Genomic DNA, 69,479 nt, shown 5'->3' on the forward strand with positions numbered 1-69,479 from the left:
CGGGGAAGGAAACGCAGGGTAACCGGTGTCTCCTGGGACTCGTCAGAAACCACAGGGATGTACGCTGAGTGTGCCCATGAACACGGGGGCCTGCTGGAACTAGCCCTGCTTTCCCATTTTGAGGGCGGCCTTCATGCCTGCCTTGACGCTCCCTGACATTCCCGGCTCCCGACAGGCCAGTGAGCCCTGGAAGAGTGCTTCGGGGAAAATCATGAGTTTGCTCTCTCTAAACCAGGGGCTGCCGCGGCCGCGGTGGCGGTCCGCACGGCAGGCTCCAGAGCCAAAGGGAGCCTCAACGTGAGAACTGGCCTCCAGGTTAGGCCCTGAGTAGCCGTGCAGAAAGGGAGGCATGCAGCTCTTTCCGGGAGTTCTTAGTCGCTTTGCTTTCAAGGCAGTACACGCCCGGGGACTCCTAGGCCCCACGGGCGTGCAGCGTTTTCCCTCCAAGGTCCCTGAGTGCCTCCAGACACCTGTGGGCCGGCTGAGCAACGTCGAGGTCCATTGGTTGATTCCCTCGGAGGACCCCCGTGCGTGCCGAGTGCTGGGCAACCACACACTGCGCGTTCCTTGAGGAGCGCTACATCTCCAGAGCCCTCGAACGCCCTTCGGGACAACATGGCTGGTGGGTGCGAGGTGCCCAGGAAGACTCTGTCATGGCCCTTGTGTGAGCTGCCATGAGAGAACGCTGTGCTTGCAACACTGCGAGGCCCGCCCTCGTGCCTGAAGTCACTCTGCTCGAGGAGAAAGTCAGCACCTTAGCGTGCTGTGTGGCTCCCGGCACACCCCGCATGAAGCCATGCCTGGAAGTAAGGCCCTGGTTTGCCGTGCAGAAGCGGAGGCGTGCTGCACTTTCCAGGAGGCGGTGGCCTCTGCTCTGCATACCTTGAACGGCAGCACAGCCTTCTGGACACCTGGGAGGCTAGCCGGGGCGCCCTGTTCCCGGCAGGAACACTGAGTAACCAACCCAAGGCGCACCTGGCTCTGCTAAGCACCATCCAGGCCCGTAGCCCCTTAGAGCCCCTCTGTGCACGCCGAGCGTAGGGAAACGCACTGCCCTCTCTTTTGGAGCAGCTTGGTTTCCTCAGCACTCGCACACGTTCACGAACGCCGTTCTGCCACATCCCACATGGCGCGGAGGTCTTACGCGTTGCCCTAATCGGAGCTGCGCTCAGAGTAACCCTCGTCTTCGCATTCCATCCAGGACCTCCTGACTGAAGGCACCGTGCCTCCTAGAGGACGGCGGCTTGGGTTCTTACTGCAATTCAAGTCCTGTTCCTTCTTTGGCACTGCAGGCAGCCCCAGGCCCAGAGGAGCGGCTACGGCGTTCCTTGGTTGAGACAGTTCGCTGGATGCGGGACTCCCTCCTGCGATAAGTTGACTCGGGGAAGGAAACGCAGGGTAACCGGTGTCTCCTGGGACTCGTCAGAAACCACAGGGATGTACGCTGAGTGTGCCCATGAACACGGGGGCCTGCTGGAACTAGCCCTGCTTTCCCATTTTGAGGGCGGCCTTCATGCCTGCCTTGACGCTCCCTGACATTCCCGGCTCCCGACAGGCCAGTGAGCCCTGGAAGAGTGCTTCGGGGAAAATCATGAGTTTGCTCTCTCTAAACCAGGGGCTTCCGCGGCCGCGGTGGCGGTCCGCACGGCAGGCTCCAGAGCCAAAGGGAGCCTCAACGTGAGAACTGGCCTCCAGGTTAGGCCCTGAGTAGCCGTGCAGAAAGGGAGGCATGCAGCTCTTTCCGGGAGTTCTTAGTCGCTTTGCTTTCAAGGCAGTACACGCCCGGGGACTCCTAGGCCCCAGGGGCGTGCAGCGTTTTCCCTCCAAGGTCCCTGAGTGCCTCCAGACACCTGTGGGCCGGCTGAGCAACGTCGAGGTCCATTGGTTGATTCCCTCGGAGGACCCCCGTGCGTGCCGAGTGCTGGGCAACCACACACTGCGCGTTCCTTGAGGAGCGCTACATCTCCAGAGCCCTCGAACGCCCTTCGGGACAACATGGCTGGTGGGTGCGAGGTGCCCAGGAAGACTCTGTCATGGCCCTTGTGTGAGCTGCCATGAGAGAACGCTGTGCTTGCAACACTGCGAGGCCCGCCCTCGTGCCTGAAGTCACTCTGCTCGAGGAGAAAGTCAGCACCTTAGCGTGCTGTGTGGCTCCCGGCACACCCCGCATGAAGCCATGCCTGGAAGTAAGGCCCTGGTTTGCCGTGCAGAAGCGGAGGCGTGCTGCACTTTCCAGGAGGCGGTGGCCTCTGCTCTGCATACCTTGAACGGCAGCACAGCCTTCTGGACACCTGGGAGGCTAGCCGGGGCGCCCTGTTCCCGGCAGGAACACTGAGTAACCAACCCCAGGCGCACCTGGCTCTGCTAAGCACCATCCAGGCCCGTAGCCCCTTAGAGCCCCTCTGTGCACGCCGAGCGTAGGGAAACGCACTGCCCTCTCTTTTGGAGCAGCTTGGTTTCCTCAGCACTCGCACACGTTCACGAACGCCGTTCTGCCACATCCCACATGGCGCGGAGGTCTTACGCGTTGCCCTAATCGGAGCTGCGCTCAGAGTAACCCTCGTCTTCGCATTCCATCCAGGACCTCCTGACTGAAGGCACCGTGCCTCCTAGAGGACGGCGGCTTGGGTTCTTACTGCAATTCAAGTCCTGTTCCTTCTTTGGCACTGCAGGCAGCCCCAGGCCCAGAGGAGCGGCTACGGCGTTCCTTGGTTGAGACAGTTCGCCGGATGCGGGACTCCCTCCTGCGATAAGTTGACTCGGGGAAGGAAACGCAGGGTAACCGGTGTCTCCTGGGACTCGTCAGAAACCACAGGGATGTACGCTGAGTGTGCCCATGAACACGGGGGCCTGCTGGAACTAGCCCTGCTTTCCCATTTTGAGGGCGGCCTTCATGCCTGCCTTGACGCTCCCTGACATTCCCGGCTCCCGACAGGCCAGTGAGCCCTGGAAGAGTGCTTCGGGGAAAATCATGAGTTTGCTCTCTCTAAACCAGGGGCTGCCGCGGCCGCGGTGGCGGTCCGCACGGCAGGCTCCAGAGCCAAAGGGAGCCTCAACGTGAGAACTGGCCTCCAGGTTAGGCCCTGAGTAGCCGTGCAGAAAGGGAGGCATGCAGCTCTTTCCGGGAGTTCTTAGTCGCTTTGCTTTCAAGGCAGTACACGCCCGGGGACTCCTAGGCCCCACGGGCGTGCAGCGTTTTCCCTCCAAGGTCCCTGAGTGCCTCCAGACACCTGTGGGCCGGCTGAGCAACGTCGAGGTCCATTGGTTGATTCCCTCGGAGGACCCCCGTGCGTGCCGAGTGCTGGGCAACCACACACTGCGCGTTCCTTGAGGAGCGCTACATCTCCAGAGCCCTCGAACGCCCTTCGGGACAACATGGCTGGTGGGTGCGAGGTGCCCAGGAAGACTCTGTCATGGCCCTTGTGTGAGCTGCCATGAGAGAACGCTGTGCTTGCAACACTGCGAGGCCCGCCCTCGTGCCTGAAGTCACTCTGCTCGAGGAGAAAGTCAGCACCTTAGCGTGCTGTGTGGCTCCCGGCACACCCCGCATGAAGCCATGCCTGGAAGTAAGGCCCTGGTTTGCCGTGCAGAAGCGGAGGCGTGCTGCACTTTCCAGGAGGCGGTGGCCTCTGCTCTGCATACCTTGAACGGCAGCACAGCCTTCTGGACACCTGGGAGGCTAGCCGGGGCGCCCTGTTCCCGGCAGGAACACTGAGTAACCCACCCCAGGCGCACCTGGCTCTGCTAAGCACCATCCAGGCCCGTAGCCCCTTAGAGCCCCTCTGTGCACGCCGAGCGTAGGGAAACGCACTGCCCTCTCTTTTGGAGCAGCTTGGTTTCCTCAGCACTCGCACACGTTCACGAACGCCGTTCTGCCACATCCCACATGGCGCGGAGGTCTTACGCGTTGCCCTAATCGGAGCTGCGCTCAGAGTAACCCTCGTCTTCGCATTCCATCCAGGACCTCCTGACTGAAGGCACCGTGCCTCCTAGAGGACGGCGGCTTGGGTTCTTACTGCAATTCAAGTCCTGTTCCTTCTTTGGCACTGCAGGCAGCCCCAGGCCCAGAGGAGCGGCTACGGCGTTCCTTGGTTGAGACAGTTCGCTGGATGCGGGACTCCCTCCTGCGATAAGTTGACTCGGGGAAGGAAACGCAGGGTAACCGGTGTCTCCTGGGACTCGTCAGAAACCACAGGGATGTACGCTGAGTGTGCCCATGAACACGGGGGCCTGCTGGAACTAGCCCTGCTTTCCCATTTTGAGGGCGGCATTCATGCCTGCCTTGACGCTCCCTGACATTCCCGGCTCCCGACAGGCCAGTGAGCCCTGGAAGAGTGCTTCGGGGAAAATCATGAGTTTGCTCTCTCTAAACCAGGGGCTGCCGCGGCCGCGGTGGCGGTCCGCACGGCAGGCTCCAGAGCCAAAGGGAGCCTCAACGTGAGAACTGGCCTCCAGGTTAGGCCCTGAGTAGCCGTGCAGAAAGGGAGGCATGCAGCTCTTTCCGGGAGTTCTTAGTCGCTTTGCTTTCAAGGCAGTACACGCCCGGGGACTCCTAGGCCCCAGGGGCGTGCAGCGTTTTCCCTCCAAGGTCCCTGAGTGCCTCCAGACACCTGTGGGCCGGCTGAGCAACGTCGAGGTCCATTGGTTGATTCCCTCGGAGGACCCCCGTGCGTGCCGAGTGCTGGGCAACCACACACTGCGCGTTCCTTGAGGAGCGCTACATCTCCAGAGCCCTCGAACGCCCTTCGGGACAACATGGCTGGTGGGTGCGAGGTGCCCAGGAAGACTCTGTCACGGCCCTTGTGTGAGCTTCCATGAGAGAACGCTGTGCTTGCAACACTGCGAGGCCCGCCCTCGTGCCTGAAGTCACTCTGCTCGAGGAGAAAGTCAGCACCTTAGCGTGCTGTGTGGCTCCCGGCACACCCCGCATGAAGCCATGCCTGGAAGTAAGGCCCTGGTTTGCCGTGCAGAAGCGGAGGCGTGCTGCACTTTCCAGGAGGCGGTGGCCTCTGCTCTGCATACCTTGAACGGCAGCACAGCCTTCTGGACACCTGGGAGGCTAGCCGGGGCGCCCTGTTCCCGGCAGGAACACTGAGTAACCAACCCCAGGCGCACCTGGCTCTGCTAAGCACCATCCAGGCCCGTAGCCCCTTAGAGCCCCTCTGTGCACGCCGAGCGTAGGGAAACGCACTGCCCTCTCTTTTGGAGCAGCTTGGTTTCCTCAGCACTCGCACACGTTCACGAACGCCGTTCTGCCACATCCCACATGGCGCGGAGGTCTTACGCGTTGCCCTAATCGGAGCTGCGCTCAGAGTAACCCTCGTCTTCGCATTCCATCCAGGACCTCCTGACTGAAGGCACCGTGCCTCCTAGAGGACGGCGGCTTGGGTTCTTACTGCAATTCAAGTCCTGTTCCTTCTTTGGCACTGCAGGCAGCCCCAGGCCCAGAGGAGCGGCTACGGCATTCCTTGGTTGAGACAGTTCGCTGGATGCGGGACTCCCTCCTGCGATAAGTTGACTCGGGGAAGGAAACGCAGGGTAACCGGTGTCTCCTGGGACTCGTCAGAAACCACAGGGATGTACGCTGAGTGTGCCCATGAACACGGGGGCCTGCTGGAACTAGCCCTGCTTTCCCATTTTGAGGGCGGCATTCATGCCTGCCTTGACGCTCCCTGACATTCCCGGCTCCCGACAGGCCAGTGAGCCCTGGAAGAGTGCTTCGGGGAAAATCATGAGTTTGCTCTCTCTAAACCAGGGGCTGCCGCGGCCGCGGTGGCGGTCCGCACGGCAGGCTCCAGAGCCAAAGGGAGCCTCAACGTGAGAACTGGCCTCCAGGTTAGGCCCTGAGTAGCCGTGCAGAAAGGGAGGCATGCAGCTCTTTCCGGGAGTTCTTAGTCGCTTTGCTTTCAAGGCAGTACACGCCCGGGGACTCCTAGGCCCCACGGGCGTGCAGCGTTTTCCCTCCAAGGTCCCTGAGTGCCTCCAGACACCTGTGGGCCGGCTGAGCAACGTCGAGGTCCATTGGTTGATTCCCTCGGAGGACCCCCGTGCGTGCCGAGTGCTGAGCAACCACACACTGCGCGTTCCTTGAGGAGCGCTACATCTCCAGAGCCCTCGAACGCCCTTCGGGACAACATGGCTGGTGGGTGCGAGGTGCCCAGGAAGACTCTGTCATGGCCCTTGTGTGAGCTGCCATGAGAGAACACTGTGCTTGCAACACTGCGAGGCCCGCCCTCGTGCCTGAAGTCACTCTGCTCGAGGAGAAAGTCAGCACCTTAGCGTGCTGTGTGGCTCCCGGCACACCCCGCATGAAGCCATGCCTGGAAGTAAGGCCCTGGTTTGCCGTGCAGAAGCGGAGGCGTGCTGCACTTTCCAGGAGGCGGTGGCCTCTGCTCTGCATACCTTGAACGGCAGCACAGCCTTCTGGACACCTGGGAGGCTAGCCGGGGCGCCCTGTTCCCGGCAGGAACACTGAGTAACCCACCCCAGGCGCACCTGGCTCTGCTAAGCACCATCCAGGCCCGTAGCCCCTTAGAGCCCCTCTGTGCACGCCGAGCGTAGGGAAACGCACTGCCCTCTCTTTTGGAGCAGCTTGGTTTCCTCAGCACTCGCACACGTTCACGAACGCCGTTCTGCCACATCCCACATGGCGCGGAGGTCTTACGCGTTGCCCTAATCGGAGCTGCGCTCAGAGTAACCCTCGTCTTCGCATTCCATCCAGGACCTCCTGACTGAAGGCACCGTGCCTCCTAGAGGACGGCGGCTTGGGTTCTTACTGCAATTCAAGTCCTGTTCCTTCTTTGGCACTGCAGGCAGCCCCAGGCCCAGAGGAGCGGCTACGGCGTTCCTTGGTTGAGACAGTTCGCCGGATGCGGGACTCCCTCCTGCGATAAGTTGACTCGGGGAAGGAAACGCAGGGTAACCGGTGTCTCCTGGGACTCGTCAGAAACCACAGGGATGTACGCTGAGTGTGCCCATGAACACGGGGGCCTGCTGGAACTAGCCCTGCTTTCCCATTTTGAGGGCGGCATTCATGCCTGCCTTGACGCTCCCTGACATTCCCGGCTCCCGACAGGCCAGTGAGCCCTGGAAGAGTGCTTCGGGGAAAATCATGAGTTTGCTCTCTCTAAACCAGGGGCTGCCGCGGCCGCGGTGGCGGTCCGCACGGCAGGCTCCAGAGCCAAAGGGAGCCTCAACGTGAGAACTGGCCTCCAGGTTAGGCCCTGAGTAGCCGTGCAGAAAGGGAGGCATGCAGCTCTTTCCGGGAGTTCTTAGTCGCTTTGCTTTCAAGGCAGTACACGCCCGGGGACTCCTAGGCCCCAGGGGCGTGCAGCGTTTTCCCTCCAAGGTCCCTGAGTGCCTCCAGACACCTGTGGGCCGGCTGAGCAACGTCGAGGTCCATTGGTTGATTCCCTCGGAGGACCCCCGTGCGTGCCGAGTGCTGGGCAACCACACACTGCGCGTTCCTTGAGGAGCGCTACATCTCCAGAGCCCTCGAACGCCCTTCGGGACAACATGGCTGGTGGGTGCGAGGTGCCCAGGAAGACTCTGTCATGGCCCTTGTGTGAGCTGCCATGAGAGAACGCTGTGCTTGCAACACTGCGAGGCCCGCCCTCGTGCCTGAAGTCACTCTGCTCGAGGAGAAAGTCAGCACCTTAGCGTGCTGTGTGGCTCCCGGCACACCCCGCATGAAGCCATGCCTGGAAGTAAGGCCCTGGTTTGCCGTGCAGAAGCGGAGGCGTGCTGCACTTTCCAGGAGGCGGTGGCCTCTGCTCTGCATACCTTGAACGGCAGCACAGCCTTCTGGACACCTGGGAGGCTAGCCGGGGCGCCCTGTTCCCGGCAGGAACACTGAGTAACCCACCCCAGGCGCACCTGGCTCTGCTAAGCACCATCCAGGCCCGTAGCCCCTTAGAGCCCCTCTGTGCACGCCGAGCGTAGGGAAACGCACTGCCCTCTCTTTTGGAGCAGCTTGGTTTCCTCAGCACTCGCACACGTTCACGAACGCCGTTCTGCCACATCCCACATGGCGCGGAGGTCTTACGCGTTGCCCTAATCGGAGCTGCGCTCAGAGTAACCCTCGTCTTCGCATTCCATCCAGGACCTCCTGACTGAAGGCACCGTGCCTCCTAGAGGACGGCGGCTTGGGTTCTTACTGCAATTCAAGTCCTGTTCCTTCTTTGGCACTGCAGGCAGCCCCAGGCCCAGAGGAGCGGCTACGGCGTTCCTTGGTTGAGACAGTTCGCCGGATGCGGGACTCCCTCCTGCGATAAGTTGACTCGGGGAAGGAAACGCAGGGTAACCGGTGTCTCCTGGGACTCGTCAGAAACCACAGGGATGTACGCTGAGTGTGCCCATGAACACGGGGGCCTGCTGGAACTAGCCCTGCTTTCCCATTTTGAGGGCGGCATTCATGCCTGCCTTGACGCTCCCTGACATTCCCGGCTCCCGACAGGCCAGTGAGCCCTGGAAGAGTGCTTCGGGGAAAATCATGAGTTTGCTCTCTCTAAACCAGGGGCTGCCGCGGCCGCGGTGGCGGTCCGCACGGCAGGCTCCAGAGCCAAAGGGAGCCTCAACGTGAGAACTGGCCTCCAGGTTAGGCCCTGAGTAGCCGTGCAGAAAGGGAGGCATGCAGCTCTTTCCGGGAGTTCTTAGTCGCTTTGCTTTCAAGGCAGTACACGCCCGGGGACTCCTAGGCCCCAGGGGCGTGCAGCGTTTTCCCTCCAAGGTCCCTGAGTGCCTCCAGACACCTGTGGGCCGGCTGAGCAACGTCGAGGTCCATTGGTTGATTCCCTCGGAGGACCCCCGTGCGTGCCGAGTGCTGGGCAACCACACACTGCGCGTTCCTTGAGGAGCGCTACATCTCCAGAGCCCTCGAACGCCCTTCGGGACAACATGGCTGGTGGGTGCGAGGTGCCCAGGAAGACTCTGTCATGGCCCTTGTGTGAGCTGCCATGAGAGAACGCTGTGCTTGCAACACTGCGAGGCCCGCCCTCGTGCCTGAAGTCACTCTGCTCGAGGAGAAAGTCAGCACCTTAGCGTGCTGTGTGGCTCCCGGCACACCCCGCATGAAGCCATGCCTGGAAGTAAGGCCCTGGTTTGCCGTGCAGAAGCGGAGGCGTGCTGCACTTTCCAGGAGGCGGTGGCCTCTGCTCTGCATACCTTGAACGGCAGCACAGCCTTCTGGACACCTGGGAGGCTAGCCGGGGCGCCCTGTTCCCGGCAGGAACACTGAGTAACCAACCCCAGGCGCACCTGGCTCTGCTAAGCACCATCCAGGCCCGTAGCCCCTTAGAGCCCCTCTGTGCACGCCGAGCGTAGGGAAACGCACTGCCCTCTCTTTTGGAGCAGCTTGGTTTCCTCAGCACTCGCACACGTTCACGAACGCCGTTCTGCCACATCCCACATGGCGCGGAGGTCTTACGCGTTGCCCTAATCGGAGCTGCGCTCAGAGTAACCCTCGTCTTCGCATTCCATCCAGGACCTCCTGACTGAAGGCACCGTGCCTCCTAGAGGACGGCGGCTTGGGTTCTTACTGCAATTCAAGTCCTGTTCCTTCTTTGGCACTGCAGGCAGCCCCAGGCCCAGAGGAGCGGCTACGGCGTTCCTTGGTTGAGACAGTTCGCTGGATGCGGGACTCCCTCCTGCGATAAGTTGACTCGGGGAAGGAAACGCAGGGTAACCGGTGTCTCCTGGGACTCGTCAGAAACCACAGGGATGTACGCTGAGTGTGCCCATGAACACGGGGGCCTGCTGGAACTAGCCCTGCTTTCCCATTTTGAGGGCGGCATTCATGCCTGCCTTGACGCTCCCTGACATTCCCGGCTCCCGACAGGCCAGTGAGCCCTGGAAGAGTGCTTCGGGGAAAATCATGAGTTTGCTCTCTCTAAACCAGGGGCTGCCGCGGCCGCGGTGGCGGTCCGCACGGCAGGCTCCAGAGCCAAAGGGAGCCTCAACGTGAGAACTGGCCTCCAGGTTAGGCCCTGAGTAGCCGTGCAGAAAGGGAGGCATGCAGCTCTTTCCGGGAGTTCTTAGTCGCTTTGCTTTCAAGGCAGTACACGCCCGGGGACTCCTAGGCCCCAGGGGCGTGCAGCGTTTTCCCTCCAAGGTCCCTGAGTGCCTCCAGACACCTGTGGGCCGGCTGAGCAACGTCGAGGTCCATTGGTTGATTCCCTCGGAGGACCCCCGTGCGTGCCGAGTGCTGGGCAACCACACACTGCGCGTTCCTTGAGGAGCGCTACATCTCCAGAGCCCTCGAACGCCCTTCGGGACAACATGGCTGGTGGGTGCGAGGTGCCCAGGAAGACTCTGTCATGGCCCTTGTGTGAGCTGCCATGAGAGAACGCTGTGCTTGCAACACTGCGAGGCCCGCCCTCGTGCCTGAAGTCACTCTGCTCGAGGAGAAAGTCAGCACCTTAGCGTGCTGTGTGGCTCCCGGCACACCCCGCATGAAGCCATGCCTGGAAGTAAGGCCCTGGTTTGCCGTGCAGAAGCGGAGGCGTGCTGCACTTTCCAGGAGGCGGTGGCCTCTGCTCTGCATACCTTGAACGGCAGCACAGCCTTCTGGACACCTGGGAGGCTAGCCGGGGCGCCCTGTTCCCGGCAGGAACACTGAGTAACCCACCCCAGGCGCACCTGGCTCTGCTAAGCACCATCCAGGCCCGTAGCCCCTTAGAGCCCCTCTGTGCACGCCGAGCGTAGGGAAACGCACTGCCCTCTCTTTTGGAGCAGCTTGGTTTCCTCAGCACTCGCACACGTTCACGAACGCCGTTCTGCCACATCCCACATGGCGCGGAGGTCTTACGCGTTGCCCTAATCGGAGCTGCGCTCAGAGTAACCCTCGTCTTCGCATTCCATCCAGGACCTCCTGACTGAAGGCACCGTGCCTCCTAGAGGACGGCGGCTTGGGTTCTTACTGCAATTCAAGTCCTGTTCCTTCTTTGGCACTGCAGGCAGCCCCAGGCCCAGAGGAGCGGCTACGGCGTTCCTTGGTTGAGACAGTTCGCTGGATGCGGGACTCCCTCCTGCGATAAGTTGACTCGGGGAAGGAAACGCAGGGTAACCGGTGTCTCCTGGGACTCGTCAGAAACCACAGGGATGTACGCTGAGTGTGCCCATGAACACGGGGGCCTGCTGGAACTAGCCCTGCTTTCCCATTTTGAGGGCGGCATTCATGCCTGCCTTGACGCTCCCTGACATTCCCGGCTCCCGACAGGCCAGTGAGCCCTGGAAGAGTGCTTCGGGGAAAATCATGAGTTTGCTCTCTCTAAACCAGGGGCTGCCGCGGCCGCGGTGGCGGTCCGCACAGCAGGCTCCAGAGCCAAAGGGAGCCTCAACGTGAGAACTGGCCTCCAGGTTAGGCCCTGAGTAGCCGTGCAGAAAGGGAGGCATGCAGCTCTTTCCGGGAGTTCTTAGTCGCTTTGCTTTCAAGGCAGTACACGCCCGGGGACTCCTAGGCCCCAGGGGCGTGCAGCGTTTTCCCTCCAAGGTCCCTGAGTGCCTCCAGACACCTGTGGGCCGGCTGAGCAACGTCGAGGTCCATTGGTTGATTCCCTCGGAGGACCCCCGTGCGTGCCGAGTGCTGGGCAACCACACACTGCGCGTTCCTTGAGGAGCGCTACATCTCCAGAGCCCTCGAACGCCCTTCGGGACAACATGGCTGGTGGGTGCGAGGTGCCCAGGAAGACTCTGTCACGGCCCTTGTGTGAGCTGCCATGAGAGAACGCTGTGCTTGCAACACTGCGAGGCCCGCCCTCGTGCCTGAAGTCACTCTGCTCGAGGAGAAAGTCAGCACCTTAGCGTGCTGTGTGGCTCCCGGCACACCCCGCATGAAGCCATGCCTGGAAGTAAGGCCCTGGTTTGCCGTGCAGAAGCGGAGGCGTGCTGCACTTTCCAGGAGGCGGTGGCCTCTGCTCTGCATACCTTGAACGGCAGCACAGCCTTCTGGACACCTGGGAGGCTAGCCGGGGCGCCCTGTTCCCGGCAGGAACACTGAGTAACCCACCCCAGGCGCACCTGGCTCTGCTAAGCACCATCCAGGCCCGTAGCCCCTTAGAGCCCCTCTGTGCACGCCGAGCGTAGGGAAACGCACTGCCCTCTCTTTTGGAGCAGCTTGGTTTCCTCAGCACTCGCACACGTTCACGAACGCCGTTCTGCCACATCCCACATGGCGCGGAGGTCTTACGCGTTGCCCTAATCGGAGCTGCGCTCAGAGTAACCCTCGTCTTCGCATTCCATCCAGGACCTCCTGACTGAAGGCACCGTGCCTCCTAGAGGACGGCGGCTTGGGTTCTTACTGCAATTCAAGTCCTGTTCCTTCTTTGGCACTGCAGGCAGCCCCAGGCCCAGAGGAGCGGCTACGGCGTTCCTTGGTTGAGACAGTTCGCCGGATGCGGGACTCCCTCCTGCGATAAGTTGACTCGGGGAAGGAAACGCAGGGTAACCGGTGTCTCCTGGGACTCGTCAGAAACCACAGGGATGTACGCTGAGTGTGCCCATGAACACGGGGGCCTGCTGGAACTAGCCCTGCTTTCCCATTTTGAGGGCGGCATTCATGCCTGCCTTGACGCTCCCTGACATTCCCGGCTCCCGACAGGCCAGTGAGCCCTGGAAGAGTGCTTCGGGGAAAATCATGAGTTTGCTCTCTCTAAACCAGGGGCTTCCGCGGCCGCGGTGGCGGTCCGCACGGCAGGCTCCAGAGCCAAAGGGAGCCTCAACGTGAGAACTGGCCTCCAGGTTAGGCCCTGAGTAGCCGTGCAGAAAGGGAGGCATGCAGCTCTTTCCGGGAGTTCTTAGTCGCTTTGCTTTCAAGGCAGTACACGCCCGGGGACTCCTAGGCCCCACGGGCGTGCAGCGTTTTCCCTCCAAGGTCCCTGAGTGCCTCCAGACACCTGTGGGCCGGCTGAGCAACGTCGAGGTCCATTGGTTGATTCCCTCGGAGGACCCCCGTGCGTGCCGAGTGCTGGGCAACCACACACTGCGCGTTCCTTGAGGAGCGCTACATCTCCAGAGCCCTCGAACGCCCTTCGGGACAACATGGCTGGTGGGTGCGAGGTGCCCAGGAAGACTCTGTCACGGCCCTTGTGTGAGCTGCCATGAGAGAACGCTGTGCTTGCAACACTGCGAGGCCCGCCCTCGTGCCTGAAGTCACTCTGCTCGAGGAGAAAGTCAGCACCTTAGCGTGCTGTGTGGCTCCCGGCACACCCCGCATGAAGCCATGCCTGGAAGTAAGGCCCTGGTTTGCCGTGCAGAAGCGGAGGCGTGCTGCACTTTCCAGGAGGCGGTGGCCTCTGCTCTGCATACCTTGAACGGCAGCACAGCCTTCTGGACACCTGGGAGGCTAGCCGGGGCGCCCTGTTCCCGGCAGGAACACTGAGTAACCCACCCCAGGCGCACCTGGCTCTGCTAAGCACCATCCAGGCCCGTAGCCCCTTAGAGCCCCTCTGTGCACGCCGAGCGTAGGGAAACGCACTGCCCTCTCTTTTGGAGCAGCTTGGTTTCCTCAGCACTCGCACACGTTCACGAACGCCGTTCTGCCACATCCCACATGGCGCGGAGGTCTTACGCGTTGCCCTAATCGGAGCTGCGCTCAGAGTAACCCTCGTCTTCGCATTCCATCCAGGACCTCCTGACTGAAGGCACCGTGCCTCCTAGAGGACGGCGGCTTGGGTTCTTACTGCAATTCAAGTCCTGTTCCTTCTTTGGCACTGCAGGCAGCCCCAGGCCCAGAGGAGCGGCTACGGCGTTCCTTGGTTGAGACAGTTCGCCGGATGCGGGACTCCCTCCTGCGATAAGTTGACTCGGGGAAGGAAACGCAGGGTAACCGGTGTCTCCTGGGACTCGTCAGAAACCACAGGGATGTACGCTGAGTGTGCCCATGAACACGGGGGCCTGCTGGAACTAGCCCTGCTTTCCCATTTTGAGGGCGGCATTCATGCCTGCCTTGACGCTCCCTGACATTCCCGGCTCCCGACAGGCCAGTGAGCCCTGGAAGAGTGCTTCGGGGAAAATCATGAGTTTGCTCTCTCTAAACCAGGGGCTTCCGCGGCCGCGGTGGCGGTCCGCACGGCAGGCTCCAGAGCCAAAGGGAGCCTCAACGTGAGAACTGGCCTCCAGGTTAGGCCCTGAGTAGCCGTGCAGAAAGGGAGGCATGCAGCTCTTTCCGGGAGTTCTTAGTCGCTTTGCTTTCAAGGCAGTACACGCCCGGGGACTCCTAGGCCCCACGGGCGTGCAGCGTTTTCCCTCCAAGGTCCCTGAGTGCCTCCAGACACCTGTGGGCCGGCTGAGCAACGTCGAGGTCCATTGGTTGATTCCCTCGGAGGACCCCCGTGCGTGCCGAGTGCTGGGCAACCACACACTGCGCGTTCCTTGAGGAGCGCTACATCTCCAGAGCCCTCGAACGCCCTTCGGGACAACATGGCTGGTGGGTGCGAGGTGCCCAGGAAGACTCTGTCATGGCCCTTGTGTGAGCTGCCATGAGAGAACGCTGTGCTTGCAACACTGCGAGGCCCGCCCTCGTGCCTGAAGTCACTCTGCTCGAGGAGAAAGTCAGCACCTTAGCGTGCTGTGTGGCTCCCGGCACACCCAGCATGAAGCCATGCCTGGAAGTAAGGCCCTGGTTTGCCGTGCAGAAGCGGAGGCGTGCTGCACTTTCCAGGAGGCGGTGGCCTCTGCTCTGCATACCTTGAACGGCAGCACAGCCTTCTGGACACCTGGGAGGCTAGCCGGGGCGCCCTGTTCCCGGCAGGAACACTGAGTAACCCCAGGCGCACCTGGCTCTGCTAAGCACCATCCAGGCCCGTAGCCCCTTAGAGCCCCTCTGTGCACGCCGAGCGTAGGGAAACGCACTGCCCTCTCTTTTGGAGCAGCTTGGTTTCCTCAGCACTCGCACACGTTCACGAACGCCGTTCTGCCACATCCCACATGGCGCGGAGGTCTTACGCGTTGCCCTAATCGGAGCTGCGCTCAGAGTAACCCTCGTCTTCGCATTCCATCCAGGACCTCCTGACTGAAGGCACCGTGCCTCCTAGAGGACGGCGGCTTGGGTTCTTACTGCAATTCAAGTCCTGTTCCTTCTTTGGCACTGCAGGCAGCCCCAGGCCCAGAGGAGCGGCTACGGCGTTCCTTGGTTGAGACAGTTCGCTGGATGCGGGACTCCCTCCTGCGATAAGTTGACTCGGGGAAGGAAACGCAGGGTAACCGGTGTCTCCTGGGACTCGTCAGAAACCACAGGGATGTACGCTGAGTGTGCCCATGAACACGGGGGCCTGCTGGAACTAGCCCTGCTTTCCCATTTTGAGGGCGGCATTCATGCCTGCCTTGACGCTCCCTGACATTCCCGGCTCCCGACAGGCCAGTGAGCCCTGGAAGAGTGCTTCGGGGAAAATCATGAGTTTGCTCTCTCTAAACCAGGGGCTTCCGCGGCCGCGGTGGCGGTCCGCACGGCAGGCTCCAGAGCCAAAGGGAGCCTCAACGTGAGAACTGGCCTCCAGGTTAGGCCCTGAGTAGCCGTGCAGAAAGGGAGGCATGCAGCTCTTTCCGGGAGTTCTTAGTCGCTTTGCTTTCAAGGCAGTACACGCCCGGGGACTCCTAGGCCCCACGGGCGTGCAGCGTTTTCCCTCCAAGGTCCCTGAGTGCCTCCAGACACCTGTGGGCCGGCTGAGCAACGTCGAGGTCCATTGGTTGATTCCCTCGGAGGACCCCCGTGCGTGCCGAGTGCTGGGCAACCACACACTGCGCGTTCCTTGAGGAGCGCTACATCTCCAGAGCCCTCGAACGCCCTTCGGGACAACATGGCTGGTGGGTGCGAGGTGCCCAGGAAGACTCTGTCATGGCCCTTGTGTGAGCTGCCATGAGAGAACGCTGTGCTTGCAACACTGCGAGGCCCGCCCTCGTGCCTGAAGTCACTCTGCTCGAGGAGAAAGTCAGCACCTTAGCGTGCTGTGTGGCTCCCGGCACACCCCGCATGAAGCCATGCCTGGAAGTAAGGCCCTGGTTTGCCGTGCAGAAGCGGAGGCGTGCTGCACTTTCCAGGAGGCGGTGGCCTCTGCTCTGCATACCTTGAACGGCAGCACAGCCTTCTGGACACCTGGGAGGCTAGCCGGGGCGCCCTGTTCCCGGCAGGAACACCGAGTAACCCCAGGCGCACCTGGCTCTGCTAAGCACCATCCAGGCCCGTAGCCCCTTAGAGCCCCTCTGTGCACGCCGAGCGTAGGGAAACGCACTGCCCTCTCTTTTGGAGCAGCTTGGTTTCCTCAGCACTCGCACACGTTCACGAACGCCGTTCTGCCACATCCCACATGGCGCGGAGGTCTTACGCGTTGCCCTAATCGGAGCTGCGCTCAGAGTAACCCTCGTCTTCGCATTCCATCCAGGACCTCCTGACTGAAGGCACCGTGCCTCCTAGAGGACGGCGGCTTGGGTTCTTACTGCAATTCAAGTCCTGTTCCTTCTTTGGCACTGCAGGCAGCCCCAGGCCCAGAGGAGCGGCTACGGCGTTCCTTGGTTGAGACAGTTCGCTGGATGCGGGACTCCCTCCTGCGATAAGTTGACTCGGGGAAGGAAACGCAGGGTAACCGGTGTCTCCTGGGACTCGTCAGAAACCACAGGGATGTACGCTGAGTGTGCCCATGAACACGGGGGCCTGCTGGAACTAGCCCTGCTTTCCCATTTTGAGGGCGGCCTTCATGCCTGCCTTGACGCTCCCTGACATTCCCGGCTCCCGACAGGCCAGTGAGCCCTGGAAGAGTGCTTCGGGGAAAATCATGAGTTTGCTCTCTCTAAACCAGGGGCTGCCGCGGCCGCGGTGGCGGTCCGCACGGCAGGCTCCAGAGCCAAAGGGAGCCTCAACGTGAGAACTGGCCTCCAGGTTAGGCCCTGAGTAGCCGTGCAGAAAGGGAGGCATGCAGCTCTTTCCGGGAGTTCTTAGTCGCTTTGCTTTCAAGGCAGTACACGCCCGGGGACTCCTAGGCCCCACGGGCGTGCAGCGTTTTCCCTCCAAGGTCCCTGAGTGCCTCCAGACACCTGTGGGCCGGCTGAGCAACGTCGAGGTCCATTGGTTGATTCCCTCGGAGGACCCCCGTGCGTGCCGAGTGCTGGGCAACCACACACTGCGCGTTCCTTGAGGAGCGCTACATCTCCAGAGCCCTCGAACGCCCTTCGGGACAACATGGCTGGTGGGTGCGAGGTGCCCAGGAAGACTCTGTCATGGCCCTTGTGTGAGCTTCCATGAGAGAACGCTGTGCTTGCAACACTGCGAGGCCCGCCCTCGTGCCTGAAGTCACTCTGCTCGAGGAGAAAGTCAGCACCTTAGCGTGCTGTGTGGCTCCCGGCACACCCCGCATGAAGCCATGCCTGGAAGTAAGGCCCTGGTTTGCCGTGCAGAAGCGGAGGCGTGCTGCACTTTCCAGGAGGCGGTGGCCTCTGCTCTGCATACCTTGAACGGCAGCACAGCCTTCTGGACACCTGGGAGGCTAGCCGGGGCGCCCTGTTCCCGGCAGGAACACTGAGTAACCAACCCCAGGCGCACCTGGCTCTGCTAAGCACCATCCAGGCCCGTAGCCCCTTAGAGCCCCTCTGTGCACGCCGAGCGTAGGGAAACGCACTGCCCTCTCTTTTGGAGCAGCTTGGTTTCCTCAGCACTCGCACACGTTCACGAACGCCGTTCTGCCACATCCCACATGGCGCGGAGGTCTTACGCGTTGCCCTAATCGGAGCTGCGCTCAGAGTAACCCTCGTCTTCGCATTCCATCCAGGACCTCCTGACTGAAGGCACCGTGCCTCCTAGAGGACGGCGGCTTGGGTTCTTACTGCAATTCAAGTCCTGTTCCTTCTTTGGCACTGCAGGCAGCCCCAGGCCCAGAGGAGCGGCTACGGCGTTCCTTGGTTGAGACAGTTCGCTGGATGCGGGACTCCCTCCTGCGATAAGTTGACTCGGGGAAGGAAACGCAGGGTAACCGGTGTCTCCTGGGACTCGTCAGAAACCACAGGGATGTACGCTGAGTGTGCCCATGAACACGGGGGCCTGCTGGAACTAGCCCTGCTTTCCCATTTTGAGGGCGGCCTTCATGCCTGCCTTGACGCTCCCTGACATTCCCGGCTCCCGACAGGCCAGTGAGCCCTGGAAGAGTGCTTCGGGGAAAATCATGAGTTTGCTCTCTCTAAACCAGGGGCTGCCGCGGCCGCGGTGGCGGTCCGCACGGCAGGCTCCAGAGCCAAAGGGAGCCTCAACGTGAGAACTGGCCTCCAGGTTAGGCCCTGAGTAGCCGTGCAGAAAGGGAGGCATGCAGCTCTTTCCGGGAGTTCTTAGTCGCTTTGCTTTCAAGGCAGTACACGCCCGGGGACTCCTAGGCCCCACGGGCGTGCAGCGTTTTCCCTCCAAGGTCCCTGAGTGCCTCCAGACACCTGTGGGCCGGCTGAGCAACGTCGAGGTCCATTGGTTGATTCCCTCGGAGGACCCCCGTGCGTGCCGAGTGCTGGGCAACCACACACTGCGCGTTCCTTGAGGAGCGCTACATCTCCAGAGCCCTCGAACGCCCTTCGGGACAACATGGCTGGTGGGTGCGAGGTGCCCAGGAAGACTCTGTCATGGCCCTTGTGTGAGCTGCCATGAGAGAACGCTGTGCTTGCAACACTGCGAGGCCCGCCCTCGTGCCTGAAGTCACTCTGCTCGAGGAGAAAGTCAGCACCTTAGCGTGCTGTGTGGCTCCCGGCACACCCCGCATGAAGCCATGCCTGGAAGTAAGGCCCTGGTTTGCCGTGCAGAAGCGGAGGCGTGCTGCACTTTCCAGGAGGCGGTGGCCTCTGCTCTGCATACCTTGAACGGCAGCACAGCCTTCTGGACACCTGGGAGGCTAGCCGGGGCGCCCTGTTCCCGGCAGGAACACTGAGTAACCAACCCAAGGCGCACCTGGCTCTGCTAAGCACCATCCAGGCCCGTAGCCCCTTAGAGCCCCTCTGTGCACGCCGAGCGTAGGGAAACGCACTGCCCTCTCTTTTGGAGCAGCTTGGTTTCCTCAGCACTCGCACACGTTCACGAACGCCGTTCTGCCACATCCCACATGGCGCGGAGGTCTTACGCGTTGCCCTAATCGGAGCTGCGCTCAGAGTAACCCTCGTCTTCGCATTCCATCCAGGACCTCCTGACTGAAGGCACCGTGCCTCCTAGAGGACGGCGGCTTGGGTTCTTACTGCAATTCAAGTCCTGTTCCTTCTTTGGCACTGCAGGCAGCCCCAGGCCCAGAGGAGCGGCTACGGCGTTCCTTGGTTGAGACAGTTCGCTGGATGCGGGACTCCCTCCTGCGATAAGTTGACTCGGGGAAGGAAACGCAGGGTAACCGGTGTCTCCTGGGACTCGTCAGAAACCACAGGGATGTACGCTGAGTGTGCCCATGAACACGGGGGCCTGCTGGAACTAGCCCTGCTTTCCCATTTTGAGGGCGGCATTCATGCCTGCCTTGACGCTCCCTGACATTCCCGGCTCCCGACAGGCCAGTGAGCCCTGGAAGAGTGCTTCGGGGAAAATCATGAGTTTGCTCTCTCTAAACCAGGGGCTTCCGCGGCCGCGGTGGCGGTCCGCACGGCAGGCTCCAGAGCCAAAGGGAGCCTCAACGTGAGAACTGGCCTCCAGGTTAGGCCCTGAGTAGCCGTGCAGAAAGGGAGGCATGCAGCTCTTTCCGGGAGTTCTTAGTCGCTTTGCTTTCAAGGCAGTACACGCCCGGGGACTCCTAGGCCCCAGGGGCGTGCAGCGTTTTCCCTCCAAGGTCCCTGAGTGCCTCCAGACACCTGTGGGCCGGCTGAGCAACGTCGAGGTCCATTGGTTGATTCCCTCGGAGGACCCCCGTGCGTGCCGAGTGCTGGGCAACCACACACTGCGCGTTCCTTGAGGAGCGCTACATCTCCAGAGCCCTCGAACGCCCTTCGGGACAACATGGCTGGTGGGTGCGAGGTGCCCAGGAAGACTCTGTCATGGCCCTTGTGTGAGCTGCCATGAGAGAACGCTGTGCTTGCAACACTGCGAGGCCCGCCCTCGTGCCTGAAGTCACTCTGCTCGAGGAGAAAGTCAGCACCTTAGCGTGCTGTGTGGCTCCCGGCACACCCAGCATGAAGCCATGCCTGGAAGTAAGGCCCTGGTTTGCCGTGCAGAAGCGGAGGCGTGCTGCACTTTCCAGGAGGCGGTGGCCTCTGCTCTGCATACCTTGAACGGCAGCACAGCCTTCTGGACACCTGGGAGGCTAGCCGGGGCGCCCTGTTCCCGGCAGGAACACTGAGTAACCAACCCCAGGCGCACCTGGCTCTGCTAAGCACCATCCAGGCCCGTAGCCCCTTAGAGCCCCTCTGTGCACGCCGAGCGTAGGGAAACGCACTGCCCTCTCTTTTGGAGCAGCTTGGTTTCCTCAGCACTCGCACACGTTCACGAACGCCGTTCTGCCACATCCCACATGGCGCGGAGGTCTTACGCGTTGCCCTAATCGGAGCTGCGCTCAGAGTAACCCTCGTCTTCGCATTCCATCCAGGACCTCCTGACTGAAGGCACCGTGCCTCCTAGAGGACGGCGGCTTGGGTTCTTACTGCAATTCAAGTCCTGTTCCTTCTTTGGCACTGCAGGCAGCCCCAGGCCCAGAGGAGCGGCTACGGCGTTCCTTGGTTGAGACAGTTCGCTGGATGCGGGACTCCCTCCTGCGATAAGTTGACTCGGGGAAGGAAACGCAGGGTAACCGGTGTCTCCTGGGACTCGTCAGAAACCACAGGGATGTACGCTGAGTGTGCCCATGAACACGGGGGCCTGCTGGAACTAGCCCTGCTTTCCCATTTTGAGGGCGGCCTTCATGCCTGCCTTGACGCTCCCTGACATTCCCGGCTCCCGACAGGCCAGTGAGCCCTGGAAGAGTGCTTCGGGGAAAATCATGAGTTTGCTCTCTCTAAACCAGGGGCTTCCGCGGCCGCGGTGGCGGTCCGCACGGCAGGCTCCAGAGCCAAAGGGAGCCTCAACGTGAGAACTGGCCTCCAGGTTAGGCCCTGAGTAGCCGTGCAGAAAGGGAGGCATGCAGCTCTTTCCGGGAGTTCTTAGTCGCTTTGCTTTCAAGGCAGTACACGCCCGGGGACTCCTAGGCCCCACGGGCGTGCAGCGTTTTCCCTCCAAGGTCCCTGAGTGCCTCCAGACACCTGTGGGCCGGCTGAGCAACGTCGAGGTCCATTGGTTGATTCCCTCGGAGGACCCCCGTGCGTGCCGAGTGCTGGGCAACCACACACTGCGCGTTCCTTGAGGAGCGCTACATCTCCAGAGCCCTCGAACGCCCTTCGGGACAACATGGCTGGTGGGTGCGAGGTGCCCAGGAAGACTCTGTCATGGCCCTTGTGTGAGCTGCCATGAGAGAACGCTGTGCTTGCAACACTGCGAGGCCCGCCCTCGTGCCTGAAGTCACTCTGCTCGAGGAGAAAGTCAGCACCTTAGCGTGCTGTGTGGCTCCCGGCACACCCAGCATGAATCCATGCCTGGAAGTAAGGCCCTGGTTTGCCGTGCAGAAGCGGAGGCGTGCTGCACTTTCCAGGAGGCGGTGGCCTCTGCTCTGCATACCTTGAACGGCAGCACAGCCTTCTGGACACCTGGGAGGCTAGCCGGGGCGCCCTGTTCCCGGCAGGAACACTGAGTAACCAACCCAAGGCGCACCTGGCTCTGCTAAGCACCATCCAGGCCCGTAGCCCCTTAGAGCCCCTCTGTGCACGCCGAGCGTAGGGAAACGCACTGCCCTCTCTTTTGGAGCAGCTTGGTTTCCTCAGCACTCGCACACGTTCACGAACGCCGTTCTGCCACATCCCACATGGCGCGGAGGTCTTACGCGTTGCCCTAATCGGAGCTGCGCTCAGAGTAACCCTCGTCTTCGCATTCCATCCAGGACCTCCTGACTGAAGGCACCGTGCCTCCTAGAGGACGGCGGCTTGGGTTCTTACTGCAATTCAAGTCCTGTTCCTTCTTTGGCACTGCAGGCAGCCCCAGGCCCAGAGGAGCGGCTACGGCGTTCCTTGGTTGAGACAGTTCGCTGGATGCGGGACTCCCTCCTGCGATAAGTTGACTCGGGGAAGGAAACGCAGGGTAACCGGTGTCTCCTGGGACTCGTCAGAAACCACAGGGATGTACGCTGAGTGTGCCCATGAACACGGGGGCCTGCTGGAACTAGCCCTGCTTTCCCATTTTGAGGGCGGCCTTCATGCCTGCCTTGACGCTCCCTGACATTCCCGGCTCCCGACAGGCCAGTGAGCCCTGGAAGAGTGCTTCGGGGAAAATCATGAGTTTGCTCTCTCTAAACCAGGGGCTGCCGCGGCCGCAGTGGCGGTCCGCACGGCAGGCTCCAGAGCCAAAGGGAGCCTCAACGTGAGAACTGGCCTCCAGGTTAGGCCCTGAGTAGCCGTGCAGAAAGGGAGGCATGCAGCTCTTTCCGGGAGTTCTTAGTCGCTTTGCTTTCAAGGCAGTACACGCCCGGGGACTCCTAGGCCCCAGGGGCGTGCAGCGTTTTCCCTCCAAGGTCCCTGAGTGCCTCCAGACACCTGTGGGCCGGCTGAGCAACGTCGAGGTCCATTGGTTGATTCCCTCGGAGGACCCCCGTGCGTGCCGAGTGCTGGGCAACCACACACTGCGCGTTCCTTGAGGAGCGCTACATCTCCAGAGCCCTCGAACGCCCTTCGGGACAACATGGCTGGTGGGTGCGAGGTGCCCAGGAAGACTCTGTCATGGCCCTTGTGTGAGCTGCCATGAGAGAACGCTGTGCTTGCAACACTGCGAGGCCCGCCCTCGTGCCTGAAGTCACTCTGCTCGAGGAGAAAGTCAGCACCTTAGCGTGCTGTGTGGCTCCCGGCACACCCCGCATGAAGCCATGCCTGGAAGTAAGGCCCTGGTTTGCCGTGCAGAAGCGGAGGCGTGCTGCACTTTCCAGGAGGCGGTGGCCTCTGCTCTGCATACCTTGAACGGCAGCACAGCCTTCTGGACACCTGGGAGGCTAGCCGGGGCGCCCTGTTCCCGGCAGGAACACTGAGTAACCAACCCAAGGCGCACCTGGCTCTGCTAAGCACCATCCAGGCCCGTAGCCCCTTAGAGCCCCTCTGTGCACGCCGAGCGTAGGGAAACGCACTGCCCTCTCTTTTGGAGCAGCTTGGTTTCCTCAGCACTCGCACACGTTCACGAACACCGTTCTGCCACATCCCACATGGCGCGGAGGTCTTACGCGTTGCCCTAATCGGAGCTGCGCTCAGAGTAACCCTCGTCTTCGCATTCCATCCAGGACCTCCTGACTGAAGGCACCGTGCCTCCTAGAGGACGGCGGCTTGGGTTCTTACTGCAATTCAAGTCCTGTTCCTTCTTTGGCACTGCAGGCAGCCCCAGGCCCAGAGGAGCGGCTACGGCGTTCCTTGGTTGAGACAGTTCGCTGGATGCGGGACTCCCTCCTGCGATAAGTTGACTCGGGGAAGGAAACGCAGGGTAACCGGTGTCTCCTGGGACTCGTCAGAAACCACAGGGATGTACGCTGAGTGTGCCCATGAACACGGGGGCCTGCTGGAACTAGCCCTGCTTTCCCATTTTGAGGGCGGCCTTCATGCCTGCCTTGACGCTCCCTGACATTCCCGGCTCCCGACAGGCCAGTGAGCCCTGGAAGAGTGCTTCGGGGAAAATCATGAGTTTGCTCTCTCTAAACCAGGGGCTTCCGCGGCCGCGGTGGCGGTCCGCACGGCAGGCTCCAGAGCCAAAGGGAGCCTCAACGTGAGAACTGGCCTCCAGGTTAGGCCCTGAGTAGCCGTGCAGAAAGGGAGGCATGCAGCTCTTTCCGGGAGTTCTTAGACGCTTTGCTTTCAAGGCAGTACACGCCCGGGGACTCCTAGGCCCCAGGGGCGTGCAGCGTTTTCCCTCCAAGGTCCCTGAGTGCCTCCAGACACCTGTGGGCCGGCTGAGCAACGTCGAGGTCCATTGGTTGATTCCCTCGGAGGACCCCCGTGCGTGCCGAGTGCTGGGCAACCACACACTGCGCGTTCCTTGAGGAGCGCTACATCTCCAGAGCCCTCGAACGCCCTTCGGGACAACATGGCTGGTGGGTGCGAGGTGCCCAGGAAGACTCTGTCATGGCCCTTGTGTGAGCTGCCATGAGAGAACGCTGTGCTTGCAACACTGCGAGGCCCGCCCTCGTGCCTGAAGTCACTCTGCTCGAGGAGAAAGTCAGCACCTTAGCGTGCTGTGTGGCTCCCGGCACACCCAGCATGAAGCCATGCCTGGAAGTAAGGCCCTGGTTTGCCGTGCAGAAGCGGAGGCGTGCTGCACTTTCCAGGAGGCGGTGGCCTCTGCTCTGCATACCTTGAACGGCAGCACAGCCTTCTGGACACCTGGGAGGCTAGCCGGGGCGCCCTGTTCCCGGCAGGAACACTGAGTAACCAACCCCAGGCGCACCTGGCTCTGCTAAGCACCATCCAGGCCCGTAGCCCCTTAGAGCCCCTCTGTGCACGCCGAGCGTAGGGAAACGCACTGCCCTCTCTTTTGGAGCAGCTTGGTTTCCTCAGCACTCGCACACGTTCACGAACGCCGTTCTGCCACATCCCACATGGCGCGGAGGTCTTACGCGTTGCCCTAATCGGAGCTGCGCTCAGAGTAACCCTCGTCTTCGCATTCCATCCAGGACCTCCTGACTGAAGGCACCGTGCCTCCTAGAGGACGGCGGCTTGGGTTCTTACTGCAATTCAAGTCCTGTTCCTTCTTTGGCACTGCAGGCAGCCCCAGGCCCAGAGGAGCGGCTACGGCGTTCCTTGGTTGAGACAGTTCGCTGGATGCGGGACTCCCTCCTGCGATAAGTTGACTCGGGGAAGGAAACGCAGGGTAACCGGTGTCTCCTGGGACTCGTCAGAAACCACAGGGATGTACGCTGAGTGTGCCCATGAACACGGGGGCCTGCTGGAACTAGCCCTGCTTTCCCATTTGGAGGGCGGCATTCATGCCTGCCTTGACGCTCCCTGACATTCCCGGCTCCCGACAGGCCAGTGAGCCCTGGAAGAGTGCTTCGGGGAAAATCATGAGTTTGCTCTCTCTAAACCAGGGGCTGCCGCGGCCGCGGTGGCGGTCCGCACGGCAGGCTCCAGAGCCAAAGGGAGCCTCAACGTGAGAACTGGCCTCCAGGTTAGGCCCTGAGTAGCCGTGCAGAAAGGGAGGCATGCAGCTCTTTCCGGGAGTTCTTAGTCGCTTTGCTTTCAAGGCAGTACACGCCCGGGGACTCCTAGGCCCCAGGGGCGTGCAGCGTTTTCCCTCCAAGGTCCCTGAGTGCCTCCAGACACCTGTGGGCCGGCTGAGCAACGTCGAGGTCCATTGGTTGATTCCCTCGGAGGACCCCCGTGCGTGCCGAGTGCTGGGCAACCACACACTGCGCGTTCCTTGAGGAGCGCTACCTCTCCAGAGCCCTCGAACGCCCTTCGGGACAACATGGCTGGTGGGTGCGAGGTGCCCAGGAAGACTCTGTCATGGCCCTTGTGTGAGCTGCCATGAGAGAACGCTGTGCTTGCAACACTGCGAGGCCCGCCCTCGTGCCTGAAGTCACTCTGCTCGAGGAGAAAGTCAGCACCTTAGCGTGCTGTGTGGCTCCCGGCACACCCCGCATGAAGCCATGCCTGGAAGTAAGGCCCTGGTTTGCCGTGCAGAAGCGGAGGCGTGCTGCACTTTCCAGGAGGCGGTGGCCTCTGCTCTGCATACCTTGAACGGCAGCACAGCCTTCTGGACACCTGGGAGGCTAGCCGGGGCGCCCTGTTCCCGGCAGGAACACTGAGTAACCAACCCCAGGCGCACCTGGCTCTGCTAAGCACCATCCAGGCCCGTAGCCCCTTAGAGCCCCTCTGTGCACGCCGAGCGTAGGGAAACGCACTGCCCTCTCTTTTGGAGCAGCTTGGTTTCCTCAGCACTCGCACACGTTCACGAACGCCGTTCTGCCACATCCCACATGGCGCGGAGGTCTTACGCGTTGCCCTAATCGGAGCTGCGCTCAGAGTAACCCTCGTCTTCGCATTCCATCCAGGACCTCCTGACTGAAGGCACCGTGCCTCCTAGAGGACGGCGGCTTGGGTTCTTACTGCAATTCAAGTCCTGTTCCTTCTTTGGCACTGCAGGCAGCCCCAGGCCCAGAGGAGCGGCTACGGCGTTCCTTGGTTGAGACAGTTCGCTGGATGCGGGACTCCCTCCTGCGATAAGTTGACTCGGGGAAGGAAACGCAGGGTAACCGGTGTCTCCTGGGACTCGTCAGAAACCACAGGGATGTACGCTGAGTGTGCCCATGAACACGGGGGCCTGCTGGAACTAGCCCTGCTTTCCCATTTGGAGGGCGGCATTCATGCCTGCCTTGACGCTCCCTGACATTCCCGGCTCCCGACAGGCCAGTGAGCCCTGGAAGAGTGCTTCGGGGAAAATCATGAGTTTGCTCTCTCTAAACCAGGGGCTGCCGCGGCCGCGGTGGCGGTCCGCACGGCAGGCTCCAGAGCCAAAGGGAGCCTCAACGTGAGAACTGGCCTCCAGGTTAGGCCCTGAGTAGCCGTGCAGAAAGGGAGGCATGCAGCTCTTTCCGGGAGTTCTTAGTCGCTTTGCTTTCAAGGCAGTACACGCCCGGGGACTCCTAGGCCCCACGGGCGTGCAGCGTTTTCCCTCCAAGGTCCCTGAGTGCCTCCAGACACCTGTGGGCCGGCTGAGCAACGTCGAGGTCCATTGGTTGATCCCTCGGAGGACCCCCGTGCGTGCCGAGTGCTGGGCAACCACACACTGCGCGTTCCTTGAGGAGCGCTACATCTCCAGAGCCCTCGAATGCCCTTCGGGACAACATGGCTGGTGGGTGCGAGGTGCCCAGGAAGACTCTGTCATGGCCCTTGTGTGAGCTGCCATGAGAGAACGCTGTGCTTGCAACACTGCGAGGCCCGCCCTCGTGCCTGAAGTCACTCTGCTCGAGGAGAAAGTCAGCACCTTAGCGTGCTGTGTGGCTCCCGGCACACCCAGCATGAAGCCATGCCTGGAAGTAAGGCCCTGGTTTGCCGTGCGGAAGCGGAGGCGTGCTGCACTTTCCAGGAGGCGGTGGCCTCTGCTCTGCATACCTTGAACGGCAGCACAGCCTTCTGGACACCTGGGAGGCTAGCCGGGGCGCCCTGTTCCCGGCAGGAACACTGAGTAACCAACCCCAGGCGCACCTGGCTCTGCTAAGCACCATCCAGGCCCGTAGCCCCTTAGAGCCCCTCTGTGCACGCCGAGCGTAGGGAAACGCACTGCCCTCTCTTTTGGAGCAGCTTGGTTTCCTCAGCACTCGCACACGTTCACGAACGCCGTTCTGCCACATCCCACATGGCGCGGAGGTCTTACGCGTTGCCCTAATCGGAGCTGCGCTCAGAGTAACCCTCGTCTTCGCATTCCATCCAGGACCTCCTGACTGAAGGCACCGTGCCTCCTAGAGGACGGCGGCTTGGGTTCTTACTGCAATTCAAGTCCTGTTCCTTCTTTGGCACTGCAGGCAGCCCCAGGCCCAGAGGAGCGGCTACGGCGTTCCTTGGTTGAGACAGTTCGCTGGATGCGGGACTCCCTCCTGCGATAAGTTGACTCGGGGAAGGAAACGCAGGGTAACCGGTGTCTCCTGGGACTCGTCAGAAACCACAGGGATGTACGCTGAGTGTGCCCATGAACACGGGGGCCTGCTGGAACTAGCCCTGCTTTCCCATTTGGAGGGCGGCATTCATGCCTGCCTTGACGCTCCCTGACATTCCCGGCTCCCGACAGGCCAGTGAGCCCTGGAAGAGTGCTTCGGGGAAAATCATGAGTTTGCTCTCTCTAAACCAGGGGCTGCCGCGGCCGCGGTGGCGGTCCGCACGGCAGGCTCCAGAGCCAAAGGGAGCCTCAACGTGAGAACTGGCCTCCAGGTTAGGCCCTGAGTAGCCGTGCAGAAAGGGAGGCATGCAGCTCTTTCCGGGAGTTCTTAGTCGCTTTGCTTTCAAGGCAGTACACGCCCGGGGACTCCTAGGCCCCAGGGGCGTGCAGCGTTTTCCCTCCAAGGTCCCTGAGTGCCTCCAGACACCTGTGGGCCGGCTGAGCAACGTCGAGGTCCATTGGTTGATTCCCTCGGAGGACCCCCGTGCGTGCCGAGTGCTGGGCAACCACACACTGCGCGTTCCTTGAGGAGCGCTACATCTCCAGAGCCCTCGAACGCCCTTCGGGACAACATGGCTGGTGGGTGCGAGGTGCCCAGGAAGACTCTGTCATGGCCCTTGTGTGAGCTGCCATGAGAGAACGCTGTGCTTGCAACACTGCGAGGCCCGCCCTCGTGCCTGAAGTCACTCTGCTCGAGGAGAAAGTCAGCACCTTAGCGTGCTGTGTGGCTCCCGGCACACCCAGCATGAAGCCATGCCTGGAAGTAAGGCCCTGGTTTGCCGTGCAGAAGCGGAGGCGTGCTGCACTTTCCAGGAGGCGGTGGCCTCTGCTCTGCATACCTTGAACGGCAGCACAGCCTTCTGGACACCTGGGAGGCTAGCCGGGGCGCCCTGTTCCCGGCAGGAACACTGAGTAACCAACCCCAGGCGCACCTGGCTCTGCTAAGCACCATCCAGGCCCGTAGCCCCTTAGAGCCCCTCTGTGCACGCCGAGCGTAGGGAAACGCACTGCCCTCTCTTTTGGAGCAGCTTGGTTTCCTCAGCACTCGCACACGTTCACGAACGCCGTTCTGCCACATCCCACATGGCGCGGAGGTCTTACGCGTTGCCCTAATCGGAGCTGCGCTCAGAGTAACCCTCGTCTTCGCATTCCATCCAGGACCTCCTGACTGAAGGCACCGTGCCTCCTAGAGGACGGCGGCTTGGGTTCTTACTGCAATTCAAGTCCTGTTCCTTCTTTGGCACTGCAGGCAGCCCCAGGCCCAGAGGAGCGGCTACGGCGTTCCTTGGTTGAGACAGTTCGCTGGATGCGGGACTCCCTCCTGCGATAAGTTGACTCGGGGAAGGAAACGCAGGGTAACCGGTGTCTCCTGGGACTCGTCAGAAACCACAGGGATGTACGCTGAGTGTGCCCATGAACACGGGGGCCTGCTGGAACTAGCCCTGCTTTCCCATTTTGAGGGCGGCATTCATGCCTGCCTTGACGCTCCCTGACATTCCCGGCTCCCGACAGGCCAGTGAGCCCTGGAAGAGTGCTTCGGGGAAAATCATGAGTTTGCTCTCTCTAAACCAGGGGCTGCCGCGGCCGCGGTGGCGGTCCGCACGGCAGGCTCCAGAGCCAAAGGGAGCCTCAACGTGAGAACTGACCTCCAGGTTAGGCCCTGAGTAGCCGTGCAGAAAGGGAGGCATGCAGCTCTTTCCGGGAGTTCTTAGTCGCTTTGCTTTCAAGGCAGTACACGCCCGGGGACTCCTAGGCCCCACGGGCGTGCAGCGTTTTCCCTCCAAGGTCCCTGAGTGCCTCCAGACACCTGTGGGCCGGCTGAGCAACGTCGAGGTCCATTGGTTGATTCCCTCGGAGGACCCCCGTGCGTGCCGAGTGCTGGGCAACCACACACTGCGCGTTCCTTGAGGAGCGCTACATCTCCAGAGCCCTCGAACGCCCTTCGGGACAACATGGCTGGTGGGTGCGAGGTGCCCAGGAAGACTCTGTCATGGCCCTTGTGTGAGCTGCCATGAGAGAACGCTGTGCTTGCAACACTGCGAGGCCCGCCCTCGTGCCTGAAGTCACTCTGCTCGAGGAGAAAGTCAGCACCTTAGCGTGCTGTGTGGCTCCCGGCACACCCCGCATGAAGCCATGCCTGGAAGTAAGGCCCTGGTTTGCCGTGCAGAAGCGGAGGCGTGCTGCACTTTCCAGGAGGCGGTGGCCTCTGCTCTGCATACCTTGAACGGCAGCACAGCCTTCTGGACACCTGGGAGGCTAGCCGGGGCGCCCTGTTCCCGGCAGGAACACTGAGTAACCAACCCCAGGCGCACCTGGCTCTGCTAAGCACCATCCAGGCCCGTAGCCCCTTAGAGCCCCTCTGTGCACGCCGAGCGTAGGGAAACGCACTGCCCTCTCTTTTGGAGCAGCTTGGTTTCCTCAGCACTCGCACACGTTCACGAACGCCGTTCTGCCACATCCCACATGGCGCGGAGGTCTTACGCGTTGCCCTAATCGGAGCTGCGCTCAGAGTAACCCTCGTCTTCGCATTCCATCCAGGACCTCCTGACTGAAGGCACCGTGCCTCCTAGAGGACGGCGGCTTGGGTTCTTACTGCAATTCAAGTCCTGTTCCTTCTTTGGCACTGCAGGCAGCCCCAGGCCCAGAGGAGCGGCTACGGCGTTCCTTGGTTGAGACAGTTCGCTGGATGCGGGACTCCCTCCTGCGATAAGTTGACTCGGGGAAGGAAACGCAGGGTAACCGGTGTCTCCTGGGACTCGTCAGAAACCACAGGGATGTACGCTGAGTGTGCCCATGAACACGGGGGCCTGCTGGAACTAGCCCTGCTTTCCCATTTGGAGGGCGGCATTCATGCCTGCCTTGACGCTCCCTGACATTCCCGGCTCCCGACAGGCCAGTGAGCCCTGGAAGAGTGCTTCGGGGAAAATCATGAGTTTGCTCTCTCTAAACCAGGGGCTGCCGCGGCCGCGGTGGCGGTCCGCACGGCAGGCTCCAGAGCCAAAGGGAGCCTCAACGTGAGAACTGGCCTCCAGGTTAGGCCCTGAGTAGCCGTGCAGAAAGGGAGGCATGCAGCTCTTTCCGGGAGTTCTTAGTCGCTTTGCTTTCAAGGCAGTACACGCCCGGGGACTCCTAGGCCCCAGGGGCGTGCAGCGTTTTCCCTCCAAGGTCCCTGAGTGCCTCCAGACACCTGTGGGCCAGCTGAGCAACGTCGAGGTCCATTGGTTGATTCCCTCGGAGGACCCCCGTGCGTGCCGAGTGCTGGGCAACCACACACTGCGCGTTCCTTGAGGAGCGCTACATCTCCAGAGCCCTCGAACGCCCTTCGGGACAACATGGCTGGTGGGTGCGAGGTGCCCAGGAAGACTCTGTCATGGCCCTTGTGTGAGCTGCCATGAGAGAACGCTGTGCTTGCAACACTGCGAGGCCCGCCCTCGTGCCTGAAGTCACTCTGCTCGAGGAGAAAGTCAGCACCTTAGCGTGCTGTGTGGCTCCCGGCACACCCAGCATGAAGCCATGCCTGGAAGTAAGGCCCTGGTTTGCCGTGCAGAAGCGGAGGCGTGCTGCACTTTCCAGGAGGCGGTGGCCTCTGCTCTGCATACCTTGAACGGCAGCACAGCCTTCTGGACACCTGGGAGGCTAGCCGGGGCGCCCTGTTCCCGGCAGGAACACTGAGTAACCAACCCCAGGCGCACCTGGCTCTGCTAAGCACCATCCAGGCCCGTAGCCCCTTAGAGCCCCTCTGTGCACGCCGAGCGTAGGGAAACGCACTGCCCTCTCTTTTGGAGCAGCTTGGTTTCCTCAGCACTTGCACACGTTCACGAACGCCGTTCTGCCACATCCCACATGGCGCGGAGGTCTTACGCGTTGCCCTAATCGGAGCTGCGCTCAGAGTAACCCTCGTCTTCGCATTCCATCCAGGACCTCCTGACTGAAGGCACCGTGCCTCCTAGAGGACGGCGGCTTGGGTTCTTACTGCAATTCAAGTCCTGTTCCTTCTTTGGCACTGCAGGCAGCCCCAGGCCCAGAGGAGCGGCTACGGCGTTCCTTGGTTGAGACGGTTCGCTGGATGCGGGACTCCCTCCTGCGATAAGTTGACTCGGGGAAGGAAACGCAGGGTAACCGGTGTCTCCTGGGACTCGTCAGAAACCACAGGGATGTACGCTGAGTGTGCCCATGAACACGGGGGCCTGCTGGAACTAGCCCTGCTTTCCCATTTTGAGGGCGGCATTCATGCCTGCCTTGACGCTCCCTGACATTCCCGGCTCCCGACAGGCCAGTGAGCCCTGGAAGAGTGCTTCGGGGAAAATCATGAGTTTGCTCTCTCTAAACCAGGGGCTGCCGCGGCCGCGGTGGCGGTCCGCACGGCAGGCTCCAGAGCCAAAGGGAGCCTCAACGTGAGAACTGGCCTCCAGGTTAGGCCCTGAGTAGCCGTGCAGAAAGGGAGGCATGCAGCTCTTTCCGGGAGTTCTTAGTCGCTTTGCTTTCAAGGCAGTACACGCCCGGGGACTCCTAGGCCCCAGGGGCGTGCAGCGTTTTCCCTCCAAGGTCCCTGAGTGCCTCCAGACACCTGTGGGCCGGCTGAGCAACGTCGAGGTCCATTGGTTGATTCCCTCGGAGGACCCCCGTGCGTGCCGAGTGCTGGGCAACCACACACTGCGCGTTCCTTGAGGAGCGCTACATCTCCAGAGCCCTCGAACGCCCTTCGGGACAACATGGCTGGTGGGTGCGAGGTGCCCAGGAAGACTCTGTCATGGCCCTTGTGTGAGCTGCCATGAGAGAACGCTGTGCTTGCAACACTGCGAGGCCCGCCCTCGTGCCTGAAGTCACTCTGCTCGAGGAGAAAGTCAGCACCTTAGCGTGCTGTGTGGCTCCCGGCACACCCAGCATGAAGCCATGCCTGGAAGTAAGGCCCTGGTTTGCCGTGCAGAAGCGGAGGCGTGCTGCACTTTCCAGGAGGCGGTGGCCTCTGCTCTGCATACCTTGAACGGCAGCACAGCCTTCTGGACACCTGGGAGGCTAGCCGGGGCGCCCTGTTCCCGGCAGGAACACTGAGTAACCAACCCCAGGCGCACCTGGCTCTGCTAAGCACCATCCAGGCCCGTAGCCCCTTAGAGCCCCTCTGTGCACGCCGAGCGTAGGGAAACGCACTGCCCTCTCTTTTGGAGCAGCTTGGTTTCCTCAGCACTCGCACACGTTCACGAACGCCGTTCTGCCACATCCCACATGGCGCGGAGGTCTTACGCGTTGCCCTAATCGGAGCTGCGCTCAGAGTAACCCTCGTCTTCGCATTCCATCCAGGACCTCCTGACTGAAGGCACCGTGCCTCCTAGAGGACGGCGGCTTGGGTTCTTACTGCAATTCAAGTCCTGTTCCTTCTTTGGCACTGCAGGCAGCCCCAGGCCCAGAGGAGCGGCTACGGCGTTCCTTGGTTGAGACAGTTCGCTGGATGCGGGACTCCCTCCTGCGATAAGTTGACTCGGGGAAGGAAACGCAGGGTAACCGGTGTCTCCTGGGACTCGTCAGAAACCACAGGGATGTACGCTGAGTGTGCCCATGAACACGGGGGCCTGCTGGAACTAGCCCTGCTTTCCCATTTTGAGGGCGGCATTCATGCCTGCCTTGACGCTCCCTGACATTCCCGGCTCCCGACAGGCCAGTGAGCCCTGGAAGAGTGCTTCGGGGAAAATCATGAGTTTGCTCTCTCTAAACCAGGGGCTGCCGCGGCCGCGGTGGCGGTCCGCACGGCAGGCTCCAGAGCCAAAGGGAGCCTCAACGTGAGAACTGGCCTCCGGGTTAGGCCCTGAGTAGCCGTGCAGAAAGGGAGGCATGCAGCTCTTTCCGGGAGTTCTTAGTCGCTTTGCTTGCAAGGCAGTACACGCCCGGGGACTCCTAGGCCCCAGGGGCGTGCAGCGTTTTCCCTCCAAGGTCCCTGAGTGCCTCCAGACACCTGTGGGCCGGCTGAGCAACGTCGAGGTCCATTGGTTGATTCCCTCGGAGGACCCCCGTGCGTGCCGAGTGCTGGGCAACCACACACTGCGCGTTCCTTGAGGAGCGCTACATCTCCAGAGCCCTCGAACGCCCTTCGGGACAACATGGCTGGTGGGTGCGAGGTGCCCAGGAAGACTCTGTCATGGCCCTTGTGTGAGCTGCCATGAGAGAACGCTGTGCTTGCAACACTGCGAGGCCCGCCCTCGTGCCTGAAGTCACTCTGCTCGAGGAGAAAGTCAGCACCTTAGCGTGCTGTGTGGCTCCCGGCACACCCCGCATGAAGCCATGCCTGGAAGTAAGGCCCTGGTTTGCCGTGCAGAAGCGGAGGCGTGCTGCACTTTCCAGGAGGCGGTGGCCTCTGCTCTGCATACCTTGAACGGCAGCACAGCCTTCTGGACACCTGGGAGGCTAGCCGGGGCGCCCTGTTCCCGGCAGGAACACTGAGTAACCAACCCCAGGCGCACCTGGCTCTGCTAAGCACCATCCAGGCCCGTAGCCCCTTAGAGCCCCTCTGTGCACGCCGAGCGTAGGGAAACGCACTGCCCTCTCTTTTGGAGCAGCTTGGTTTCCTCAGCACTCGCACATGTTCACGAACGCCGTTCTGCCACATCCCACATGGCGCGGAGGTCTTACGCGTTGCCCTAATCGGAGCTGCGCTCAGAGTAACCCTCGTCTTCGCATTCCATCCAGGACCTCCTGACTGAAGGCACCGTGCCTCCTAGAGGACGGCGGCTTGGGTTCTTACTGCAATTCAAGTCCTGTTCCTTCTTTGGCACTGCAGGCAGCCCCAGGCCCAGAGGAGCGGCTACGGCGTTCCTTGGTTGAGACAGTTCGCTGGATGCGGGACTCCCTCCTGCGATAAGTTGACTCGGGGAAGGAAACGCAGGGTAACCGGTGTCTCCTGGGACTCGTCAGAAACCACAGGGATGTACGCTGAGTGTGCCCATGAACACGGGGGCCTGCTGGAACTAGCCCTGCTTTCCCATTTTGAGGGCGGCATTCATGCCTGCCTTGACGCTCCCTGACATTCCCGGCTCCCGACAGGCCAGTGAGCCCTGGAAGAGTGCTTCGGGGAAAATCATGAGTTTGCTCTCTCTAAACCAGGGGCTGCCGCGGCCGCGGTGGCGGTCCGCACGGCAGGCTCCAGAGCCAAAGGGAGCCTCAACGTGAGAACTGGCCTCCAGGTTAGGCCCTGAGTAGCCGTGCAGAAAGGGAGGCATGCAGCTCTTTCCGGGAGTTCTTAGTCGCTTTGCTTGCAAGGCAGTACACGCCCGGGGACTCCTAGGCCCCAGGGGCGTGCAGCGTTTTCCCTCCAAGGTCCCTGAGTGCCTCCAGACACCTGTGGGCCGGCTGAGCAACGTCGAGGTCCATTGGTTGATTCCCTCGGAGGACCCCCGTGCGTGCCGAGTGCTGGGCAACCACACACTGCGCGTTCCTTGAGGAGCGCTACATCTCCAGAGCCCTCGAACGCCCTTCGGGACAACATGGCTGGTGGGTGCGAGGTGCCCAGGAAGACTCTGTCATGGCCCTTGTGTGAGCTGCCATGAGAGAACGCTGTGCTTGCAACACTGCGAGGCCCGCCCTCGTGCCTGAAGTCACTCTGCTCGAGGAGAAAGTCAGCACCTTAGCGTGCTGTGTGGCTCCCGGCACACCCCGCATGAAGCCATGCCTGGAAGTAAGGCCCTGGTTTGCCGTGCGGAAGCGGAGGCGTGCTGCACTTTCCAGGAGGCGGTGCCCTCTGCTCTGCATACCTTGAACGGCAGCACAGCCTTCTGGACACCTGGGAGGCTAGCCGGGGCGCCCTGTTCCCGGCAGGAACACTGAGTAACCAACCCCAGGCGCACCTGGCTCTGCTAAGCACCATCCAGGCCCGTAGCCCCTTAGAGCCCCTCTGTGCACGCCGAGCGTAGGGAAACGCACTGCCGTCTCTTTTGGAGCAGCTTGGTTTCCTCAGCACTCGCACACGTTCACGAACGCCGTTCTGCCACATCCCACATGGCGCGGAGGTCTTACGCGTTGCCCTAATCGGAGCTGCGCTCAGAGTAACCCTCGTCTTCGCATTCCATCCAGGACCTCCTGACTGAAGGCACCGTGCCTCCTAGAGGACGGCGGCTTGGGTTCTTACTGCAATTCAAGTCCTGTTCCTTCTTTGGCACTGCAGGCAGCCCCAGGCCCAGAGGAGCGGCTACGGCGTTCCTTGGTTGAGACAGTTCGCTGGATGCGGGACTCCCTCCTGCGATAAGTTGACTCGGGGAAGGAAACGCAGGGTAACCGGTGTCTCCTGGGACTCGTCAGAAACCACAGGGATGTACGCTGAGTGTGCCCATGAACACGGGGGCCTGCTGGAACTAGCCCTGCTTTCCCATTTGGAGGGCGGCATTCATGCCTGCCTTGACGCTCCCTGACATTCCCGGCTCCCGACAGGCCAGTGAGCCCTGGAAGAGTGCTTCGGGGAAAATCATGAGTTTGCTCTCTCTAAACCAGGGGCTGCCGCGGCCGCGGTGGCGGTCCGCACGGCAGGCTCCAGAGCCAAAGGGAGCCTCAACGTGAGAACTGGCCTCCAGGTTAGGCCCTGAGTAGCCGTGCAGAAAGGGAGGCATGCAGCTCTTTCCGGGAGTTCTTAGTCGCTTTGCTTTCAAGGCAGTACACGCCCGGGGACTCCTAGGCCCCAGGGGCGTGCAGGTTTTCCCTCCAAGGTCCCTGAGTGCCTCCAGACACCTGTGGGCCGGCTGAGCAACGTCGAGGTCCATTGGTTGATTCCCTCGGAGGACCCCCGTGCGTGCCGAGTGCTGGGCAACCACACACTGCGCGTTCCTTGAGGAGCGCTACATCTCCAGAGCCCTCGAACGCCCTTCGGGACAACATGGCTGGTGGGTGCGAGGTGCCCAGGAAGACTCTGTCATGGCCCTTGTGTGAGCTGCCATGAGAGAACGCTGTGCTTGCAACACTGCGAGGCCCGCCCTCGTGCCTGAAGTCACTCTGCTCGAGGAGAAAGTCAGCACCTTAGCGTGCTGTGTGGCTCCCGGCACACCCAGCATGAAGCCATGCCTGGAAGTAAGGCCCTGGTTTGCCGTGCAGAAGCGGAGGCGTGCTGCACTTTCCAGGAGGCGGTGGCCTCTGCTCTGCATACCTTGAACGGCAGCACAGCCTTCTGGACACCTGGGAGGCTAGCCGGGGCGCCCTGTTCCCGGCAGGAACACTGAGTAACCAACCCCAGGCGCACCTGGCTCTGCTAAGCACCATCCAGACCCGTAGCCCCTTAGAGCCCCTCTGTGCACGCCGAGCGTAGGGAAACGCACTGCCGTCTCTTTTGGAGCAGCTTGGTTTCCTCAGCACTCGCACACGTTCACGAACGCCGTTCTGCCACATCCCACATGGCGCGGAGGTCTTACGCGTTGCCCTAATCGGAGCTGCGCTCAGAGTAACCCTCGTCTTCGCATTCCATCCAGGACCTCCTGACTGAAGGCACCGTGCCTCCTAGAGGACGGCGGCTTGGGTTCTTACTGCAATTCAAGTCCTGTTCCTTCTTTGGCACTGCAGGCAGCCCCAGGCCCAGAGGAGCGGCTACGGCGTTCCTTGGTTGAGACAGTTCGCTGGATGCGGGACTCCCTCCTGCGATAAGTTGACTCGGGGAAGGAAACGCAGGGTAACCGGTGTCTCCTGGGACTCGTCAGAAACCACAGGGATGTACGCTGAGTGTGCCCATGAACACGGGGGCCTGCTGGAACTAGCCCTGCTTTCCCATTTGGAGGGCGGCCTTCATGCCTGCCTTGACGCTCCCTGACATTCCCGGCTCCCGACAGGCCAGTGAGCCCTGGAAGAGTGCTTCGGGGAAAATCATGAGTTTGCTCTCTCTAAACCAGGGGCTGCCGCGGCCGCGGTGGTGGTCCGCACGGCAGGCTCCAGAGCCAAAGGGAGCCTCAACGTGAGAACTGGCCTCCGGGTTAGGCCCTGAGTAGCCGTGCAGAAAGGGAGGCATGCAGCTCTTTCCGGGAGTTCTTAGTCGCTTTGCTTTCAAGGCAGTACACGCCCGGGGACTCCTAGGCCCCACGGGCGTGCAGCGTTTTCCCTCCAAGGTCCCTGAGTGCCTCCAGACACCTGTGGGCCGGCTGAGCAACGTCGAGGTCCATTGGTTGATTCCCTCGGAGGACCCCCGTGCGTGCCGAGTGCTGGGCAACCACACACTGCGCGTTCCTTGAGGAGCGCTACATCTCCAGAGCCCTCGAACGCCCTTCGGGACAACATGGCTGGTGGGTGCGAGGTGCCCAGGAAGACTCTGTCATGGCCCTTGTGTGAGCTGCCATGAGAGAACGCTGTGCTTGCAACACTGCGAGGCCCGCCCTCGTGCCTGAAGTCACTCTGCTCGAGGAGAAAGTCAGCACCTTAGCGTGCTGTGTGGCTCCCGGCACACCCCGCATGAAGCCATGCCTGGAAGTAAGGCCCTGGTTTGCCGTGCAGAAGCGGAGGCGTGCTGCACTTTCCAGGAGGCGGTGGCCTCTGCTCTGCATACCTTGAACGGCAGCACAGCCTTCTGGACACCTGGGAGGCTAGCCGGGGCGCCCTGTTCCCGGCAGGAACACTGAGTAACCAACCCCAGGCGCACCTGGCTCTGCTAAGCACCATCCAGGCCCGTAGCCCCTTAGAGCCCCTCTGTGCACGCCGAGCGTAGGGAAACGCACTGCCCTCTCTTTTGGAGCAGCTTGGTTTCCTCAGCACTCGCACACGTTCACGAACGCCGTTCTGCCACATCCCACATGGCGCGGAGGTCTTACGCGTTGCCCTAATCGGAGCTGCGCTCAGAGTAACCCTCGTCTTCGCATTCCATCCAGGACCTCCTGACTGAAGGCACCGTGCCTCCTAGAGGACGGCGGCTTGGGTTCTTACTGCAATTCAAGTCCTGTTCCTTCTTTGGCACTGCAGGCAGCCCCAGGCCCAGAGGAGCGGCTACGGCGTTCCTTGGTTGAGACAGTTCGCTGGATGCGGGACTCCCTCCTGCGATAAGTTGACTCGGGGAAGGAAACGCAGGGTAACCGGTGTCTCCTGGGACTCGTCAGAAACCACAGGGATGTACGCTGAGTGTGCCCATGAACACGGGGGCCTGCTGGAACTAGCCCTGCTTTCCCATTTTGAGGGCGGCCTTCATGCCTGCCTTGACGCTCCCTGACATTCCCGGCTCCCGACAGGCCAGTGAGCCCTGGAAGAGTGCTTCGGGGAAAATCATGAGTTTGCTCTCTCTAAACCAGGGGCTGCCGCGGCCGCGGTGGCGGTCCGCACGGCAGGCTCCAGAGCCAAAGGGAGCCTCAACGTGAGAACTGGCCTCCAGGTTAGGCCCTGAGTAGCCGTGCAGAAAGGGAGGCATGCAGCTCTTTCCGGGAGTTCTTAGTCGCTTTGCTTTCAAGGCAGTACACGCCCGGGGACTCCTAGGCCCCAGGGGCGTGCAGCGTTTTCCCTCCAAGGTCCCTGAGTGCCTCCAGACACCTGTGGGCCGGCTGAGCAACGTCGAGGTCCATTGGTTGATTCCCTCGGAGGACCCCCGTGCGTGCCGAGTGCTGGGCAACCACACACTGCGCGTTCCTTGAGGAGCGCTACCTCTCCAGAGCCCTCGAACGCCCTTCGGGACAACATGGCTGGTGGGTGCGAGGTGCCCAGGAAGACTCTGTCATGGCCCTTGTGTGAGCTGCCATGAGAGAACGCTGTGCTTGCAACACTGCGAGGCCCGCCCTCGTGCCTGAAGTCACTCTGCTCGAGGAGAAAGTCAGCACCTTAGCGTGCTGTGTGGCTCCCGGCACACCCAGCATGAAGCCATGCCTGGAAGTAAGGCCCTGGTTTGCCGTGCGGAAGCGGAGGCGTGCTGCACTTTCCAGGAGGCGGTGGCCTCTGCTCTGCATACCTTGAACGGCAGCACAGCCTTCTGGACACCTGGGAGGCTAGCCGGGGCGCCCTGTTCCCGGCAGGAACACTGAGTAACCAACCCCAGGCGCACCTGGCTCTGCTAAGCACCATCCAGGCCCGTAGCCCCTTAGAGCCCCTCTGTGCACGCCGAGCGTAGGGAAACGCACTGCCCTCTCTTTTGGAGCAGCTTGGTTTCCTCAGCACTCGCACATGTTCACGAACGCCGTTCTGCCACATCCCACATGGCGCGGAGGTCTTACGCGTTGCCCTAATCGGAGCTGCGCTCAGAGTAACCCTCGTCTTCGCATTCCATCCAGGACCTCCTGACTGAAGGCACCGTGCCTCCTAGAGGACGGCGGCTTGGGTTCTTACTGCAATTCAAGTCCTGTTCCTTCTTTGGCACTGCAGGCAGCCCCAGGCCCAGAGGAGCGGCTACGGCGTTCCTTGGTTGAGACAGTTCGCTGGATGCGGGACTCCCTCCTGCGATAAGTTGACTCGGGGAAGGAAACGCAGGGTAACCGGTGTCTCCTGGGACTCGTCAGAAACCACAGGGATGTACGCTGAGTGTGCCCATGAACACGGGGGCCTGCTGGAACTAGCCCTGCTTTCCCATTTTGAGGGCGGCATTCATGCCTGCCTTGACGCTCCCTGACATTCCCGGCTCCCGACAGGCCAGTGAGCCCTGGAAGAGTGCTTCGGGGAAAATCATGAGTTTGCTCTCTCTAAACCAGGGGCTGCCGCGGCCGCGGTGGCGGTCCGCACGGCAGGCTCCAGAGCCAAAGGGAGCCTCAACGTGAGAACTGGCCTCCAGGTTAGGCCCTGAGTAGCCGTGCAGAAAGGGAGGAATGCAGCTCTTTCCGGGAGTTCTTAGTCGCTTTGCTTGCAAGGCAGTACACGCCCGGGGACTCCTAGGCCCCAGGGGCGTGCAGCGTTTTCCCTCCAAGGTCCCTGAGTGCCTCCAGACACCTGTGGGCCGGCTGAGCAACGTCGAGGTCCATTGGTTGATTCCCTCGGAGGACCCCCGTGCGTGCCGAGTGCTGGGCAACCACACACTGCGCGTTCCTTGAGGAGCGCTACATCTCCAGAGCCCTCGAACGCCCTTCGGGACAACATGGCTGGTGGGTGCGAGGTGCCCAGGAAGACTCTGTCATGGCCCTTGTGTGAGCTGCCATGAGAGAACGCTGTGCTTGCAACACTGCGAGGCCCGCCCTCGTGCCTGAAGTCACTCTGCTCGAGGAGAAAGTCAGCACCTTAGCGTGCTGTGTGGCTCCCGGCACACCCAGCATGAAGCCATGCCTGGAAGTAAGGCCCTGGTTTGCCGTGCGGAAGCGGAGGCGTGCTGCACTTTCCAGGAGGCGGTGCCCTCTGCTCTGCATACCTTGAACGGCAGCACAGCCTTCTGGACACCTGGGAGGCTAGCCGGGGCGCCCTGTTCCCGGCAGGAACACTGAGTAACCAACCCCAGGCGCACCTGGCTCTGCTAAGCACCATCCAGGCCCGTAGCCCCTTAGAGCCCCTCTGTGCACGCCGAGCGTAGGGAAACGCACTGCCCTCTCTTTTGGAGCAGCTTGGTTTCCTCAGCACTCGCACACGTTCACGAACGCCGTTCTGCCACATCCCACATGGCGCGGAGGTCTTACGCGTTGCCCTAATCGGAGCTGCGCTCAGAGTAACCCTCGTCTTCGCATTCCATCCAGGACCTCCTGACTGAAGGCACCGTGCCTCCTAGAGGACGGCGGCTTGGGTTCTTACTGCAATTCAAGTCCTGTTCCTTCTTTGGCACTGCAGGCAGCCCCAGGCCCAGAGGAGCGGCTACGGCGTTCCTTGGTTGAGACAGTTCGCTGGATGCGGGACTCCCTCCTGCGATAAGTTGACTCGGGGAAGGAAACGCAGGGTAACCGGTGTCTCCTGGGACTCGTCAGAAACCACAGGGATGTACGCTGAGTGTGCCCATGAACACGGGGGCCTGCTGGAACTAGCCCTGCTTTCCCATTTGGAGGGCGGCATTCATGCCTGCCTTGACGCTCCCTGACATTCCCGGCTCCCGACAGGCCAGTGAGCCCTGGAAGAGTGCTTCGGGGAAAATCATGAGTTTGCTCTCTCTAAACCAGGGGCTGCCGCGGCCGCGGTGGCGGTCCGCACGGCAGGCTCCAGAGCCAAAGGGAGCCTCAACGTGAGAACTGGCCTCCAGGTTAGGCCCTGAGTAGCCGTGCAGAAAGGGAGGCATGCAGCTCTTTCCGGGAGTTCTTAGTCGCTTTGCTTTCAAGGCAGTACACGCCCGGGGACTCCTAGGCCCCAGGGGCGTGCAGCGTTTTCCCTCCAAGGTCCCTGAGTGCCTCCAGACACCTGTGGGCCGGCTGAGCAACGTCGAGGTCCATTGGTTGATTCCCTCGGAGGACCCCCGTGCGTGCCGAGTGCTGGGCAACCACACACTGCGCGTTCCTTGAGGAGCGCTACATCTCCAGAGCCCTCGAACGCCCTTCGGGACAACATGGCTGGTGGGTGCGAGGTGCCCAGGAAGACTCTGTCATGGCCCTTGTGTGAGCTGCCATGAGAGAACGCTGTGCTTGCAACACTGCGAGGCCCGCCCTCGTGCCTGAAGTCACTCTGCTCGAGGAGAAAGTCAGCACCTTAGCGTGCTGTGTGGCTCCCGGCACACCCAGCATGAAGCCATGCCTGGAAGTAAGGCCCTGGTTTGCCGTGCAGAAGCGGAGGCGTGCTGCACTTTCCAGGAGGCGGTGGCCTCTGCTCTGCATACCTTGAACGGCAGCACAGCCTTCTGGACACCTGGGAGGCTAGCCGGGGCGCCCTGTTCCCGGCAGGAACACTGAGTAACCAACCCCAGGCGCACCTGGCTCTGCTAAGCACCATCCAGACCCGTAGCCCCTTAGAGCCCCTCTGTGCACGCCGAGCGTAGGGAAACGCACTGCCGTCTCTTTTGGAGCAGCTTGGTTTCCTCAGCACTCGCACACGTTCACGAACGCCGTTCTGCCACATCCCACATGGCGCGGAGGTCTTACGCGTTGCCCTAATCGGAGCTGCGCTCAGAGTAACCCTCGTCTTCGCATTCCATCCAGGACCTCCTGACTGAAGGCACCGTGCCTCCTAGAGGACGGCGGCTTGGGTTCTTACTGCAATTCAAGTCCTGTTCCTTCTTTGGCACTGCAGGCAGCCCCAGGCCCAGAGGAGCGGCTACGGCGTTCCTTGGTTGAGACAGTTCGCTGGATGCGGGACTCCCTCCTGCGATAAGTTGACTCGGGGAAGGAAACGCAGGGTAACCGGTGTCTCCTGGGACTCGTCAGAAACCACAGGGATGTACGCTGAGTGTGCCCATGAACACGGGGGCCTGCTGGAACTAGCCCTGCTTTCCCATTTTGAGGGCGGCCTTCATGCCTGCCTTGACGCTCCCTGACATTCCCGGCTCCCGACAGGCCAGTGAGCCCTGGAAGAGTGCTTCGGGGAAAATCATGAGTTTGCTCTCTCTAAACCAGGGGCTGCCGCGGCCGCGGTGGTGGTCCGCACGGCAGGCTCCAGAGCCAAAGGGAGCCTCAACGTGAGAACTGGCCTCCGGGTTAGGCCCTGAGTAGCCGTGCAGAAAGGGAGGCATGCAGCTCTTTCCGGGAGTTCTTAGTCGCTTTGCTTTCAAGGCAGTACACGCCCGGGGACTCCTAGGCCCCACGGGCGTGCAGCGTTTTCCCTCCAAGGTCCCTGAGTGCCTCCAGACACCTGTGGGCCGGCTGAGCAACGTCGAGGTCCATTGGTTGATTCCCTCGGAGGACCCCCGTGCGTGCCGAGTGCTGGGCAACCACACACTGCGCGTTCCTTGAGGAGCGCTACATCTCCAGAGCCCTCGAACGCCCTTCGGGACAACATGGCTGGTGGGTGCGAGGTGCCCAGGAAGACTCTGTCATGGCCCTTGTGTGAGCTGCCATGAGAGAACGCTGTGCTTGCAACACTGCGAGGCCCGCCCTCGTGCCTGAAGTCACTCTGCTCGAGGAGAAAGTCAGCACCTTAGCGTGCTGTGTGGCTCCCGGCACACCCCGCATGAAGCCATGCCTGGAAGTAAGGCCCTGGTTTGCCGTGCAGAAGCGGAGGCGTGCTGCACTTTCCAGGAGGCGGTGGCCTCTGCTCTGCATACCTTGAACGGCAGCACAGCCTTCTGGACACCTGGGAGGCTAGCCGGGGCGCCCTGTTCCCGGCAGGAACACTGAGTAACCAACCCCAGGCGCACCTGGCTCTGCTAAGCACCATCCAGGCCCGTAGCCCCTTAGAGCCCCTCTGTGCACGCCGAGCGTAGGGAAACGCACTGCCCTCTCTTTTGGAGCAGCTTGGTTTCCTCAGCACTCGCACACGTTCACGAACGCCGTTCTGCCACATCCCACATGGCGCGGAGGTCTTACGCGTTGCCCTAATCGGAGCTGCGCTCAGAGTAACCCTCGTCTTCGCATTCCATCCAGGACCTCCTGACTGAAGGCACCGTGCCTCCTAGAGGACGGCGGCTTGGGTTCTTACTGCAATTCAAGTCCTGTTCCTTCTTTGGCACTGCAGGCAGCCCCAGGCCCAGAGGAGCGGCTACGGCGTTCCTTGGTTGAGACAGTTCGCTGGATGCGGGACTCCCTCCTGCGATAAGTTGACTCGGGGAAGGAAACGCAGGGTAACCGGTGTCTCCTGGGACTCGTCAGAAACCACAGGGATGTACGCTGAGTGTGCCCATGAACACGGGGGCCTGCTGGAACTAGCCCTGCTTTCCCATTTTGAGGGCGGCCTTCATGCCTGCCTTGACGCTCCCTGACATTCCCGGCTCCCGACAGGCCAGTGAGCCCTGGAAGAGTGCTTCGGGGAAAATCATGAGTTTGCTCTCTCTAAACCAGGGGCTGCCGCGGCCGCGGTGGCGGTCCGCACGGCAGGCTCCAGAGCCAAAGGGAGCCTCAACGTGAGAACTGGCCTCCAGGTTAGGCCCTGAGTAGCCGTGCAGAAAGGGAGGCATGCAGCTCTTTCCGGGAGTTCTTAGTCGCTTTGCTTTCAAGGCAGTACACGCCCGGGGACTCCTAGGCCCCAGGGGCGTGCAGCGTTTTCCCTCCAAGGTCCCTGAGTGCCTCCAGACACCTGTGGGCCGGCTGAGCAACGTCGAGGTCCATTGGTTGATTCCCTCGGAGGACCCCCGTGCGTGCCGAGTGCTGGGCAACCACACACTGCGCGTTCCTTGAGGAGCGCTACCTCTCCAGAGCCCTCGAACGCCCTTCGGGACAACATGGCTGGTGGGTGCGAGGTGCCCAGGAAGACTCTGTCATGGCCCTTGTGTGAGCTGCCATGAGAGAACGCTGTGCTTGCAACACTGCGAGGCCCGCCCTCGTGCCTGAAGTCACTCTGCTCGAGGAGAAAGTCAGCACCTTAGCGTGCTGTGTGGCTCCCGGCACACCCAGCATGAAGCCATGCCTGGAAGTAAGGCCCTGGTTTGCCGTGCGGAAGCGGAGGCGTGCTGCACTTTCCAGGAGGCGGTGGCCTCTGCTCTGCATACCTTGAACGGCAGCACAGCCTTCTGGACACCTGGGAGGCTAGCCGGGGCGCCCTGTTCCCGGCAGGAACACTGAGTAACCAACCCCAGGCGCACCTGGCTCTGCTAAGCACCATCCAGGCCCGTAGCCCCTTAGAGCCCCTCTGTGCACGCCGAGCGTAGGGAAACGCACTGCCCTCTCTTTTGGAGCAGCTTGGTTTCCTCAGCACTCGCACACGTTCACGAACGCCGTTCTGCCACATCCCACATGGCGCGGAGGTCTTACGCGTTGCCCTAATCGGAGCTGCGCTCAGAGTAACCCTCGTCTTCGCATTCCATCCAGGACCTCCTGACTGAAGGCACCGTGCCTCCTAGAGGACGGCGGCTTGGGTTCTTACTGCAATTCAAGTCCTGTTCCTTCTTTGGCACTGCAGGCAGCCCCAGGCCCAGAGGAGCGGCTACGGCGTTCCTTGGTTGAGACAGTTCGCTGGATGCGGGACTCCCTCCTGCGATAAGTTGACTCGGGGAAGGAAACGCAGGGTAACCGGTGTCTCCTGGGACTCGTCAGAAACCACAGGGATGTACGCTGAGTGTGCCCATGAACACGGGGGCCTGCTGGAACTAGCCCTGCTTTCCCATTTGGAGGGCGGCATTCATGCCTGCCTTGACGCTCCCTGACATTCCCGGCTCCCGACAGGCCAGTGAGCCCTGGAAGAGTGCTTCGGGGAAAATCATGAGTTTGCTCTCTCTAAACCAGGGGCTGCCGCGGCCACGGTGGCGGTCCGCACGGCAGGCTCCAGAGCCAAAGGGAGCCTCAACGTGAGAACTGGCCTCCGGGTTAGGCCCTGAGTAGCCGTGCAGAAAGGGAGGCATGCAGCTCTTTCCGGGAGTTCTTAGTCGCTTTGCTTTCAAGGCAGTACACGCCCGGGGACTCCTAGGCCCCAGGGGCGTGCAGCGTTTTCCCTCCAAGGTCCCTGAGTGCCTCCAGACACCTGTGGGCCGGCTGAGCAACGTCGAGGTCCATTGGTTGATTCCCTCGGAGGACCCCCGTGCGTGCCGAGTGCTGGGCAACCACACACTGCGCGTTCCTTGAGGAGCGCTACCTCTCCAGAGCCCTCGAACGCCCTTCGGGACAACATGGCTGGTGGGTGCGAGGTGCCCAGGAAGACTCTGTCATGGCCCTTGTGTGAGCTGCCATGAGAGAACGCTGTGCTTGCAACACTGCGAGGCCCGCCCTCGTGCCTGAAGTCACTCTGCTCGAGGAGAAAGTCAGCACCTTAGCGTGCTGTGTGGCTCCCGGCACACCCCGCATGAAGCCATGCCTGGAAGTAAGGCCCTGGTTTGCCGTGCAGAAGCGGAGGCGTGCTGCACTTTCCAGGAGGCGGTGGCCTCTGCTCTGCATACCTTGAACGGCAGCACAGCCTTCTGGACACCTGGGAGGCTAGCCGGGGCGCCCTGTTCCCGGCAGGAACACTGAGTAACCAACCCCAGGCGCACCTGGCTCTGCTAAGCACCATCCAGGCCCGTAGCCCCTTAGAGCCCCTCTGTGCACGCCGAGCGTAGGGAAACGCACTGCCCTCTCTTTTGGAGCAGCTTGGTTTCCTCAGCACTCGCACACGTTCACGAACGCCGTTCTGCCACATCCCACATGGCGCGGAGGTCTTACGCGTTGCCCTAATCGGAGCTGCGCTCAGAGTAACCCTCGTCTTCGCATTCCATCCAGGACCTCCTGACTGAAGGCACCGTGCCTCCTAGAGGACGGCGGCTTGGGTTCTTACTGCAATTCAAGTCCTGTTCCTTCTTTGGCACTGCAGGCAGCCCCAGGCCCAGAGGAGCGGCTACGGCGTTCCTTGGTTGAGACAGTTCGCTGGATGCGGGACTCCCTCCTGCGATAAGTTGACTCGGGGAAGGAAACGCAGGGTAACCGGTGTCTCCTGGGACTCGTCAGAAACCACAGGGATGTACGCTGAGTGTGCCCATGAACACGGGGGCCTGCTGGAACTAGCCCTGCTTTCCCATTTGGAGGGCGGCATTCATGCCTGCCTTGACGCTCCCTGACATTCCCGGCTCCCGACAGGCCAGTGAGCCCTGGAAGAGTGCTTCGGGGAAAATCATGAGTTTGCTCTCTCTAAACCAGGGGCTGCCGCGGCCGCGGTGGCGGTCCGCACGGCAGGCTCCAGAGCCAAAGGGAGCCTCAACGTGAGAACTGGCCTCCAGGTTAGGCCCTGAGTAGCCGTGCAGAAAGGGAGGCATGCAGCTCTTTCCGGGAGTTCTTAGTCGCTTTGCTTTCAAGGCAGTACACGCCCGGGGACTCCTAGGCCCCAGGGGCGTGCAGCGTTTTCCCTCCAAGGTCCCTGAGTGCCTCCAGACACCTGTGGGCCGGCTGAGCAACGTCGAGGTCCATTGGTTGATTCCCTCGGAGGACCCCCGTGCGTGCCGAGTACTGGGCAACCACACACTGCGCGTTCCTTGAGGAGCGCTACATCTCCAGAGCCCTCGAACGCCCTTCGGGACAACATGGCTGGTGGGTGCGAGGTGCCCAGGAAGACTCTGTCATGGCCCTTGTGTGAGCTGCCATGAGAGAACGCTGTGCTTGCAACACTGCGAGGCCCGCCCTCGTGCCTGAAGTCACTCTGCTCGAGGAGAAAGTCAGCACCTTAGCGTGCTGTGTGGCTCCCGGCACACCCAGCATGAAGCCATGCCTGGAAGTAAGGCCCTGGTTTGCCGTGCAGAAGCGGAGGCGTGCTGCACTTTCCAGGAGGCGGTGGCCTCTGCTCTGCATACCTTGAACGGCAGCACAGCCTTCTGGACACCTGGGAGGCTAGCCGGGGCGCCCTGTTCCCGGCAGGAACACTGAGTAACCAACCCCAGGCGCACCTGGCTCTGCTAAGCACCATCCAGGCCCGTAGCCCCTTAGAGCCCCTCTGTGCACGCCGAGCGTAGGGAAACGCACTGCCGTCTCTTTTGGAGCAGCTTGGTTTCCTCAGCACTCGCACACGTTCACGAACGCCGTTCTGCCACATCCCACATGGCGCGGAGGTCTTACGCGTTGCCCTAATCGGAGCTGCGCTCAGAGTAACCCTCGTCTTCGCATTCCATCCAGGACCTCCTGACTGAAGGCACCGTGCCTCCTAGAGGACGGCGGCTTGGGTTCTTACTGCAATTCAAGTCCTGTTCCTTCTTTGGCACTGCAGGCAGCCCCAGGCCCAGAGGAGCGGCTACGGCGTTCCTTGGTTGAGACAGTTCGCTGGATGCGGGACTCCCTCCTGCGATAAGTTGACTCGGGGAAGGAAACGCAGGGTAACCGGTGTCTCCTGGGACTCGTCAGAAACCACAGGGATGTACGCTGAGTGTGCCCATGAACACGGGGGCCTGCTGGAACTAGCCCTGCTTTCCCATTTTGAGGGCGGCCTTCATGCCTGCCTTGACGCTCCCTGACATTCCCGGCTCCCGACAGGCCAGTGAGCCCTGGAAGAGTGCTTCGGGGAAAATCATGAGTTTGCTCTCTCTAAACCAGGGGCTGCCGCGGCCGCGGTGGCGGTCCGCACGGCAGGCTCCAGAGCCAAAGGGAGCCTCAACGTGAGAACTGGCCTCCAGGTTAGGCCCTGAGTAGCCGTGCAGAAAGGGAGGCATGCAGCTCTTTCCGGGAGTTCTTAGTCGCTTTGCTTTCAAGGCAGTACACGCCCGGGGACTCCTAGGCCCCACGGGCGTGCAGCGTTTTCCCTCCAAGGTCCCTGAGTGCCTCCAGACACCTGTGGGCCGGCTGAGCAACGTCGAGGTCCATTGGTTGATTCCCTCGGAGGACCCCCGTGCGTGCCGAGTGCTGGGCAACCACACACTGCGCGTTCCTTGAGGAGCGCTACATCTCCAGAGCCCTCGAACGCCCTTCGGGACAACATGGCTGGTGGGTGCGAGGTGCCCAGGAAGACTCTGTCATGGCCCTTGTGTGAGCTGCCATGAGAGAACGCTGTGCTTGCAACACTGCGAGGCCCGCCCTCGTGCCTGAAGTCACTCTGCTCGAGGAGAAAGTCAGCACCTTAGCGTGCTGTGTGGCTCCCGGCACACCCAGCATGAAGCCATGCCTGGAAGTAAGGCCCTGGTTTGCCGTGCGGAAGCGGAGGCGTGCTGCACTTTCCAGGAGGCGGTGGCCTCTGCTCTGCATACCTTGAACGGCAGCACAGCCTTCTGGACACCTGGGAGGCTAGCCGGGGCGCCCTGTTCCCGGCAGGAACACTGAGTAACCAACCCCAGGCGCACCTGGCTCTGCTAAGCACCATCCAGGCCCGTAGCCCCTTAGAGCCCCTCTGTGCACGCCGAGCGTAGGGAAACGCACTGCCCTCTCTTTTGGAGCAGCTTGGTTTCCTCAGCACTCGCACACGTTCACGAACGCCGTTCTGCCACATCCCACATGGCGCGGAGGTCTTACGCGTTGCCCTAATCGGAGCTGCGCTCAGAGTAACCCTCGTCTTCGCATTCCATCCAGGACCTCCTGACTGAAGGCACCGTGCCTCCTAGAGGACGGCGGCTTGGGTTCTTACTGCAATTCAAGTCCTGTTCCTTCTTTGGCACTGCAGGCAGCCCCAGGCCCAGAGGAGCGGCTACGGCGTTCCTTGGTTGAGACAGTTCGCCGGATGCGGGACTCCCTCCTGCGATAAGTTGACTCGGGGAAGGAAACGCAGGGTAACCGGTGTCTCCTGGGACTCGTCAGAAACCACAGGGATGTACGCTGAGTGTGCCCATGAACACGGGGGCCTGCTGGAACTAGCCCTGCTTTCCCATTTTGAGGGCGGCCTTCATGCCTGCCTTGACGCTCCCTGACATTCCCGGCTCCCGACAGGCCAGTGAGCCCTGGAAGAGTGCTTCGGGGAAAATCATGAGTTTGCTCTCTCTAAACCAGGGGCTGCCGCGGCCGCGGTGGCGGTCCGCACGGCAGGCTCCAGAGCCAAAGGGAGCCTCAACGTGAGAACTGGCCTCCAGGTTAGGCCCTGAGTAGCCGTGCAGAAAGGGAGGCATGCAGCTCTTTCCGGGAGTTCTTAGTCGCTTTGCTTTCAAGGCAGTACACGCCCGGGGACTCCTAGGCCCCAGGGGCGTGCAGCGTTTTCCCTCCAAGGTCCCTGAGTGCCTCCAGACACCTGTGGGCCGGCTGAGCAACGTCGAGGTCCATTGGTTGATTCCCTCGGAGGACCCCCGTGCGTGCCGAGTGCTGGGCAACCACACACTGCGCGTTCCTTGAGGAGCGCTACCTCTCCAGAGCCCTCGAACGCCCTTCGGGACAACATGGCTGGTGGGTGCGAGGTGCCCAGGAAGACTCTGTCATGGCCCTTGTGTGAGCTGCCATGAGAGAACGCTGTGCTTGCAACACTGCGAGGCCCGCCCTCGTGCCTGAAGTCACTCTGCTCGAGGAGAAAGTCAGCACCTTAGCGTGCTGTGTGGCTCCCGGCACACCCAGCATGAAGCCATGCCTGGAAGTAAGGCCCTGGTTTGCCGTGCGGAAGCGGAGGCGTGCTGCACTTTCCAGGAGGCGGTGGCCTCTGCTCTGCATACCTTGAACGGCAGCACAGCCTTCTGGACACCTGGGAGGCTAGCCGGGGCGCCCTGTTCCCGGCAGGAACACTGAGTAACCAACCCCAGGCGCACCTGGCTCTGCTAAGCACCATCCAGGCCCGTAGCCCCTTAGAGCCCCTCTGTGCACGCCGAGCGTAGGGAAACGCACTGCCCTCTCTTTTGGAGCAGCTTGGTTTCCTCAGCACTCGCACACGTTCACGAACGCCGTTCTGCCACATCCCACATGGCGCGGAGGTCTTACGCGTTGCCCTAATCGGAGCTGCGCTCAGAGTAACCCTCGTCTTCGCATTCCATCCAGGACCTCCTGACTGAAGGCACCGTGCCTCCTAGAGGACGGCGGCTTGGGTTCTTACTGCAATTCAAGTCCTGTTCCTTCTTTGGCACTGCAGGCAGCCCCAGGCCCAGAGGAGCGGCTACGGCGTTCCTTGGTTGAGACAGTTCGCTGGATGCGGGACTCCCTCCTGCGATAAATTGACTCGGGGAAGGAAACGCAGGGTAACCGGTGTCTCCTGGGACTCGTCAGAAACCACAGGGATGTACGCTGAGTGTGCCCATGAACACGGGGGCCTGCTGGAACTAGCCCTGCTTTCCCATTTTGAGGGCGGCATTCATGCCTGCCTTGACGCTCCCTGACATTCCCGGCTCCCGACAGGCCAGTGAGCCCTGGAAGAGTGCTTCGGGGAAAATCATGAGTTTGCTCTCTCTAAACCAGGGGCTGCCGCGGCCACGGTGGCGGTCCGCACGGCAGGCTCCAGAGCCAAAGGGAGCCTCAACGTGAGAACTGGCCTCCAGGTTAGGCCCTGAGTAGCCGTGCAGAAAGGGAGGCATGCAGCTCTTTCCGGGAGTTCTTAGTCGCTTTGCTTTCAAGGCAGTACACGCCCGGGGACTCCTAGGCCCCAGGGGCGTGCAGCGTTTTCCCTCCAAGGTCCCTGAGTGCCTCCAGACACCTGTGGGCCGGCTGAGCAACGTCGAGGTCCATTGGTTGATTCCCTCGGAGGACCCCCGTGCGTGCCGAGTGCTGGGCAACCACACACTGCGCGTTCCTTGAGGAGCGCTACCTCTCCAGAGCCCTCGAACGCCCTTCGGGACAACATGGCTGGTGGGTGCGAGGTGCCCAGGAAGACTCTGTCATGGCCCTTGTGTGAGCTGCCATGAGAGAACGCTGTGCTTGCAACACTGCGAGGCCCGCCCTCGTGCCTGAAGTCACTCTGCTCGAGGAGAAAGTCAGCACCTTAGCGTGCTGTGTGGCTCCCGGCACACCCCGCATGAAGCCATGCCTGGAAGTAAGGCCCTGGTTTGCCGTGCAGAAGCGGAGGCGTGCTGCACTTTCCAGGAGGCGGTGGCCTCTGCTCTGCATACCTTGAACGGCAGCACAGCCTTCTGGACACCTGGGAGGCTAGCCGGGGCGCCCTGTTCCCGGCAGGAACACTGAGTAACCAACCCCAGGCGCACCTGGCTCTGCTAAGCACCATCCAGGCCCGTAGCCCCTTAGAGCCCCTCTGTGCACGCCGAGCGTAGGGAAACGCACTGCCCTCTCTTTTGGAGCAGCTTGGTTTCCTCAGCACTCGCACACGTTCACGAACGCCGTTCTGCCACATCCCACATGGCGCGGAGGTCTTACGCGTTGCCCTAATCGGAGCTGCGCTCAGAGTAACCCTCGTCTTCGCATTCCATCCAGGACCTCCTGACTGAAGGCACCGTGCCTCCTAGAGGACGGCGGCTTGGGTTCTTACTGCAATTCAAGTCCTGTTCCTTCTTTGGCACTGCAGGCAGCCCCAGGCCCAGAGGAGCGGCTACGGCGTTCCTTGGTTGAGACAGTTCGCTGGATGCGGGACTCCCTCCTGCGATAAGTTGACTCGGGGAAGGAAACGCAGGGTAACCGGTGTCTCCTGGGACTCGTCAGAAACCACAGGGATGTACGCTGAGTGTGCCCATGAACACGGGGGCCTGCTGGAACTAGCCCTGCTTTCCCATTTGGAGGGCGGCATTCATGCCTGCCTTGACGCTCCCTGACATTCCCGGCTCCCGACAGGCCAGTGAGCCCTGGAAGAGTGCTTCGGGGAAAATCATGAGTTTGCTCTCTCTAAACCAGGGGCTGCCGCGGCCGCGGTGGCGGTCCGCACGGCAGGCTCCAGAGCCAAAGGGAGCCTCAACGTGAGAACTGGCCTCCGGGTTAGGCCCTGAGTAGCCGTGCAGAAAGGGAGGCATGCAGCTCTTTCCGGGAGTTCTTAGTCGCTTTGCTTTCAAGGCAGTACACGCCCGGGGACTCCTAGGCCCCACGGGCGTGCAGCGTTTTCCCTCCAAGGTCCCTGAGTGCCTCCAGACACCTGTGGGCCGGCTGAGCAACGTCGAGGTCCATTGGTTGATTCCCTCGGAGGACCCCCGTGCGTGCCGAGTGCTGGGCAACCACACACTGCGCGTTCCTTGAGGAGCGCTACATCTCCAGAGCCCTCGAACGCCCTTCGGGACAACATGGCTGGTGGGTGCGAGGTGCCCAGGAAGACTCTGTCATGGCCCTTGTGTGAGCTGCCATGAGAGAACGCTGTGCTTGCAACACTGCGAGGCCCGCCCTCGTGCCTGAAGTCACTCTGCTCGAGGAGAAAGTCAGCACCTTAGCGTGCTGTGTGGCTCCCGGCACACCCAGCATGAAGCCATGCCTGGAAGTAAGGCCCTGGTTTGCCGTGCGGAAGCGGAGGCGTGCTGCACTTTCCAGGAGGCGGTGGCCTCTGCTCTGCATACCTTGAACGGCAGCACAGCCTTCTGGACACCTGGGAGGCTAGCCGGGGCGCCCTGTTCCCGGCAGGAACACTGAGTAACCAACCCCAGGCGCACCTGGCTCTGCTAAGCACCATCCAGGCCCGTAGCCCCTTAGAGCCCCTCTGTGCACGCCGAGCGTAGGGAAACGCACTGCCCTCTCTTTTGGAGCAGCTTGGTTTCCTCAGCACTCGCACACGTTCACGAACGCCGTTCTGCCACATCCCACATGGCGCGGAGGTCTTACGCGTTGCCCTAATCGGAGCTGCGCTCAGAGTAACCCTCGTCTTCGCATTCCATCCAGGACCTCCTGACTGAAGGCACCGTGCCTCCTAGAGGACGGCGGCTTGGGTTCTTACTGCAATTCAAGTCCTGTTCCTTCTTTGGCACTGCAGGCAGCCCCAGGCCCAGAGGAGCGGCTACGGCGTTCCTTGGTTGAGACAGTTCGCTGGATGCGGGACTCCCTCCTGCGATAAGTTGACTCGGGGAAGGAAACGCAGGGTAACCGGTGTCTCCTGGGACTCGTCAGAAACCACAGGGATGTACGCTGAGTGTGCCCATGAACACGGGGGCCTGCTGGAACTAGCCCTGCTTTCCCATTTGGAGGGCGGCATTCATGCCTGCCTTGACGCTCCCTGACATTCCCGGCTCCCGACAGGCCAGTGAGCCCTGGAAGAGTGCTTCGGGGAAAATCATGAGTTTGCTCTCTCTAAACCAGGGGCTGCCGCGGCCGCGGTGGCGGTCCGCACGGCAGGCTCCAGAGCCAAAGGGAGCCTCAACGTGAGAACTGGCCTCCGGGTTAGGCCCTGAGTAGCCGTGCAGAAAGGGAGGCATGCAGCTCTTTCCGGGAGTTCTTAGTCGCTTTGCTTTCAAGGCAGTACACGCCCGGGGACTCCTAGGCCCCAGGGGCGTGCAGCGTTTTCCCTCCAAGGTCCCTGAGTGCCTCCAGACACCTGTGGGCCGGCTGAGCAACGTCGAGGTCCATTGGTTGATTCCCTCGGAGGACCCCCGTGCGTGCCGAGTGCTGGGCAACCACACACTGCGCGTTCCTTGAGGAGCGCTACATCTCCAGAGCCCTCGAACGCCCTTCGGGACAACATGGCTGGTGGGTGCGAGGTGCCCAGGAAGACTCTGTCATGGCCCTTGTGTGAGCTGCCATGAGAGAACGCTGTGCTTGCAACACTGCGAGGCCCGCCCTCGTGCCTGAAGTCACTCTGCTCGAGGAGAAAGTCAGCACCTTAGCGTGCTGTGTGGCTCCCGGCACACCCCGCATGAAGCCATGCCTGGAAGTAAGGCCCTGGTTTGCCGTGCAGAAGCGGAGGCGTGCTGCACTTTCCAGGAGGCGGTGGCCTCTGCTCTGCATACCTTGAACGGCAGCACAGCCTTCTGGACACCTGGGAGGCTAGCCGGGGCGCCCTGTTCCCGGCAGGAACACTGAGTAACCAACCCCAGGTGCACCTGGCTCTGCTAAGCACCATCCAGGCCCGTAGCCCCTTAGAGCCCCTCTGTGCACGCCGAGCGTAGGGAAACGCACTGCCCTCTCTTTTGGAGCAGCTTGGTTTCCTCAGCACTCGCACACGTTCACGAACGCCGTTCTGCCACATCCCACATGGCGCGGAGGTCTTACGCGTTGCCCTAATCGGAGCTGCGCTCAGAGTAACCCTCGTCTTCGCATTCCATCCAGGACCTCCTGACTGAAGGCACCGTGCCTCCTAGAGGACGGCGGCTTGGGTTCTTACTGCAATTCAAGTCCTGTTCCTTCTTTGGCACTGCAGGCAGCCCCAGGCCCAGAGGAGCGGCTACGGCGTTCCTTGGTTGAGACAGTTCGCTGGATGCGGGACTCCCTCCTGCGATAAGTTGACTCGGGGAAGGAAACGCAGGGTAACCGGTGTCTCCTGGGACTCGTCAGAAACCACAGGGATGTACGCTGAGTGTGCCCATGAACACGGGGGCCTGCTGGAACTAGCCCTGCTTTCCCATTTGGAGGGCGGCATTCATGCCTGCCTTGACGCTCCCTGACATTCCCGGCTCCCGACAGGCCAGTGAGCCCTGGAAGAGTGCTTCGGGGAAAATCATGAGTTTGCTCTCTCTAAACCAGGGGCTGCCGCGGCCGCGGTGGCGGACCGCACGGCAGGCTCCAGAGCCAAAGGGAGCCTCAACGTGAGAACTGGCCTCCGGGTTAGGCCCTGAGTAGCCGTGCAGAAAGGGAGGCATGCAGCTCTTTCCGGGAGTTCTTAGTCGCTTTGCTTGCAAGGCAGTACACGCCCGGGGACTCCTAGGCCCCAGGGGCGTGCAGCGTTTTCCCTCCAAGGTCCCTGAGTGCCTCCAGACACCTGTGGGCCGGCTGAGCAACGTCGAGGTCCATTGGTTGATTCCCTCGGAGGACCCCCGTGCGTGCCGAGTGCTGGGCAACCACACACTGCGCGTTCCTTGAGGAGCGCTACATCTCCAGAGCCCTCGAACGCCCTTCGGGACAACATGGCTGGTGGGTGCGAGGTGCCCAGGAAGACTCTGTCATGGCCCTTGTGTGAGCTGCCATGAGAGAACGCTGTGCTTGCAACACTGCGAGGCCCGCCCTCGTGCCTGAAGTCACTCTGCTCGAGGAGAAAGTCAGCACCTTAGCGTGCTGTGTGGCTCCCGGCACACCCCGCATGAAGCCATGCCTGGAAGTAAGGCCCTGGTTTGCCGTGCAGAAGCGGAGGCGTGCTGCACTTTCCAGGAGGCGGTGGCCTCTGCTCTGCATACCTTGAACGGCAGCACAGCCTTCTGGACACCTGGGAGGCTAGCCGGGGCGCCTGTTCCCGGCAGGAACACTGAGTAACCAACCCCAGGCGCACCTGGCTCTGCTAAGCACCATCCAGGCCCGTAGCCCCTTAGAGCCCCTCTGTGCACGCCGAGCGTAGGGAAACGCACTGCCCTCTCTTTTGGAGCAGCTTGGTTTCCTCAGCACTCGCACACGTTCACGAACGCCGTTCTGCCACATCCCACATGGCGCGGAGGTCTTACGCGTTGCCCTAATCGGAGCTGCGCTCAGAGTAACCCTCGTCTTCGCATTCCATCCAGGACCTCCTGACTGAAGGCACCGTGCCTCCTAGAGGACGGCGGCTTGGGTTCTTACTGCAATTCAAGTCCTGTTCCTTCTTTGGCACTGCAGGCAGCCCCAGGCCCAGAGGAGTGGCTACGGCGTTCCTTGGTTGAGACAGTTCGCTGGATGCGGGACTCCCTCCTGCGATAAGTTGACTCGGGGAAGGAAACGCAGGGTAACCGGTGTCTCCTGGGACTCGTCAGAAACCACAGGAATGTACGCTGAGTGTGCCCATGAACACGGGGGCCTGCTGGAACTAGCCCTGCTTTCCCATTTTGAGGGCGGCATTCATGCCTGCCTTGACGCTCCCTGACATTCCCGGCTCCCGACAGGCCAGTGAGCCCTGGAAGAATGCTTCGGGGAAAATCATGAGTTTGCTCTCTCTAAACCAGGGGCTTCCGCGGCCGCGGTGGCGGTCCGCACGGCAGGCTCCAGAGCCAAAGGGAGCCTCAACGTGAGAACTGGCCTCCAGGTTAGGCCCTGAGTAGCCGTGCAGAAAGGGAGGCATGCAGCTCTTTCCGGGAGTTCTTAGTCGCTTTGCTTTCAAGGCAGTACACGCCCGGGGACTCCTAGGCCCCAGGGGCGTGCAGCGTTTTCCCTCCAAGGTCCCTGAGTGCCTCCAGACACCTGTGGGCCGGCTGAGCAACGTCGAGGTCCATTGGTTGATTCCCTCGGAGGACCCCCGTGCGTGCCGAGTGCTGGGCAACCACACACTGCGCGTTCCTTGAGGAGCGCTACATCTCCAGAGCCCTCGAACGCCCTTCGGGACAACATGGCTGGTGGGTGCGAGGTGCCCAGGAAGACTCTGTCATGGCCCTTGTGTTAGCTGCCATGAGAGAACGCTGTGCTTGCAACACTGCGAGGCCCGCCCTCGTGCCTGAAGTCACTCTGCTCGAGGAGAAAGTCAGCACCTTAGCGTGCTGTGTGGCTCCCGGCACACCCCGCATGAAGCCATGCCTGGAAGTAAGGCCCTGGTTTGCCGTGCAGAAGCGGAGGCGTGCTGCACTTTCCAGGAGGCGGTGGCCTCTGCTCTGCATACCTTGAACGGCAGCACAGCCTTCTGGACACCTGGGAGGCTAGCCGGGGCGCCCTGTTCCCGGCAGGAACACTGAGTAACCAACCCCAGGCGCACCTGGCTCTGCTAAGCACCATCCAGGCCCGTAGCCCCTTAGAGCCCCTCTGTGCACGCCGAGCGTAGGGAAACGCACTGCCCTCTCTTTTGGAGCAGCTTGGTTTCCTCAGCACTCGCACACGTTCACGAACGCCGTTCTGCCACATCCCACATGGCGCGGAGGTCTTACGCGTTGCCCTAATCGGAGCTGCGCTCAGAGTAACCCTCGTCTTCGCATTCCATCCAGGACCTCCTGACTGAAGGCACCGTGCCTCCTAGAGGACGGCGGCTTGGGTTCTTACTGCAATTCAAGTCCTGTTCCTTCTTTGGCACTGCAGGCAGCCCCAGGCCCAGAGGAGCGGCTACGGCGTTCCTTGGTTGAGACAGTTCGCCGGATGCGGGACTCCCTCCTGCGATAAGTTGACTCGGGGAAGGAAACGCAGGGTAACCGGTGTCTCCTGGGACTCGTCAGAAACCACAGGGATGTACGCTGAGTGTGCCCATGAACACGGGGGCCTGCTGGAACTAGCCCTGCTTTCCCATTTTGAGGGCGGCATTCATGCCTGCCTTGACGCTCCCTGACATTCCCGGCTCCCGACAGGCCAGTGAGCCCTGGAAGAGTGCTTCGGGGAAAATCATGAGTTTGCTCTCTCTAAACCAGGGGCTGCCGCGGCCGCGGTGGCGGTCCGCACGGCAGGCTCCAGAGCCAAAGGGAGCCTCAACGTGAGAACTGGCCTCCGGGTTAGGCCCTGAGTAGCCGTGCAGAAAGGGAGGCATGCAGCTCTTTCCGGGAGTTCTTAGTCGCTTTGCTTTCAAGGCAGTACACGCCCGGGGACTCCTAGGCCCCAGGGGCGTGCAGCGTTTTCCCTCCAAGGTCCCTGAGTGCCTCCAGACACCTGTGGGCCGGCTGAGCAACGTCGAGGTCCATTGGTTGATTCCCTCGGAGGACCCCCGTGCGTGCCGAGTGCTGGGCAACCACACACTGCGCGTTCCTTGAGGAGCGCTACATCTCCAGAGCCCTCGAACGCCCTTCGGGACAACATGGCTGGTGGGTGCGAGGTGCCCAGGAAGACTCTGTCATGGCCCTTGTGTGAGCTGCCATGAGAGAACGCTGTGCTTGCAACACTGCGAGGCCCGCCCTCGTGCCTGAAGTCACTCTGCTCGAGGAGAAAGTCAGCACCTTAGCGTGCTGTGTGGCTCCCGGCACACCCCGCATGAAGCCATGCCTGGAAGTAAGGCCCTGGTTTGCCGTGCAGAAGCGGAGGCGTGCTGCACTTTCCAGGAGGCGGTGGCCTCTGCTCTGCATACCTTGAACGGCAGCACAGCCTTCTGGACACCTGGGAGGCTAGCCGGGGCGCCCTGTTCCCAGCAGGAACACTGAGTAACCAACCCCAGGCGCACCTGGCTCTGCTAAGCACCATCCAGGCCCGTAGCCCCTTAGAGCCCCTCTGTGCACGCCGAGCGTAGGGAAACGCACTGCCCTCTCTTTTGGAGCAGCTTGGTTTCCTCAGCACTCGCACACGTTCACGAACGCCGTTCTGCCACATCCCACATGGCGCGGAGGTCTTACGCGTTGCCCTAATCGGAGCTGCGCTCAGAGTAACCCTCGTCTTCGCATTCCATCCAGGACCTCCTGACTGAAGGCACCGTGCCTCCTAGAGGACGGCGGCTTGGGTTCTTACTGCAATTCAAGTCCTGTTCCTTCTTTGGCACTGCAGGCAGCCCCAGGCCCAGAGGAGCGGCTACGGCGTTCCTTGGTTGAGACAGTTCGCCGGATGCGGGGACTCCCTCCTGCGATAAGTTGACTCGGGGAAGGAAACGCAGGGTAACCGGTGTCTCCTGGGACTCGTCAGAAACCACAGGGATGTACGCTGAGTGTGCCCATGAACACGGGGGCCTGCTGGAACTAGCCCTGCTTTCCCATTTTGAGGGCGGCATTCATGCCTGCCTTGACGCTCCCTGACATTCCCGGCTCCCGACAGGCCAGTGAGCCCTGGAAGAGTGCTTCGGGGAAAATCATGAGTTTGCTCTCTCTAAACCAGGGGCTGCCGCGGCCGCGGTGGCGGTCCGCACGGCAGGCTCCAGAGCCAAAGGGAGCCTCAACGTGAGAACTGGCCTCCGGGTTAGGCCCTGAGTAGCCGTGCAGAAAGGGAGGCATGCAGCTCTTTCCGGGAGTTCTTAGTCGCTTTGCTTTCAAGGCAGTACACGCCCGGGGACTCCTAGGCCCCAGGGGCGTGCAGCGTTTTCCCTCCAAGGTCCCTGAGTGCCTCCAGACACCTGTGGGCCGGCTGAGCAACGTCGAGGTCCATTGGTTGATTCCCTCGGAGGACCCCCGTGCGTGCCGAGTGCTGGGCAACCACACACTGCGCGTTCCTTGAGGAGCGCTACATCTCCAGAGCCCTCGAACGCCCTTCGGGACAACATGGCTGGTGGGTGCGAGGTGCCCAGGAAGACTCTGTCATGGCCCTTGTGTGAGCTGCCATGAGAGAACGCTGTGCTTGCAACACTGCGAGGCCCGCCCTCGTGCCTGAAGTCACTCTGCTCGAGGAGAAAGTCAGCACCTTAGCGTGCTGTGTGGCTCCCGGCACACCCCGCATGAAGCCATGCCTGGAAGTAAGGCCCTGGTTTGCCGTGCAGAAGCGGAGGCGTGCTGCACTTTCCAGGAGGCGGTGGCCTCTGCTCTGCATACCTTGAACGGCAGCACAGCCTTCTGGACACCTGGGAGGCTAGCCGGGGCGCCCTGTTCCCGGCAGGAACACTGAGTAACCAACCCCAGGCGCACCTGGCTCTGCTAAGCACCATCCAGGCCCGTAGCCCCTTAGAGCCCCTCTGTGCACGCCGAGCGTAGGGAAACGCACTGCCCTCTCTTTTGGAGCAGCTTGGTTTCCTCAGCACTCGCACACGTTCACGAACGCCGTTCTGCCACATCCCACATGGCGCGGAGGTCTTACGCGTTGCCCTAATCGGAGCTGCGCTCAGAGTAACCCTCGTCTTCGCATTCCATCCAGGACCTCCTGACTGAAGGCACCGTGCCTCCTAGAGGACGGCGGCTTGGGTTCTTACTGCAATTCAAGTCCTGTTCCTTCTTTGGCACTGCAGGCAGCCCAGGCCCAGAGGAGCGGCTACGGCGTTCCTTGGTTGAGACAGTTCGCTGGATGCGGGACTCCCTCCTGCGATAAGTTGACTCGGGGAAGGAAACGCAGGGTAACCGGTGTCTCCTGGGACTCGTCAGAAACCACAGGGATGTACGCTGAGTGTGCCCATGAACACGGGGGCCTGCTGGAACTAGCCCTGCTTTCCCATTTGGAGGGCGGCATTCATGCCTGCCTTGACGCTCCCTGACATTCCCGGCTCCCGACAGGCCAGTGAGCCCTGGAAGAGTGCTTCGGGGAAAATCATGAGTTTGCTCTCTCTAAACCAGGGGCTGCCGCGGCCGCGGTGGCGGTCCGCACGGCAGGCTCCAGAGCCAAAGGGAGCCTCAACGTGAGAACTGGCCTCCGGGTTAGGCCCTGAGTAGCCGTGCAGAAAGGGAGGCATGCAGCTCTTTCCGGGAGTTCTTAGTCGCTTTGCTTTCAAGGCAGTACACGCCCGGGGACTCCTAGGCCCCAGGGGCGTGCAGCGTTTTCCCTCCAAGGTCCCTGAGTGCCTCCAGACACCTGTGGGCCGGCTGAGCAACGTCGAGGTCCATTGGTTGATTCCCTCGGAGGACCCCCGTGCGTGCCGAGTGCTGGGCAACCACACACTGCGCGTTCCTTGAGGAGCGCTACATCTCCAGAGCCCTCGAACGCCCTTCGGGACAACATGGCTGGTGGGTGCGAGGTGCCCAGGAAGACTCTGTCATGGCCCTTGTGTGAGCTGCCATGAGAGAACGCTGTGCTTGCAACACTGCGAGGCCCGCCCTCGTGCCTGAAGTCACTCTGCTCGAGGAGAAAGTCAGCACCTTAGCGTGCTGTGTGGCTCCCGGCACACCCCGCATGAAGCCATGCCTGGAAGTAAGGCCCTGGTTTGCCGTGCAGAAGCGGAGGCGTGCTGCACTTTCCAGGAGGCGGTGGCCTCTGCTCTGCATACCTTGAACGGCAGCACAGCCTTCTGGACACCTGGGAGGCTAGCCGGGGCGCCCTGTTCCCGGCAGGAACACTGAGTAACCAACCCCAGGCGCACCTGGCTCTGCTAAGCACCATCCAGGCCCGTAGCCCCTTAGAGCCCCTCTGTGCACGCCGAGCGTAGGGAAACGCACTGCCCTCTCTTTTGGAGCAGCTTGGTTTCCTCAGCACTCGCACACGTTCACGAACGCCGTTCTGCCACATCCCACATGGCGCGGAGGTCTTACGCGTTGCCCTAATCGGAGCTGCGCTCAGAGTAACCCTCGTCTTCGCATTCCATCCAGGACCTCCTGACTGAAGGCACCGTGCCTCCTAGAGGACGGCGGCTTGGGTTCTTACTGCAATTCAAGTCCTGTTCCTTCTTTGGCACTGCAGGCAGCCCCAGGCCCAGAGGAGCGGCTACGGCGTTCCTTGGTTGAGACAGTTCGCTGGATGCGGGACTCCCTCCTGCGATAAGTTGACTCGGGGAAGGAAACGCAGGGTAACCGGTGTCTCCTGGGACTCGTCAGAAACCACAGGGATGTACGCTGAGTGTGCCCATGAACACGGGGGCCTGCTGGAACTAGCCCTGCTTTCCCATTTGGAGGGCGGCCTTCATGCCTGCCTTGACGCTCCCTGACATTCCCGGCTCCCGACAGGCCAGTGAGCCCTGGAAGAGTGCTTCGGGGAAAATCATGAGTTTGCTCTCTCTAAACCAGGGGCTGCCGCGGCCGCGGTGGCGGTCCGCACGGCAGGCTCCAGAGCCAAAGGGAGCCTCAACGTGAGAACTGGCCTCCGGGTTAGGCCCTGAGTAGCCGTGCAGAAAGGGAGGCATGCAGCTCTTTCCGGGAGTTCTTAGTCGCTTTGCTTTCAAGGCAGTACACGCCCGGGGACTCCTAGGCCCCACGGGCGTGCAGCGTTTTCCCTCCAAGGTCCCTGAGTGCCTCCAGACACCTGTGGGCCGGCTGAGCAACGTCGAGGTCCATTGGTTGATTCCCTCGGAGGACCCCCGTGCGTGCCGAGTGCTGGGCAACCACACACTGCGCGTTCCTTGAGGAGCGCTACATCTCCAGAGCCCTCGAACGCCCTTCGGGACAACATGGCTGGTGGGTGCGAGGTGCCCAGGAAGACTCTGTCATGGCCCTTGTGTGAGCTGCCATGAGAGAACGCTGTGCTTGCAACACTGCGAGGCCCGCCCTCGTGCCTGAAGTCACTCTGCTCGAGGAGAAAGTCAGCACCTTAGCGTGCTGTGTGGCTCCCGGCACACCCCGCATGAAGCCATGCCTGGAAGTAAGGCCCTGGTTTGCCGTGCAGAAGCGGAGGCGTGCTGCACTTTCCAGGAGGCGGTGGCCTCTGCTCTGCATACCTTGAACGGCAGCACAGCCTTCTGGACACCTGGGAGGCTAGCCGGGGCGCCCTGTTCCCGGCAGGAACACTGAGTAACCAACCCCAGGCGCACCTGGCTCTGCTAAGCACCATCCAGGCCCGTAGCCCCTTAGAGCCCCTCTGTGCACGCCGAGCGTAGGGAAACGCACTGCCCTCTCTTTTGGAGCAGCTTGGTTTCCTCAGCACTCGCACACGTTCACGAACGCCGTTCTGCCACATCCCACATGGCGCGGAGGTCTTACGCGTTGCCCTAATCGGAGCTGCGCTCAGAGTAACCCTCGTCTTCGCATTCCATCCAGGACCTCCTGACTGAAGGCACCGTGCCTCCTAGAGGACGGCGGCTTGGGTTCTTACTGCAATTCAAGTCCTGTTCCTTCTTTGGCACTGCAGGCAGCCCCAGGCCCAGAGGAGCGGCTACGGCGTTCCTTGGTTGAGACAGTTCGCTGGATGCGGGACTCCCTCCTGCGATAAGTTGACTCGGGGAAGGAAACGCAGGGTAACCGGTGTCTCCTGGGACTCGTCAGAAACCACAGGGATGTACGCTGAGTGTGCCCATGAACACGGGGGCCTGCTGGAACTAGCCCTGCTTTCCCATTTTGAGGGCGGCCTTCATGCCTGCCTTGACGCTCCCTGACATTCCCGGCTCCCGACAGGCCAGTGAGCCCTGGAAGAGTGCTTCGGGGAAAATCATGAGTTTGCTCTCTCTAAACCAGGGGCTGCCGCGGCCGCGGTGGCGGTCCGCACGGCAGGCTCCAGAGCCAAAGGGAGCCTCAACGTGAGAACTGGCCTCCAGGTTAGGCCCTGAGTAGCCGTGCAGAAAGGGAGGCATGCAGCTCTTTCCGGGAGTTCTTAGTCGCTTTGCTTTCAAGGCAGTACACGCCCGGGGACTCCTAGGCCCCAGGGGCGTGCAGCGTTTTCCCTCCAAGGTCCCTGAGTGCCTCCAGACACCTGTGGGCCGGCTGAGCAACGTCGAGGTCCATTGGTTGATTCCCTCGGAGGACCCCCGTGCGTGCCGAGTGCTGGGCAACCACACACTGCGCGTTCCTTGAGGAGCGCTACATCTCCAGAGCCCTCGAACGCCCTTCGGGACAACATGGCTGGTGGGTGCGAGGTGCCCAGGAAGACTCTGTCATGGCCCTTGTGTGAGCTGCCATGAGAGAACGCTGTGCTTGCAACACTGCGAGGCCCGCCCTCGTGCCTGAAGTCACTCTGCTCGAGGAGAAAGTCAGCACCTTAGCGTGCTGTGTGGCTCCCGGCACACCCAGCATGAAGCCATGCCTGGAAGTAAGGCCCTGGTTTGCCGTGCAGAAGCGGAGGCGTGCTGCACTTTCCAGGAGGCGGTGGCCTCTGCTCTGCATACCTTGAACGGCAGCACAGCCTTCTGGACACCTGGGAGGCTAGCCGGGGCGCCCTGTTCCCGGCAGGAACACTGAGTAACCAACCCCAGGCGCACCTGGCTCTGCTAAGCACCATCCAGGCCCGTAGCCCCTTAGAGCCCCTCTGTGCACGCCGAGCGTAGGGAAACGCACTGCCCTCTCTTTTGGAGCAGCTTGGTTTCCTCAGCACTCGCACACGTTCACGAACGCCGTTCTGCCACATCCCACATGGCGCGGAGGTCTTACGCGTTGCCCTAATCGGAGCTGCGCTCAGAGTAACCCTCGTCTTCGCATTCCATCCAGGACCTCCTGACTGAAGGCACCGTGCCTCCTAGAGGACGGCGGCTTGGGTTCTTACTGCAATTCAAGTCCTGTTCCTTCTTTGGCACTGCAGGCAGCCCCAGGCCCAGAGGAGCGGCTACGGCGTTCCTTGGTTGAGACAGTTCGCTGGATGCGGGACTCCCTCCTGCGATAAGTTGACTCGGGGAAGGAAACGCAGGGTAACCGGTGTCTCCTGGGACTCGTCAGAAACCACAGGGATGTACGCTGAGTGTGCCCATGAACACGGGGGCCTGCTGGAACTAGCCCTGCTTTCCCATTTGGAGGGCGGCCTTCATGCCTGCCTTGACGCTCCCTGACATTCCCGGCTCCCGACAGGCCAGTGAGCCCTGGAAGAGTGCTTCGGGGAAAATCATGAGTTTGCTCTCTCTAAACCAGGGGCTGCCGCGGCCGCGGTGGCGGTCCGCACGGCAGGCTCCAGAGCCAAAGGGAGCCTCAACGTGAGAACTGGCCTCCGGGTTAGGCCCTGAGTAGCCGTGCAGAAAGGGAGGCATGCAGCTCTTTCCGGGAGTTCTTAGTCGCTTTGCTTTCAAGGCAGTACACGCCCGGGGACTCCTAGGCCCCACGGGCGTGCAGCGTTTTCCCTCCAAGGTCCCTGAGTGCCTCCAGACACCTGTGGGCCGGCTGAGCAACGTCGAGGTCCATTGGTTGATTCCCTCGGAGGACCCCCGTGCGTGCCGAGTGCTGGGCAACCACACACTGCGCGTTCCTTGAGGAGCGCTACATCTCCAGAGCCCTCGAACGCCCTTCGGGACAACATGGCTGGTGGGTGCGAGGTGCCCAGGAAGACTCTGTCATGGCCCTTGTGTGAGCTGCCATGAGAGAACGCTGTGCTTGCAACACTGCGAGGCCCGCCCTCGTGCCTGAAGTCACTCTGCTCGAGGAGAAAGTCAGCACCTTAGCGTGCTGTGTGGCTCCCGGCACACCCCGCATGAAGCCATGCCTGGAAGTAAGGCCCTGGTTTGCCGTGCAGAAGCGGAGGCGTGCTGCACTTTCCAGGAGGCGGTGGCCTCTGCTCTGCATACCTTGAACGGCAGCACAGCCTTCTGGACACCTGGGAGGCTAGCCGGGGCGCCCTGTTCCCGGCAGGAACACTGAGTAACCAACCCCAGGCGCACCTGGCTCTGCTAAGCACCATCCAGGCCCGTAGCCCCTTAGAGCCCCTCTGTGCACGCCGAGCGTAGGGAAACGCACTGCCCTCTCTTTTGGAGCAGCTTGGTTTCCTCAGCACTCGCACACGTTCACGAACGCCGTTCTGCCACATCCCACATGGCGCGGAGGTCTTACGCGTTGCCCTAATCGGAGCTGCGCTCAGAGTAACCCTCGTCTTCGCATTCCATCCAGGACCTCCTGACTGAAGGCACCGTGCCTCCTAGAGGACGGCGGCTTGGGTTCTTACTGCAATTCAAGTCCTGTTCCTTCTTTGGCACTGCAGGCAGCCCCAGGCCCAGAGGAGCGGCTACGGCGTTCCTTGGTTGAGACAGTTCGCTGGATGCGGGACTCCCTCCTGCGATAAGTTGACTCGGGGAAGGAAACGCAGGGTAACCGGTGTCTCCTGGGACTCGTCAGAAACCACAGGGATGTACGCTGAGTGTGCCCATGAACACGGGGGCCTGCTGGAACTAGCCCTGCTTTCCCATTTTGAGGGCGGCATTCATGCCTGCCTTGACGCTCCCTGACATTCCCGGCTCCCGACAGGCCAGTGAGCCCTGGAAGAGTGCTTCGGGGAAAATCATGAGTTTGCTCTCTCTAAACCAGGGGCTGCCGCGGCCGCGGTGGCGGTCCGCACGGCAGGCTCCAGAGCCAAAGGGAGCCTCAACGTGAGAACTGGCCTCCAGGTTAGGCCCTGAGTAGCCGTGCAGAAAGGGAGGCATGCAGCTCTTTCCGGGAGTTCTTAGTCGCTTTGCTTTCAAGGCAGTACACGCCCGGGGACTCCTAGGCCCCAGGGGCGTGCAGCGTTTTCCCTCCAAGGTCCCTGAGTGCCTCCAGACACCTGTGGGCCGGCTGAGCAACGTCGAGGTCCATTGGTTGATTCCCTCGGAGGACCCCCGTGCGTGCCGAGTGCTGGGCAACCACACACTGCGCGTTCCTTGAGGAGCGCTACATCTCCAGAGCCCTCGAACGCCCTTCGGGACAACATGGCTGGTGGGTGCGAGGTGCCCAGGAAGACTCTGTCATGGCCCTTGTGTGAGCTGCCATGAGAGAACGCTGTGCTTGCAACACTGCGAGGCCCGCCCTCGTGCCTGAAGTCACTCTGCTCGAGGAGAAAGTCAGCACCTTAGCGTGCTGTGTGGCTCCCGGCACACCCCGCATGAAGCCATGCCTGGAAGTAAGGCCCTGGTTTGCCGTGCAGAAGCGGAGGCGTGCTGCACTTTCCAGGAGGCGGTGGCCTCTGCTCTGCATACCTTGAACGGCAGCACAGCCTTCTGGACACCTGGGAGGCTAGCCGGGGCGCCCTGTTCCCGGCAGGAACACTGAGTAACCAACCCCAGGCGCACCTGGCTCTGCTAAGCACCATCCAGGCCCGTAGCCCCTTAGAGCCCCTCTGTGCACGCCGAGCGTAGGGAAACGCACTGCCCTCTCTTTTGGAGCAGCTTGGTTTCCTCAGCACTCGCACACGTTCACGAACGCCGTTCTGCCACATCCCACATGGCGCGGAGGTCTTACGCGTTGCCCTAATCGGAGCTGCGCTCAGAGTAACCCTCGTCTTCGCATTCCATCCAGGACCTCCTGACTGAAGGCACCGTGCCTCCTAGAGGACGGCGGCTTGGGTTCTTACTGCAATTCAAGTCCTGTTCCTTCTTTGGCACTGCAGGCAGCCCCAGGCCCAGAGGAGCGGCTACGGCGTTCCTTGGTTGAGACAGTTCGCTGGATGCGGGACTCCCTCCTGCGATAAGTTGACTCGGGGAAGGAAACGCAGGGTAACCGGTGTCTCCTGGGACTCGTCAGAAACCACAGGGATGTACACTGAGTGTGCCCATGAACACGGGGGCCTGCTGGAACTAGCCCTGCTTTCCCATTTTGAGGGCGGCATTCATGCCTGCCTTGACGCTCCCTGACATTCCCGGCTCCCGACAGGCCAGTGAGCCCTGGAAGAGTGCTTCGGGGAAAATCATGAGTTTGCTCTCTCTAAACCAGGGGCTGCCGCGGCCGCGGTGGCGGTCCGCACGGCAGGCTCCAGAGCCAAAGGGAGCCTCAACGTGAGAACTGGCCTCCGGGTTAGGCCCTGAGTAGCCGTGCAGAAAGGGAGGCATGCAGCTCTTTCCGGGAGTTCTTAGTCGCTTTGCTTGCAAGGCAGTACACGCCCGGGGACTCCTAGGCCCCAGGGGCGTGCAGCGTTTTCCCTCCAAGGTCCCTGAGTGCCTCCAGACACCTGTGGGCCGGCTGAGCAACGTCGAGGTCCATTGGTTGATTCCCTCGGAGGACCCCCGTGCGTGCCGAGTGCTGGGCAACCACACACTGCGCGTTCCTTGAGGAGCGCTACATCTCCAGAGCCCTCGAACGCCCTTCGGGACAACATGGCTGGTGGGTGCGAGGTGCCCAGGAAGACTCTGTCATGGCCCTTGTGTGAGCTGCCATGAGAGAACGCTGTGCTTGCAACACTGCGAGGCCCGCCCTCGTGCCTGAAGTCACTCTGCTCGAGGAGAAAGTCAGCACCTTAGCGTGCTGTGTGGCTCCCGGCACACCCCGCATGAAGCCATGCCTGGAAGTAAGGCCCTGGTTTGCCGTGCAGAAGCGGAGGCGTGCTGCACTTTCCAGGAGGCGGTGGCCTCTGCTCTGCATACCTTGAACGGCAGCACAGCCTTCTGGACACCTGGGAGGCTAGCCGGGGCGCCCTGTTCCCGGCAGGAACACTGAGTAACCAACCCCAGGCGCACCTGGCTCTGCTAAGCACCATCCAGGCCCGTAGCCCCTTAGAGCCCCTCTGTGCACGCCGAGCGTAGGGAAACGCACTGCCCTCTCTTTTGGAGCAGCTTGGTTTCCTCAGCACTCGCACACGTTCACGAACGCCGTTCTGCCACATCCCACATGGCGCGGAGGTCTTACGCGTTGCCCTAATCGGAGCTGCGCTCAGAGTAACCCTCGTCTTCGCATTCCATCCAGGACCTCCTGACTGAAGGCACCGTGCCTCCTAGAGGACGGCGGCTTGGGTTCTTACTGCAATTCAAGTCCTGTTCCTTCTTTGGCACTGCAGGCAGCCCCAGGCCCAGAGGAGCGGCTACGGCGTTCCTTGGTTGAGACAGTTCGCTGGATGCGGGACTCCCTCCTGCGATAAGTTGACTCGGGGAAGGAAACGCAGGGTAACCGGTGTCTCCTGGGACTCGTCAGAAACCACAGGGATGTACGCTGAGTGTGCCCATGAACACGGGGGCCTGCTGGAACTAGCCCTGCTTTCCCATTTTGAGGGCGGCATTCATGCCTGCCTTGACGCTCCCTGACATTCCCGGCTCCCGACAGGCCAGTGAGCCCTGGAAGAGTGCTTCGGGGAAAATCATGAGTTTGCTCTCTCTAAACCAGGGGCTGCCGCGGCCGCGGTGGCGGTCCGCACGGCAGGCTCCAGAGCCAAAGGGAGCCTCAACGTGAGAACTGGCCTCCGGGTTAGGCCCTGAGTAGCCGTGCAGAAAGGGAGGCATGCAGCTCTTTCCGGGAGTTCTTAGTCGCTTTGCTTGCAAGGCAGTACACGCCCGGGGACTCCTAGGCCCCAGGGGCGTGCAGCGTTTTCCCTCCAAGGTCCCTGAGTGCCTCCAGACACCTGTGGGCCGGCTGAGCAAC

The sequence above is a fragment of the Lagenorhynchus albirostris genome, chromosome 12 (genome assembly GCF_949774975.1).
Source record: "Lagenorhynchus albirostris chromosome 12, mLagAlb1.1, whole genome shotgun sequence".
Classification (NCBI taxonomy): Eukaryota; Metazoa; Chordata; class Mammalia; order Artiodactyla; family Delphinidae; genus Lagenorhynchus; species Lagenorhynchus albirostris.